The sequence below is a fragment of the Aegilops tauschii genome, chromosome 2, assembly GCF_002575655.3.
Source record: "Aegilops tauschii subsp. strangulata cultivar AL8/78 chromosome 2, Aet v6.0, whole genome shotgun sequence".
Classification (NCBI taxonomy): domain Eukaryota; kingdom Viridiplantae; phylum Streptophyta; class Magnoliopsida; order Poales; family Poaceae; genus Aegilops; species Aegilops tauschii.
The window spans coordinates 579,035,185-579,107,273 of NC_053036.3; the positions used below are offsets into that span (position 1 = coordinate 579,035,185).

Consider the following 72,089-nt stretch of genomic DNA (forward strand, 5'->3'; position numbering starts at 1 on the left):
ATCTGGTGTTGGGGATACAAGGGACACAAAATATATCACCCAAACTAGCAATCCCTAGATCCAGCTGTATCCATCCGTCAACACATAACCAAGAAACCTTCGGAAATCGTGTACCTCAACCTTCGAAAAGCATCCATTATACGAGTTATGGTAATACTCCCGAACTCCCGCCCCAGTACTGGGTGGCGTCGAGGTGATCTCACCAACAACTGCATAAAAGAGATTTTCGATGTCGGCGAAACTCAGGTATTCCAGAACTGCAACGATAAAATTGTGACGACAACACCTCGGAGCTCAACTCCCCGGGACACTGCCACAACCCCTAAATGTCAGGAGGCACCAAGAACAATGTTGTCGTCACAAAACCATCGGAACGATTCCAATATACCCGCGTGATCCTAAATTTTTTTTAGTGAAATTTGAGGAGAGAAGAGTCAAAACTTGTACGTCAGGAGGCCTCACCAGAGCGACGAAGGGACTGAGGAGTAAAAGGAATCCTACTCTCCGATATATATAATCCTAAGACTCAAAACATTTTTGTTCTAGACTGAACATCGCCAGCGATTCGATCAAGCAGGGGGCTCCTAAGTCGGGGATGGCTCTGATTACCAACTTGTAACGCCCATGATGCGGCTATATCTCCCACGTGTCGAGGCACGACTTAGAGGCATAACCGCATTGTGGTTTGTCGCAAGAAGGGTCATCTTCACACAATCCCATGTAATGAACAAGAATGGGATAACGAGAGTTGGCTTACAATCGCCACTTCACACAATACATAAATTTAAGTCATACATCATCCAAAATCGACACATAGACCGACTACGGTCAAATCCAAAAGAAAATAAGATAACCCCAAATGCTAGATCCCCGATCGTCCCAACTGGGCTCCACTACTGATCATCAGGAAACGAAACATAGTAACGACCACGTTCCTCGTCGAACTCCCACTTGAGCTCGGTTGCGTCATCTGCACTGACATCGTCGACACCTGCAACTGTTTTGGTAGAATCTGTGAGTCACGAGGACTCAACAATCTCACACCCGCGAGATCAAGACTATTTAAGCTTATAGGAAAGGATGGTGTAATGAGGTGGAGCTGCAGCAGGCACTAAGCATATATGGTGGCTAACATACGCAAATGAGAGCGAGAAGAGAAGCAACGCAACGGTCACGAAGCTAGAAATGATCAAGAAGTGATCCTGAAACTACTTACGTTCATGCATAACTCAAACTGTGTTCACTTCCCGGACTCCGCCAAGAAGAGACCATCACGGCTACACACACGGTTGATGTATTTTAATTAAGTCAAGTGACAAGTTCTCTACAACCGGACACTAACAAATTCCCATCTGCCTCATAACCGCGGGCACGGCTTTCGAAAGATAATACCCTGCAGGGGTGTCCCAACTTAGCCAATCATAAGCTCTCACGGTCAACGAAGGATAAACCTTCTCCCGGAAAGACCCGATCTGTCTCGGATTCCCGGTTTACAAGACATTTCGACAATGGTAAAACAAGACCAGCAAAGCCGCCCGATGTGCCGACAAATCCCGATAGGAGCTGCACATATCTCGTTCTCAGGGCACACCGGATGAACACTACGTACAACTAGAACCAGCCCTCGAGTTTCCCCGAGGTGGCGCTGCAAGTGGCTGTAGTTTGAAACCAGCACTCAGAGGAACACTGGCCCGGGGGTTTAAATAAAGATGACCCTCGGGCTCGCGAAAACCCGAGGGAAGAAGGCTTAGGTTCCAAATGGTAAAACCAAGGTTGGGCCTTGCTGGAGGAGTTTTATTCAAGGCGAACTGTCAAGGGGGTCCCATAAATCACCCAACCGCGTAAGGAACGCAAACTCAAGGAACATAATACCGGTATGACAGAAACTAGGGCGGCAAGAGTGGAACAAAACACCAGGCATAAGGCCGAGCCTTCCACCCTTTACCAAATATATAGATGCATTAATTAAATAAGAGATATTGTGATATTCCAAAATATCCATGTTCCAACATGGAACCAACTTCAACTTCACCTGCAACTAGCAACGCTATAAGAAGGGCTGAGCAAAAGCGGTAACTTAGCCAAACAACGGTTTGCTAGAAAAAGATGATTAGAGGCTTGGCATGGCAATATGGGAGGCATGATATAGCAAGTGGTAGGTAGCGTAGCATAGCAATAGAACGAACAACTAGCAAAGCAAAGATAGAAGTGATTTCGAGGGTATGGTCATCTTGCCTGCAAGGTTCTCAGAGTTGTCGAAAGCTTGATCCTCGTAAGCGTACTCAACAGGTTCCTCGTTCACGAACTCGTCTCCCGGCTCTACCCACAGGAAGAACACAAGCAATGGAACCACAATCAATCACGGAAAATGCACAAGCAACATGATGCAAAACATGCATGATATGCGATATGTGGTATGCGATGCATATGCGTGCTCCGGAAGAAAAAGAATGAACAAGGCAGTAACTTGGCAAACCAAGTATGCCACTAGAAAGATGAGATGATTTCGGTCGAAATCGATATAAATATCACCGGAAACGGATGCACGGTTTGCAAATGGCTAGCAAAACAAGAATGACACGATTCTGCGATTAACAGCATGATAGCACTTAGAATACATCAAGTAACTATGCTACAGCACCCCAACATAGCAACAAAGCATATGGCAGTAATCTACAGGAGATGCTTGACAAAAGATAAACACAGAGCTACGGCTAGATCACACAATAACAGGTTCAAACAAGCATGGAAAAAGTGCAAAAGATATCAGGATAGCAGACTTGGAGAAAATACTGGACATGGCTGAAACAGCATCAGGTAGCAATGTTCAGAGCAAGCAAAACACATGCTACATGAACTTAACATAGCAAAACAAGACATGGTATGAATCTACTAAAAGCATATAACAAAAGTCCCTTACTGACCATGAGCCGAAAGGGACCAGAAGATATGATGGCACCCATGTAAACATAGCAAGTGTCGTTAACTGGTTCCAGACTTTGCAGAAAACAAAGCATGGCATTAACAGAAATTATGAGGGCATCTTGGTGAGCTTGATTCACTCATCACAAAGCAATGCATGACAAAACAAGAATACCTACAGCAAGATGGCATGTTTATGAAGCTAGCCATGGCAAGAGCAAGTTCATAGCATGTATGGATCAACTACAACAACCTCGGCAAAATTGAATATCATGTTAACATTCTGCCAGAAATATTTTATAGCAAAAGTAGAGCAAGATTAAGACATGCGAGGGCACTCCATAATTGCAAACAGGGGCATGGATGGATAGAGAACAACTATATCTACAAAACATCCTTACTGACCATACTCATAATAAGTATGGATCTCACTGTAGCCACATGGATACATGGCAACAAAATAACAGCAGTAACAGACTGTAAAAATCCTATCCCTGAAAACAGAAACATCACGAAGCCTAGTTTGCATGCTTGTGCTAGTCACCACATAGATCACAAAAATACATGGCATACACCCCTGTAAAGATGGCATGGCATAGATCAAAACACCTGTAGAGCTCATGCCCATAAGATGCACACATCAATTGCAACAAAAATAACAAATCACCAAGTTCTGATAAGTAACAGCAGAAAACATCATATAGCATTCTTGCACCAGAGATTTGGGCATCAAGATGGACTCAAACGAGCATGGCACAATTGAACAAAATGAAGAGAATCTCGTAATGAGCATTCCGATATATTACACGCACGAAACGGAGCAGTATGCACGGAGTTATGATGCAATGAACAGAGCCACATATTGCAAATATTTCAGGACGGAGAAAAATCGAGGGGGGGGGGGGAAGAAGTCAACCCTCTTAGATCTGGATCGGGCCGGCGTGGATCGAGGCAGGGCTGGTCGCCGGAGACGGAGGAAACGGCGGCCGCGGCGGCTGGAGAGGAGAGGAGCTCGGGGGAGAGGAGGTGGCGACGGCGGGGTCGGGTCGCCGGAGGAGGCGGCGTTGAGGGCGCGGGCGGCGCAGGCGGAGGCGCGGGCGGCCGGGCGCCGGTGCGGGCGCCGGCGGAGACGGTGGCGGTCGGCGAAGGCGGCGGCAGTCGGCGGAGGGAGAGCCGGGGCGCGGGCGACGGGGCGCTCCCGGGCGCGGGCGGCGGCGTACGGGCCCTGCGGGCCGGATCTGGGCCCCGCGGGCCCTGTCGGCGGAGGAGAGAGAGGGAGGCCGGCGGCGGTGACATGGCGGCGTCCTATTGGACGGGCGCGGCGGCGGGGAAGCGTCCGGCCGGACCGGACGTGTCCGGCGGCGCGAGAGGACAGGGGTTAGGGTTATGACCCGGAATTTTGGACGGGGAGGGTGTTTATATAGGCATAGGGAGCTAGGAGACTCCAAATGGAGTGCGGTTTTCGCCCACACGATCGTGATCGAACGACCGAGAGCATGGAAGGGACTTAGAGGGGTTATTGGACTGTTTGGAGGGGGGTTTTGCTGCAACACACAAAAGGACTTTGCGGTTACCCGGTTAACCGTTGGAGCATCAAACGACCTCCAAATGGAACGAAACTTGACAGGTGGTCTACCGGTGGTGTACCAAGTCCACTTGGCAAACCTCGGTCCATTCCGAGAACGTTTAACACCCGCTCACGAAAAGAGACAAGAGGGGTGCGCCGGTGCATGTGGGAGTGCCGGATTGCAAAACGGACAACGGGGAAAATGCTCGGATGCATGAGACGAACACGTATGCAAATGAGATGCACATGATGACATGATATGAGATGCATGACAGGAACAAAATGAAAAACGAAAGACAAAACCCAACCACGGAGGGAATATCATAACACATAGCCAAAAATGGCAAGAGTTGGAGTTACAAATATGGAAAGTTACATCCGGGGTGTTACACTATATTTGCTAGTAGGTGTTTAATTGGTCGCGGAAACTGGGGAAACCTGAGTGTCCCTGATATTATTAGTTTGTGCCACGCCTTGTTTCGTGATGACACATTTAGTATGGGCGCTATTGTTGCAAAGCGGTTAAATCTTAACCGTACTAAGGGCCCTATCTTGGGAGGCATCTTCGCCTCGCGCCTCGCTGCATACTATAACATACCTATTAGGCACTATGAGAAAGAAGAAAAATTGCTGCCTACTATTTTTCTAGATTATAAGAGTATGGTAGAGCATGATTTTTTTGTTAAGAATAGGGAAAGGGCGCTTAAATACAAACTGTTATTCCATAAAAATCACCCTGAGACTATTACCTTGCCTGCTCCTTCCTTGTTTGATTTATCTGCAGGCCAGTATCTCATTCCGCTGGCGACCATCCAAGCCTACCGGAACCCTACATCAGCTACAGAGCTAGAGTCGGAACCATAATTTGATCCTCCACGACAGTCTGATTACCAGTGGGATCCAGAGATGATTGCCAACCAATGGCAATCCGGGGCTTCTTCTCAGTACGACCCCAGTTATAATTACGGATATCCGCCAGGCCAGCCGTGGCAATAGACCAACTTAGGCCAAAAGCCTAAGCTTGGGGGAGTACGTATTTCTCACCGACATTACATTTATGTTTACACACTCATTGCTAGTTGTCGGTGCTCATACTTTTTCATTGTATCATCCATGCTAGTTTATTTTGTTTTTCTTGCTTTCTTCTTGTGTGTTTGATAAACCTTAAGAAAAACAAAAAAATTAGTTGTAGCTTTTAGCTAGTTTACTTTCTTGCTTGTAGTAGTAGTAATTAAAAGAAAACCCAAAAATATTTCCTGTTCTTCTTTGCTTGTTGGGAGCTTTCCCATGTAAATAGTTTCTATTTCTTTTCTTTTCTTTGGGGGTCGATAGGAGAAGACCATTATGAAAATGTTGAAGTGGCTCTATTATGCATTATTGTTGATTTAACCAAGAGCCCATATTGCCTTGTCTTCTCCTATTTATTGAATGCTCGCAGATTCCAGCTTAGTCATGCACGTGCACTATTATTATTATTCACATCGTTCGGTCGTGCAAGTGAAAGGCAATTATGACGATATATGATGGACTGACTGAGATAAGAGAAGCTGGTATGAACTCGACCTCTCTTGTTTTTGTAAATATGATTAGTTCATCGTTCCTGATTCAGCCTATTATGAATAAACATGTTTGCAATGACAATTAGAGATTATAGTTACTTATGCCATGCTTAATTAGCTAGCAGTTTATAATGGTTTACCTTGCGTGCCAACATGCTATTAAAATGATTGTGATGTGGTATGATAGGGTGGTATCCTCCTTTGAATGATTTAAGTGACTTGACTTGGCACATGTTCACACATGTAGTTGAAACAAATCAACATAGCCTTCGCGATATTTATGTTCATGGTGGATTATATCCCACTCATGCTTGCACTCAATGTTCATTAATTTTAATGCATGTTCATGACTGTTGTCGCTCTCTAGTTGGTCGCTTCCCAGTCTTTTTCTAGCCTTCACTTGTACTAAGCGGGAATACTGCTTGTGCATCCAATTCCTTAAACCCCAAAGTTATTCCATATGAGTCCACTATACCTTCCTATATGCGGTATCTACCTGCCGTTCCAAGTAAATTTGTATGTGCCAAACCCTAAACCTTCAAATCAAATTCTGTTTTGTATGCTCGAATAGCTCATGTATCAACTAGGGATGTCCGTATCTTCCATGTTAGGCGGGTTATTCTCAAGAGGAGTGGACTCCGCTCCTCACTCACGAGAAAATGGCTGGTCACCGGGATGCCCAGTCCCATGCTTTATGCAAATCAAATCAAAATAATTGCAAACAAAACTCCCCTGGGACTGTTGTTAGTTGGAGGCACTCGTTGTTTCGAGCAAGCCATGGATTGATGCTTGTTCGTGGAGGGGGAGAATAAACTTTACCATTCTGTTTGGGAACCGCCTATAATGTGTGTAGCATGGAAGATATCGCCATCTCTTGGTTGTTATGTTGACAATGAAAGTATACCGCTCAAAATATTATTTATCTCTATTTCAAAACCGAGCTCTGGCACCTCTACAAATCCCTGCTCCCCTCTGCGAAGGGCCTATCTATTTACTTTTATGTTGAGTCATCACCCTCTTATTAAAAAGCACCAGCTGGAGAGCACCGCTGTCATTTGCATCCATTACTGTTAATTTATATTGGGTATGACTATGATTGGATCTCTTTTACCATGAATTACAATGTCTAGTCAGTCCTTGATCTTTAAAGATGCTCTGCATTTATGTTTTGCGGTCTCAGAAAGGGCTAGCGAGATACCATCTTGTTATATCATATTATGATTGTTTTGAGAAAGTGTTATCATCCGAGATTTATTATTATTGCTCGCTAGTTGATTATGCCATTGATATGAGTAAACATGAGACCTAAGTGTTATTGTGAATATGGTTAGTTATAATCTTTGCTAAAAACTTGAATGCTGGCTTTACATATTTACAACAACAAGAGCAAACAGAGTTTGTAAAAGTTTTTCTTTATCACTTTTAGTTTATCAACTGAATTGCTTGAGGACAAGCAAAGGTTTAAGCTTGGGGGAGATGATACGTCTCCGTCGTATATACTTTTCCAAACACTTTTGCCCTTGTTTTGGACTCTAACTTGCATGATTTGAATGGAACTAACCCGGACTGACGCTGTTTTCAGCAGAATTGCCATGGTGTTATTTATATGTAGAAACAAAAGTTCTCGGAATGACCTGAAACTCCACGGAGATTATTTTTGGAAATAATAAAAAATACTGGCGAAAGAATCAAGGCCAGGGGGCCCACACCCTTTCCACGAGGGTGGGGGCGCGTCTGCCCCCCTGGGCGCGCCCCCTGCCTCGTGGGCCCCCTGGTGCTCCACCGACCTCAACTCTAACTCCATATATTCGTGTTCGGGGATAAAAAATCAGATAGAAGGATTCATCGCGTTTTACGATACGGAGCCGCCGCCAAGCCCTAAACTCTCCCGGGAGGGCTGATCTGGAGTCCGTTCGGGGCTCCGGAGAGGGGAATCCGTCGGCGTGCGTGAGTAATTCCATCGTAGGCTTGCTGGACGGTGATGGGTTGGATGAGATCTATCATGTAATTGAGTTAGTTTTGTTAGGGTTTGATCCCTAGTATCCACTATGTTCTGGGATTGATGTTGCTATGACTTTGCTATGCTTAATGCTTGTCACTAGGGCCCGAGTGCCATGATTTCAGATATGAACCTATTATGTTTTCATGAATATATGTGAGTTCTTGATCCTATCTTGCAAGTCTATAGTCACCTACTATGTGTTATGATCGGGCAACCCCGAAGTGACAATAATCGGGACCACTCCCGGTGATGACCATAGTTTGAGGAGTTCATGTATTCACTATGTATTAATGCTTTGGTCCGGTACTCTATTAAAAGGAGGCCTTAATATCCCTTAGTTTCCATTAGGACCCCACTGCCACGGGAGGGTAGGACAAAAGATGTCATGCAAGTTCTTTTCCATAAGCACGTATGACTATATTTGGAATACATGCCTACATTACATTGATGAATTGGAGCTAGTTCTGTGTCACCCTATGTTATGATTGTTACATGATGAACCGCATCCGGCATAATTCTCCATCACCGATCGAATGCCTACGAGCTTTTCACATATTGTTCTTCGCTTATTTACTTTTCCGTTGCTATTTTTACAATCACTACAAAATCCAAAAATATTACTTTTGCTACCGTTACCGTTGCTTCCATATTACTTTTCTACTAAATACTTTGCTACAGATACTAAGTTATCCAGGTGTGGTTGAATTGACAACTCAACTGCTAATACTTGAGAATATTCTTTGGCTCCCCTTGTGTCGAATCAATAAATTTGGGTTGAATACTCTACCCTCGAAAACATTTACGATCCCCTATACTTGTGGGTTATCAATGGTGTGTCGATGATGAACTCCTTGCTCTTGTGCTTCAAATGATAGTCTCCCCAACACTCAACTCTCTCTCACATATTTGGATTTGGTGGAAAGATGATTTGAGTGGAAAGCAACTTGGAGAAGGATAGAGATCAGATTTATGTGGTTGGAGTGGATTATCTTGACCTCAACACATGAGTAGGTGGTTCTCTCTCAGAAAATGTATGATGGAAGTGTAGGCATGTTCTGATGGCTCTCTCCATGAATGAAGAGTGGGTGGAGGGGTATTTATAGCCTCCACACAAAATCTAACCGTTACACACAAATCACCAAACTCGGTGGGACCGAATAATGAAACTCGGTCAGAGCGATTTAGTTCACAATGTGCTCGTTAGGATTTTCGGTGGCACTGATTTCACTAGGGTTAGGGCATAATGTAATCTCGGTGGGACTGATTACACAAACTCAGTGAGACCGGCTTTGGTAATAAGCTAACCAGAGAGTTGGTCAGGCAAACTCGGTGGGACCGATTCGCTCATCTCGGTTGGAACGAAACGTTACGAAGGGGAAACAGAGAGTTTGGATTGCGAACTCGGTGGGACCGATCGCTCATTTCGCGTGGACCGAAATGTTACGAAGGGAAACTGAGAGTTTGCAATCCCATCTCGGTGAGACCAAGATCCCTATCGGTGATACCGAAATGACTAGGGTTTTGTGGTAGTGGCTATGTCAACTGAACTCGGTGGCGCCGGATAGAAAGTTTTGGTGGGGCCGAGTTTGACTTTTAGTTTGGGACATATGTGGATATGAGAAAGTGCTTGAGGGTTTTTTGGAGCATATCACTAAGCATTTCGAGCAAGTAACCCATTAAGCAACACCTCATCCCCTTTTAATGGTATTGGCTTTCCTATGGACTCAATGTGATCTTGGATCACTAAAAGTAAAATGTAGAGTCGTGAGCTTTAGAGCTTGAGCCAATCTTTTGTCCATAGCATTTTGAGGGGTCCACATTTCTAATCCATGCCATGCCAATCATTGAGCTTTCCTGAAACATTTATCTTGAAATAATATTAGCTCAATGAGCTATATGTTGTTAGGAATTACCAAAACCACCCAGGGATAGTTGCACTTTCACCCGCAACTAACTCATTAGTCACATTGCTTGCAAGGCTTATAATGACGTGCATTACCGAGAGGTCCCAGAGATACCTCTCCGATACACGGAGTGACAAATCCTAATCTTGATCTATGCCAACCCAACAAACACCTTCGGAGACACTTGTAGAGCATCTTTATAATCACCCAGTTACGTTGTGACATTTGATAGCACACAAGGTGTTCCTCCGGTATTCGGGAGTTGTATAATCTCATAGTCAGAGGAACATGTATAAGTGATGAAGAAAGCAATAGCAATAAAACTAAACGATCAATATGCTAATCTAACGGATGGGTCTTGTCCATCACATCATTCTCTAATGATGTGATTCCGTTCATCAAATGACAACACATGTCTATGGTTAGGAAACATAACCATCTTTGATCAACGAGCTAGTCAAGTAGGGGCATACTAGGGACACTCTGTTTTGTCTATGTATTCACACATGTACTAAGTTTCTGGTTAATACAATTCTAGCATGAATAATAAACATTTATCATGATATAAGGAAATATAAATAACAACTTTATTATTGCCTCTAGGGCATATTTCCTTCAATAAAAACAATAATACTTCAAGTATACTAATAAAGCAATCATGTCTACTCAAAATAACATGGCCAAAGAAAGTTATCCCTACAAACTCATATAGTCTGGCTATGATCCATCTTCATCACATAAAGTATTAAATCATGCACAACCTCGATGACAAGCCAAGCAATTGTTTCATACTATTGATGTTCTCAAAAAAATTCAACTTTCATGCAACACATGAGCGTGAGCCATGGATAAGTACTATAGGTGGAATAGAATATGGTGGTTGTGGAGAACACAAAAAGAAGGATATAGTCTCACATCACTAGGCGTATCAATGAGCTATGGAGATGCCCATCAATAGATATCAATGTGAGTGAGTAGGGATTGCCATTCAACGGATGCACTAGAGCTATAAGTTTATGAAAGCTCAAAAGAAACTAAGTGGGTGTGCATCCAACTCGCTTGCTCATGAAGACCTAGGGCAATTTGAGGAAGCCCGTCATTGGAATATACAAGCCAAGTTATATAACGAAAAATTCCCACTAGTATATGAAAGTGAAAACATAAGAGACTCTCTATCATGAAGATCATGGTGCTACTTTGAAGCACAAGTGTGGAAAAAGGATAGTAACATTATCCCTTCTCTCTTTTCTCTCATTTTTTTGGGGTGGGCTTGTATGGCCTATTTTATTTTTTGTGGGCTTCTCTGGCCTCTTTTATTTTTTATATAGTCCGGAGACTCATCCCAACTTGTGAGGGAATCATAGCTTCCATCATCCTTTCCTCACATGGGACAATGCTCTAATAATGATGATATCACACTTTTATTTACTTCCAACTCAAGAATTACAACTAGAAACTTAGAACAAAATATGACGGAATGGTGGAAGTTGCATGGCAATATATCTCGGAATGGCTATGGAAATTCCATAATAGGTAGGCGTGGTGGCAGTTTTGAGGAAGGTAAATGGTGGTGTAAGGCACCAACGAAATTTGCGCGGTACTAGAGAGGCTAGCAATGGTGGAAGGGTGAGAGTGCGTATAATCCATGGACTCAACATTAGTCATAAAGAACTCACATACTTATTGCAAAAATCTATTAGTCAAAGTACTACGCGCATGCTCCTAGGGGGATAGATTGGTAGGAAAAGACCATCGCTCGTCCCCGGTCGCCACTCATAAGGAATACAATCAATAAATAAATCATGCTCCGACTTCATCACATAACGGTTCACCATACGTGCATGCTACGGGAATCACAAACTTTAACACAAGTACTTCTACCAATCCACGATTACTCACTAGCATGACTCTAATAACCATCTTTATATCTCAAAACAATCATAAGGAATCAAACTTCACATAGTATTCAACGCATTTTATATGAAAGTTTTTATTATATCCTTCTTGGAGGCCCATCATATTAGGACTAAATTCATAACCAAAGCAAATTACCATGCTGTTTAGAGAGACTCTCAAAATAATATAAGTGAAGCACATAGAGTATTCTAATAAATCATGATTCATGTGTGTCCTCCCAAAAGGTGTGTACAGCAAGGATGATTGTGGCAAACTAAAAAGCAAAGACTCTTATCATACAAGACGCTCCAAGCAAAACACATATCATGTGGTGAATAAAAATATAGCCTCAATTAAATTTACCGATAGACGAAGACGAAACAGGGGATGCCATCTGGGGCGTCCCCAAGCTTAGATGCTTGGTTGTCCTTGAATATTACCTTGGGGTGCCTTGGGTATCCCCAAGCTTAGGCTCTTGCTACTCCTTATTCCGTAGTCCATCAAATCTTTACCCAAAACTTGAAAACTTCACAACACAAAACTCAACAGAAAACTCATGAGATCCATTAGTATAAGAAAATAAATCACCAGTTTTTGTTACTGTTGTGAACTCATTCTTTATTTATATTGGTGTAATATCTACTGTAGTTCAACTTTTCCATGGTTCATACCCCCCCCCCCCCCGATACTACCCATAGATTCATCAAAATAAGCAAACAACACATAGAAAACAGAATCTGTCGAAAACAGAACAGTCTGTAGCAATCTGAAAACTCCGAATACTTATGTAACTCCAAAAAAATTGAAAAATTAGGACAACCTGGGCAATTTCTATATCAATCTTGTGTAAAAAATTCAGATCAAAAGCATGCTTCTGTGATGTTTGAAAATTATTTTACTGAGTGCAAAAGTTTCTATTTTTCAGCAAGATCAAATCAACTATCACCGTAATCCATCCCAAAGGTCTTACTTGGTTCAAACACTAATTAAAACATAAAAGCACATCTAACGAGAGGCTAGATGAAGAACTTATTGAAAAACATAACCAAAAGAATAAGAACAAAAATAAAATTGGGTTGCCTCCCAACAAGCGATATTGTTTAACGCCCCTAGCTAGGCATAAATTATAGATCTAGGTATTGGCATAATAGTAAGGGAGATCATCCATGCTCATCTCATACTCCCTTCTTTCAGCAGCTGTGGTAAGCAAAAATAATCAAAAGGGCTAAATTTAATAGGATAAGGATCCCTAAGATCGAGTGTGGGAGGAATAGGTTCCTCCTTTGGCCCCTTATAGTTTATAATCAACCCATCATTATAAGCTTTCCTTTGGTGAAACGTCATAAGCTTATCTCCTAACACGAACCCTAGTCCGTTGTTTTGTATAGCAAAATTATCATTAAGTTCAGACATCTTATCAACCAAAACCTCGGTAGGGATTCTTTTTCTCAAATTTTCATTATAGGCAACAAAATCAGGAGATTCCAATCTCATTATTTCCTCTTGATTAAAAAGGATCTCCTCTATGGGAGGACAACCACCATTTATTTTATAATGAGCAAAAATTTCGCTAGCTTCTTTCATGATAAATCTAAACTTGTGGGCTAAAAATATAGTGGCGGCACGCTTAACGGGAGCATGCTAAGTATTAGGAAACTCTAGGAAAAACCTTTGTATGCAAGGATGCATATGAACGAATTGTCTTTCGAGTTCATTTATGAGCAAAGTTATAGCATCAGCAAGACTATTAGTTTTATTGAGAATAGATCCTCCTAACATAGGTAGCGTGCCAGCACAAGTAAAGAAATCTTGAATAACATCTTTCCCAATAATATTACCGCTACCTTTGCGAATTTTTTTTGTATGCATGATAGTAGGTTCTTCATGAGGATTGTTATTAGCAAAGTCATCAAAATTTCCCTCAAGATTACTACTATCTTTTTCGATGAAAACCTCCTCAGATTCAGACATGGTGGTAACAAACCGATATAACAAACAAGCAAACAAAACACAAGCGAAAAGACGAACGAGAGAAGGGCGAATAAAAAGGAAAATATTTTTGTATTTTTCTGAAAATGTTTTAGAAGTGAGGGAGAGGAAAACGAGAGGCAAATGGCAAATAATGTAACACAAGAAATGAGAGTTTATGATGGGTACTTGGTAGGCTTGAGGTAGATCTCCTCGGCAACGGTGCCAGAAATTCTTCCTGCTACTTCTTGAGCTTGCGTTGGTTTTTCCCTTGAAGAGGAAAGGGTGATGCAGCAAAGTAGAGATAAGTATTTCCCTCAGTTGAGAACCAAGGTATCAATCCAGTAGGAGAAACACGCAAGTCTCCAATATATGCACCTACACAAACAATCAAACACTTGCACCCAACGCGAAATAGGGGTTGTCAATCCCTTCACGGTCACTTGCAAAGGTGAGATCTGATAGAGATAGACATAAAAGATTACTAAAACGTAAAAGTAAATAAATTGCAGCAAGGTATTCTTTGTTTTTTTGATATATAGATCAGAAAATATATAAAGGAAAATAGACCCGGGGCCCTAGGTTTCACTAGAGGCTTCTCTCTTGAAGGCAAATAATACGGTGGGTGAACAAATTACTGTCGAGTAATTGATAGGAAAGTGGAAAGTTATGACGATATCCAAGGCAATAATTATGAATATAGGCATCACGTCCGTGTCCAGTAGACCGACTCCTACCTGCATCTACTACTATTACTCCACACACCGACCACTATCCAACATGCATCTAGAGTATTAAGTTCATAAAGAACGGAGTAACGCCTTAAGTAAGATGACATGATGTAGAGGGAAAAAAATCAAGCAATATGATGAAAACCCCATCTTTTTATTCTTGATGGCAACAATGCAATACGTGTCTCGCCACCCCTACTTTGTCACTGGGTGAAATCACGCAAGATTGAACCCAAAACTAAGCACCTCTCCCATTGCAAGAAAAACCAATCTAGTTGGCCAAACCAAACTGATAATTCGAAGAGAAATAAAAAGATATTAAATCATGCATATAAGAATTCATAGAAGATTCAAATAATATTCATAGATAAGCTGATCATAAATCCACAATTCATCGGATCTCGACAAACACACCATGAAAGAAGATTACGTCGGATAGATCTCCAAGAACATCAAGGAGAACATGGTATTGAGAATCAAAGAGAGAGAAGAAGCCATCTAGCTACTAGCTATGGACCCATAGGTCTGTGGTAAACTACTCACGCTTCATCGAAAGGGCAATAGGGTTGATGTAGATGCCCTCCGTGATCGAATCCCCCTCTGTCAGGATGTCGGAAAAGGCCCCAAGATGGGATCTCACAGGAACAGAAGGTTACGGCGGCGGAAAAGTTTTTTGGTGGACGCTTCTGGTGGTTCGGGGATATTTGAGAATTTATAGGCCAAATAATAGGGTTAGGAGAGCTCCGAGGGACTCGCAAGGCAGCCCCCCCCCCCGGCGCGCCCTGCACCCTTGTCGTCGCCTCGGGACTCTTCTGACTTGGTTCCCATGTCCTACATGTGTCTTCTGGTCCAAGAAAAATCATCGTGAAGTTTTATTGCATTTGGACTCCGTTTGATATCCCTTTTCTGCGAAACTCAAAAATAAGGAAAAATAGAAACTGGCACTGGGCTCTCTGTTAATAAGTTAGTCCCAAAAATAATATAAAATAGCATATTAATGCATATAAAACATTCAAAACAGATAATATAATAGTATGGAACAATAAAAAATTATAGATACGTTGGAGACGTATCAACCATCACCTTTATCATCATGGCAGCATGCCCCCAAACGCCACCCAAATTTAGCCTGCCGGCGCCCGGCCACCACGGTTCCTAGCTGCCGGCGCCGTCAGGCACCACCGCACCAGCCTGCAGTCACGTCCCAGAGCCGTCGACCCGCCCAAGCCCATCTATGTCGCCCGACATCAGTGCTCACGTCCGCAACAATAGGGGTGTCCTCGCCGCGGAGCAACCGCATACCCATTGTCAAGATTGGCTCGCGCTCTGCTTCGAGATCCCGTTGGTCCACGCAGCTGGATCACCACAAAATCACGAGATGCCACCGTCAGATGAGTACGGCGCCGCTACACGCGAGAGAAGGCCGACATCTCGCCCCACCTGGCCCGTGGTCACCGCGTGCTAAATCTAATCCGGCGGCAGCGAGATCGGCCGGCGCCCAAAAATGGTGGCCTTCGTCCAGCCTCCGTGCAAGGGACCAAGAGGCAACAGATCCCCATCGCCCCCTTCACTGGCGATGCCCGGCTTTATCCGGCGGCGACCTCGGGGGGCGACGAGGGGCGGTAGCAGGGGGAGGTGGCGGCGGCTGGGCGAATAGGGTTTCGGCCCCCAATCGCCTGGAGGGGGCGAAGCGAGGAGCAAGGTGTGTACGTCTGTTCGTTAGATCAAGATCATTTCTTCTACCCCTCTTACTGTTAGATTTAGCACCACGACAGCTAGCATATGAACTATTCTAATCTTCAAAGTTGAAGGCAAAGTGTCTTTCACCCTTTCATCGAATGACGGGTCTGTCAAGATACTTGTTCCCTCTATTTGATATGAATGGTATTTTTGTCACTTTATATATATCGCCGTGCAAGACACGACGCTTGCTCATCCAAATGTTGTCTACAACGACTCAATCGAGCGCACACTTGCTTTCGCTGCATCAACCACCTGTAGCTTTGTTTCCTGCAAGCAAACAATCGTCCGGCAGCACATAATTGCATCCTTAACTAACTTGCATTTTCCATAGTCACCAAGGCCACGTACATTCCAGTTTAAAATCCTCATTTAAAACTTGAGCCAAACACATGTGAAGGAGAGGCAAGGAACAGATGCAAACTAATCACTTGATAGATCGAGTGCTCAACCGAGCTTACATGGATGCAAAAGCCATTGAGGCGCACTACAGATCTTACAGGAATGCAAGAACTAAAGAAATGCAATGTAGCCGCTAGCACGTGGCCAGGAAACCAAACTACATGGATGCAAAGACTGGCAGTCTGAATGCAACTAGGCTGAAGACAGCTTGGGTACACGACACAGCAGGAGACATCATGCATACGGAAAGCTTGGAGCAGCACCCAGGGTTCGCTGCAAATGGGCTTAGCCATGGGTGGACCTTGAGGACGTCCCAGAGCTCGAAGCGCTGCCCGAGCTGGCAGAGGGCGATGGAGGCGCGGCGCCGTCCGCATCGGCCAGCACGGCGTCTGCATTCAGACCACAGCACCGCGCGATCTGGCGGATCCTCCCCCTTGTGAGGGCCTGGGGGTATCCTGGAGAGGCAGTTCGAGGAGTGATGCCACACACTCTGTCTTGGTCTTCTTTCGTCCCGAGGAGCGGCGACGAGATGGCCCCACCCCCAAATTGGGAGCGGTGCCAGCCGCTTTGCGCTTGGAAGCGCGCTCGATGGAGCCAACCCGAGCCCCATCGTAGAGCTTCTGGATGCGCGAGCTGCGCCGCAGAGAAGGCGCGACATTCGAGTCTGGAGAGGCCATGTTGGGTGGAGCAACCTGGAGGGGTGGAGCCGGGTCGGCGGCCGTTGGGGCGGCAGCAAGCTCGAAGGGGACGGAAACTGCTGGAGCGGCGGCCAAGGGAGGTTGGGGATCATCGGAGATGGTGATGGCGGGTGGGGGGAAAAGCTGGAGAGTGGGGGGAAGGCGTTGAGATCTGCCGCAAGCGGCTCCTGCGGTGGTGCTCTGCAACTATAGAAGCTGGTGGCAACAGCCGCAGGGAGGAGGGCACAAGCACCGTGCCTCATATCTGAGTTAGCCACAGGAGAGAAGAGGCTGTTGGACAGCAGGCCCAGGACTGGTGATGGCACCTTGGAGTAGGGCCGCGTGCATATGGGCTTAGTGTTAAGGACTTGGTGGGCCAGGGGGATCCGGAGTGTAGGATCGAAATCTGTTTCCCCGAGAGAAAGTAGGGGCCCATCAGCTGGCAGCAGGCTAGGAGGAACGGTGGGCTTGGGTGGGTGTTTGCACTCGACAGAGGGGAGAAGTGGCAGTGTGCGGGCACAGAAATCTCCGGTGAAAGTTTTGGGCCAAAGTTTGAAGAGGACGGAACGATAGTTTTGGCGCGCGAGCTCACCCAGAGTGAGATCAAAGCACTGGAAGTATCCATCGTCTACCCCCAGCGTTCCAACTACGAGAATGCCAGAGGCAGAGTGAGAGTTACTTAGCCTCACAGAGAAGGCGAAGGACATAGTTTCAGGGTCGAAGGCTACTAAAGCATGGGGTCGTCGGACCTCGGCGGCGAGCAGTGTGGGTTTGAGGCAGCATCTGTCCTCATCCTCATGAGCCACCTCTTCAATGGTGGGAATGGCAAAGGTGTCATGGCAGCGGAGTTTGGGTTTGGCTGAAACCTTCATCATGGCAATGCAGTCGCCAGCGCAAGCAGCGTAGGGCAGGTGGAAGGCGCGGTAAGCGCGCCCAGTCATGCTTTGCACGCTCTCAGGTTGACCTAGGATAGTGCGAGGAGCGTGGTCTTCGTCGGCGGGGGGTTGTCCTCCTGGAGACGGGGAGGGGAGGTGGGGGAGCCGAGAGTGCGTGCGACATCCCAGATTTCATTGATGAGCACATCGGCGTAAATGCCAGCCCCATCGATGCGGTGGAAAGCGATGTGGTGAGGGATGTGTTGCAGAGCTTCGACCTTGACGAGCACGAAGATGCAGGAGAAATCACTAGCGTGCAGCTCAACTCCGAGCAGGCCAGCGAACCCCGCAACACTAGCAGCGACACCCCTACGATCCCACAGCTCCAGGGGCATCTTTTCCAGGGAGAGGCTAACTATGTGACGGAAGGAGAATGTGAAAGCATTATCGTCGACATTGTGGGGGATGATGTCTATGCGCCGGGTGGAAGTATGTAAGGGGATGGCGAGCAGCGCGGCTCTCTGCTCAGACTCGCATAGGAAAATGGCGTACACGGTCCCCGTGGGGCAGCTGGCGAACCGAATGGCGGTAATGCCAAGCTGCTCACGCAGGACGCGCTTCAGCCATGGGAGGAAGCCTGGCATTGCGGGGGTGATACTGATGATGCAAACGAGCGCGTTCTGGTCAGGAATCAGTGGGAAATGGATGTCAAGGGAGGTGGGACGGCCGCGAACGACAGGCTCCATGACTGGAAGGAGGAGGGCGGGCTCTGGGGAGAGGACAGCTAGGGTAGAGGAGAGCGGCTGGATGGGGGTTCAGGGTTGGCGGAGGATGAGGATGAAAGCGGGGTAGATAGGGTATAAATAGGCTGGGTGGAAGCGAGCTGTTGCTATCTAGAGTAAGCCTGGGTAGAGCGATAAGAGCACTGGGTATTGATGTGTCCCACCTGGCGGCAAGACCAGCAGACAGTAGGGTCACGGCAGTCTCTCCGACGATGAGAGTAAGAGAGACACTTGAAGCATCTGCGATGCAAATCTTTGGGTTTGGAGAAGATCTTAATGGTATTGACTGGGCGCTGTGGCAGCAGAGAGGGGGTGGTATCTGCTCTGCCCGAGAGGAGAGCCTGCAGATAAGAATTATGACGGAGCACCTTCGTGCTATTGGGTTGGGTATCGCAACAGTTGTCAGGCTGGAGAGAGCTAGATTTAGGCCCTAGCGCATGCGTGGAAGGAGAAGCACTGGAATGGCTAGTTGCCTTGGCTGCCGGCGCATAAGACGGATTTAAGGCTATGCGGGAATGATTACGTGCGCTTTGGGCAGGAGCTCCAGCAGGCCCTCTCACGGCAGATCGCAGGAAATCCGGAGTGTGGGGGATGCGAGGGTTGTGGATGGGGGGCGGTGAACACGCGTGCACGGCTGGGGGAGGCCCAAGAATCGAGGGGAGGGTTGACGTAGATCAATGCACGCATGCAACATTGGCGCTGGACGTAGGAGGGCGCCCCTGAAATTCCCCCAGAGAAAAAGAAACGTTGATAATGCCAGATCACCAAAGCCCTTTGCGCACTATCTCCCATGCAACGCCTACATGGGCAACTTCAAACTCAAACACGCCAACGGTAACACTGCGCACCCGGAAGCCGGCCGGGAAGCCGCCGAACCAGAAGCAAAGCAGCTTGGCAAAGAACTCCGGCGAGACGAAGATCCCTTTGGAAAGGATGCTAGCCCTAATGAGGGATGCATAGCGCTCTCCGGCGATATGCGCCACCGTGCCACGGCCATAGCGTTCGAGAACCCGGCTCTGAAAGCGAGCCCCTGCCGCCCCGGGCGGGCGCATTGCTCACACCGGAGTCGCCCAAGGTCAGAGGCACTAGCAGCACGTGCGGGTGGCTAAGCTTATGTCGCTGGGTGAGGACGCCTCTATGATCAATGGTGATGCGTGGATGATGCAGAAAGGGGGTTCAAGCAAAGCAGGAGCACTGTTGTTTGGAATGATCACCAGACAACAGAGGCTCGGCTCGAAGTGAGGATTACTGGATGCAATGGAGGATCTGACAAAGCTAGTTGAGTCAAGGAGCAAACCTGGTAGCCTCGCGAAGGTTTCAGCTTGCAGGCAAGGAGAACTATCCCGACGAGGCCGCGTGATGGTGGTGGACGCCGTGCTCGGAATGAAACACGGCGGGTTCTGGTGGTGGCCGGTCGGGTGGGTGGCCGCCGGCGGGTTCTGGTGGTGGCCGGTCGGGTGGGTGGCCGCCGCGGCCGGATCGGCCCGCGGCGCAGCTAGGCGGAGCAGCTAGGCGGAGCTAGGTGGTCGCTCGCTCTCTCCCGGTAGTGATGGTGATGTTATGTCATCTCAACTCCTTCCTCCCCTCCAACCTCAACTCTTTCCTCCTTATGCCGGCATCCGGCTCTGCTGGTGGTTTGCTCGTTGCTTGGGACCAGGGCTGTGTCACTGCTACTAAGATTTTCATAAACAAATACTGCATTTCAGTCCAAATGTGCTCTGTCAGTGATAACAATAGTTTCTATCTGACAATGGTTTACGCTCCATGTGATGATACGGAAAGGCCAGAATTCTTTCATACTTTGGATCAAGTGGCTAGTTCAGTCTCAGGGCCATGGATCCTTCTTGGGGATTTTAATATGTACCGATTCGCAGAAGAAAAATCGAAGGGCCGGAAAAACTTGGCCGTAATGGACAGCTTCAATGACTGGATTAGAGAAAATGCACTAGATGACATTGGCATTCCAAACAGAGCATATACATGGTCCAATAAACGCAGGGACCCTACTATGGTTAAGCTGGACAGAGTTCTAGTGAATGCAGATTGGAACTTGAGTTTTCTTAATAATGAGGAGTTAGCTGTCACTGCAACAACTTTAGATCACGTTCCCATTACAGTTGATTTCAACAGACAAGGTAACAGAAGCAACTTCTTTCGCTTTGAGAATCACTGGTTGCACATACAAGAAGCAAGAGAGGTTATCCACAGTGCCCTCTCCAAGGGCACCAGACCTTTCGCATCTGCTGTTTCCTTGCTCAATTTCAAACTGAGACGAACCCGGGCAGCTATCCGGAATTGGGAACGCTCCAGGCCAGGCTTACAATCACTGCTGAAAAACTGCAAACATGTTATACAGTACCTAGATGTTGTTGAGGAGAGAAGACATCTTTCTGCCCTGGAATTCTCTCTAAGGAAGTTTGCCACTGCCAGAGCACAACAGATTATCATATGGCAAACTGAAGCATGGAGAATGCGGGCGAAAATCCAAAATTGTGTGCTGGGAGATGAGAACACTAGCTTCTTCCACGCGGCTGCAAATTGTCATCATCGGAAGAACAGGATCCGGATGCTTAAAAAGGACAATGTTGAATTCTTTGACGACCACAACAAGCTGGTCATAGCAACAGACTACTTTACCACCATTTTTGGACAGCAAGCACTCTCCCTCCCAACTATTGATGTCAACAGGGTATACGAGAAAACCAACTTGGACGCCCTGGAAGAACCTTTTTCATGGGGCGAAATTGTCAGGGCCATTGACAAGTCACCGAACCACAGGAGCCCTGGACCGGATGGGTACACAAATGAGTTCTATAAGGCTTTCAAGGGGGTGCTCAAAGAAGATCTTCTTCACTTTTTCCAGGAGTTTCATCTAAATGGCGCTGACCTGCAGGGGGTAAATACAGTGCACGTCGTGCTTATACCGAAAAAGGAAGCGCCTGTTGAGATAAAAGATTTCAGGACTATTTCCCTCGTTCACAGCCTGCCCAAGCTAATTTCAAAAGTCCTTGCAAACAGGTTTCAACCCTTAATCCCGTCTTTGGTGCACTCGCTGCAGTCCGGCTTCCTACCTGGACGAAGCATTATTGAAAACTTTCTGTTAGCAGCTAAACTTGTACAGCAAGCAAAGAAGAGACATATGCCCATGATTGTCCTTAAGCTTGACTTCAGAAAAGCATTTGACAGCGTCAGTTGGGAGGCCCTTTTCAAAATCCTTGCTGCAAGGGGATGCGGAGACAAATGGCTGGGATGGATCCGCTCTATACTGTCTTCCAGCTCCTCGAGAGTCATGATCAATGGTACACTAGGAGAACAGATCAAACTGAAATGTGGATTACGACAAGGAGACGCCCTGTCGCCATACTTATTCATTCTTGTGGCCGATCTTCTACAGCAATTATGCATTGCAGAGCACCAACTGGGCAATCTTGAGCACCCCCTTGCGACACATGCGCCTTTCCCTGTACTGCAGTACGCAGATGACACTTTGATCCTCATAAAGGGTACATATGAACAAGCCTCAGTTATCAAAAGGATACTAAGCATTTTCTCAGATTTCACGGGGTTACACATCAATTTCAACAAAAGTACCTTCGTCCCCATAAACATGGATGAAGACACTTGCTGCAGAGTTGCAGACTTACTGCAATGCCAGATATCCTCCTTCCCCTGCACATACTTGGGACTGCCTCTCTCCACAAACAAGATCACCCATGGCCTGCTCATGCCGGTGATCCACAGGGTTGACAAACGACTGTCTGGTTGGCTTGCCACCTTCCTCTCTTGGGGAGGGAGGCTCACACTTATTAATTCTGTTTTGGCTACTATACCCAATTACTACATGGCATGCTTCCTCTGGCCGAAAAAATCCTTGGATAGACTAGAACAAATTCTCAGGGGCTTCTTATGGCAAGGCAAAAATAAAGCATCTGGTGGTCAGTGTCTTGTTGCATGGGACTATGTTACTTTGCCAAAGGCCAATGGCGGCTTGGGGATCAGAGACCTTAGGGCTCATAAGTTTGCCATGATATGCAAACTCACATACAACATTCTGCAATCAAGTGGAATACCGTGCTATGACTGGTTCGCTTTGCAATACTGTGAGCATACTATCCCCATGGATGAACATCATCGGGACACTGCTACTTGGAAATGTCTGGCATCAGCCATCAGGACAGTAATAGACTCAACGAGATTTACATTGGGAAACGGATCCAAAATCTCCTTCTGGCACGACTGGTGGCTGGATTGTGGAAGACTGAAATTCTCTTTCCCGATTCTCTTCACCTTTGCACAATCACCTTATTGCACTTTCGCCTTGTAGTTCACTGATGGACAATGGAACATCAAGCTACATCCGAATCTGACTACAACAACCACAAGAGAAATGGAGGCCTTACTGACGATTCTAGTTGGAGTGCATCCATCTCCTTCTCACGCAGACACAGATCAGAGGAGCCCTTCTATGAAAACTGGAAAAGTAACTACTGCCTTCTTCTATGAGCTGCTCACTTTCAGAGGGATCCTTTGCCCAGCTGCTCCAAAGATATGGGATACTATGATACCTAACAGGTACCGGGTCTTCCTTTGGCTGGCTTTGCGAGGTAGATTAAACACAAGGGACAATATTCTCAAGAAAGGTTGGACGTCAATCACAACGCACAACGGTTGCGACATGTGCCCCACAACTGAAAACAGCTGCCATATCATTCTCAGATGCAGACTTGTTGATGTTGTTTGGGAGCGCGCAGGCGTACAGAGCAATGCAAGAAGATTCAATGATCTCCAAGAATTTCTGCTCGCCACGGAACCCCTGCATATGGCAACCTATGGCACATTGTTTTTGCAGCCTGCGCCGTGTCCCTCTGGACTGCCAGAAATGAGCAGGTCTTCCACCACACGCGATGGTCTGCTGGCAAGGTGTTGAACACAATTACGGACCTCCTCCATCTATGGAGCAATCGTGCGAATAACGATGAGGATAGGCTTAAGCTATGTAATCTTGCTGCTCTTTTCCATACCCCTTCTACCCATTCTACCATTTTTTAGGCTTTGGTGACGGCCAGCTGCACTGTCGCAGCATTTACGCCACCTTCATGTAATTTGGTTATGACCAGTCGGGCTTCGCCCGTTTTGAATGCATAAGGTAGATCATGATCTACCTTTTCCTTAAAAAAATCGAGCGCACACAAATCTGTCTATTTGACCCAAGAAAAGCGGGGATCCGAAAGCATGCATGATAAGCACGACGGCTTGGACTAGTAAGCCGTTACACATTTGGCCCATAAAAGGAGTAGATTAGATAGACTCGGGATTCGATCCGATGGGGAACAAAAGCATTGAAATTTTCTTGTTTGCCCACGGAACAGGAGCGATAGACAGCAGCGGCAGGAGAAACGTAGCTGGAGTGGAAAGTTCCGGTCACCCAGTAGTCCAGGTCAAGCTAGGATAAGGCATGAGTGCTGCTGACAGTACGGTGTGTGGCGCAAACCTGCGGTCAAAAGAAAAATGCATTTAAACCGCTGGTGCCTGAGCCAGCCCAGCATTCAGATGTAAGTACAAACCAACCTACCGGCAAAGCCAAGCCTTAGACAAGCTGCCATTTTGTGCGCTACTGTCGACGAGCAGAGGTACGCTACTGTCTCTCTTCTTGATTGCTTTTTGCTGTGCAAAGTTAAATAATCTTAGAACCTGTTCGGTTCCTCTCCGCTCCCTCGACTGCGCTCCCAGAGCGGAGCATGCTGCAGCTCATTTCCACGGAGCGGCTCAAACAGAGCTCCACAGCTCCGCGGATTGGAGCGGAGTGGAGAGATTCCGAACAGGGCTATGGTATTTCAGAGCTTATATTAGAGCCTTAAGTAACTGTAGTTGTGAGCACAAGTAGCACTTATGTTTTGTAAGTGGTTTGTGTCACAGACGCCCTTGTAAGTAGCTCCGTCGGGCGCCGGTGAACATTGCTCTGTATTTTTGCAGGTAGCAGAGCAATCTTTGAAAAGAGGAACACTCAGCATGGTTATTCTACTGGCGTTTCTGCTGCTGCTATTCTATGGAGCTGGCAACATCAATTGCTCAACAGTCAATCACAAGAACATGACAGATATGCTCTCGTTGCTGGATTTCAAAGCGGCTACCAACGACCCAACAGGTGCCTTGAGATCCTGGGACAGAAGCGTCCACTACTACAACTCGACGGGTGTCAGATGCAGCCAAGGCAACCCAGGGCGCGTTGCCGCTCTGCAACTCCCAGGCGAGTGCTTGTCGGGCGAGATCACCCCCTCTCTTGAGAACCTAACGTTCCTTAAGGTCCTCAATTTGTCCTCCAATGGCTTCTCTGGCCAGTTAACTCCCTTGAACCAGCTCATTGAGCTAGTCCTCCTTGACCTCAGCTCCAATTCGTTCCAGGGGATAATTCCTGATCCACTCACAAACTGTTCAAACCTAAAGATTCTGGATCTTTCCAGAAACATGTTAGAAGGTCCAGTCCCCACGAAGATTGGTTCCCTCTACAATTTACTTGCTATAGATCTTTCTAGTAATAATCTCACCGGGGTCGTCCCACCAACCATCAGCAACGCCACCGAGCTACAACTACTTAACCTTCAATATAACCAAGTACTCCCTCCGTTCCAAAATTGATGACTCAACTTTATACTAACTTTAGTACAAAGTTGGGTCATCTATTTTGGAACGGAGGAAGTAGGAGGAAGCATACCTGCTGAACTTGGGCGACTGTCCCACATGCTCATCTTGGCTTTTGGTTGCAACAGGTTGTCAGGCCCCATACCACAGTCAATCTTCAATCTGACATCCCTTATGAAGTTAGACGGGTACCTTAATATGCTAGAAATGGCGTTGCCACTTGACATGGGTGATACCCTCCCTAATCTTGAAAGTCTTACATTGGGCGGTAACATGCTTGATGGTCATATCCCAGCTTCCCTAGGCAATGCTACAAAGCTACAAGTGATAGATTTATCACTGAACAGTTTCTTTGGAGAAAAGCCTAGTCCTACTTAACCTTGAATATAATAGGCTTGAATCACGGAACAGCCAAAGCTGGGAATCCCTGTATGGACTAACAAACTGTAGTTCTCTGTCTCTGATCTCACTAGATAATAATCAGCTACAAGGAGACATACCGGTTTCTGTCGGTAAGTTGTCCACTCAACTTACAAGTCTACACCTGAGTGGAAACAACCTATCAGGAATTGTTCCTTCAAGCCTAGCAAACCCGAGTAACATAATTGATTTGGATCTTAGCAACAACAGTTTAACTGGTAGAATTGAAGGATGGTTAGGGAGTCTAAGTAAAGTACTTAGCAACAACAGTTTCACTAGATCTTCATGGAAATAACTTCGTCGGGCCAATTCCACCCTCTTTTGGCAACCTTTCAGGACTGACAGTACTTTCTTTAGCACAAAATCAATTTGAAGGTCACATACCTCCGATATTAGGAAAACTTTCACGACTCGTAAAGCTGGACCTTAGCTACAATAATCTCCAGGATTTCATACCTCCTATATTAGGAAAACTTTCACAACTCGTAAAGCTGGACCTTAGCTACAATAATCTCCAGGGTTTCATACCTCCGGCAATTAGTGAGCTTAAGCAACTCAATGGACTATATCTCTCATCTAACAGACTTTCGGGGAAAATCTGCTGATAATCTGGGCCATTGTCAGGGCCTAATAACCATCCAAATGGAGCACAACAATCTCACGGGTGGCATTCCAACCTCATTAGGCAACCTTCTGAACTTGAACATGCTCAACCTCTCTACTAATAATTTATCAGGTACCATCCCAGTAGTTCTAGGTGACCTTCAGCTTCTAAGCAAGTTAGACATATCTTATACTCGCCTCCGAGGAGCAATCCCAAGAAATGGAGTGTTTGAGAACGCCGCAGCCGTTTCACTTGATGGCAACTGGGAACTTTGTGGAGGAGCAACTGATCTCCATGTGCCATCATGCCGACACTACCAGAAAAACATGGTTTGCCGACGGCCAAATCTATGCCGACGGCACCCGTCGGCATAAATGGAGCTATGCCGACGGCCAAGAGCAGGCCGTAGGCGTAGAAAAGCCGTCAGCATAGACGAGGCCGTCGGGACCGCTCGAGATACGCCTACGGGGCCCGTCGGCATAGGAGCAGCCGTCGGCATAGCCCGAGCCCAGATACAAGGTCAGCGCTGACCGTTTGACGACGTTGAGCCTACGCTGACGGGTGGTAACGGCGGCCGTCGGCATATCCGTGCCAGCCCTATGCCGACGGCTATGCCGTCGGCATAGACCTGGCCCATACCCCTCTGCCACGTCATCGATCCGTGTGCTATGCCACGTCATCGATCCGTGGGACTGCACCTCCGTGTGTGCACAGATATGTCGACGGCTTAGCCGTCGGCATACATTTATTTAGTTTTATTTTAAATTTTGCTTTATACTACCTATGGCAAATATATGCCTACGGTATAGCCGTCGGCATAGGCCCTCTGCCACGTCATCGATCCGTGTGCCATGCCACATCATCGATCCGTGGGACTGCACCTCCGTGTGCACAGATATGCCGACGGACTCGCCGTCGGCATACTATTTTTTTATTTTTACTTTATTTTCCCATTTTTACTTTACTTTAGTTTTTGTTTTTGCATAAGATAATTATGCCTTATCTTAAAAAACATACCCTGATTGTATATCGATTGCCCCCCGTTACGAACGTCGCTATCGTCGTGTCACGGAGGGGGGAAACGATCGACACGGAGGGAATTCTAGTTGGTGGGGGGATTCGGGGTGTAGCTATGTCACCGAAACATCGCACGGGTCCCGATGCATATGTGAAAGTGTTCAGGCATGCGTAGACGCCCGTCTTGGGGCTCCGCGGTGTGCCCCCCTGCACGCAAGGCAGTGTTGCCGTCACTTGGAGGGGGGCACACCCCGGAGACGCGTGCCGCCTCTTGGGACATGCCACCACACCACCCCGCATGTATGAGGGCCCGGTGGCATTGCTACCCCCCAGGGCCCCCGTCCCGCCTAACCCTGTAGCGTTTGACCACGGGATCTAACCCTTTCACTTTGCATGGACGGGCTTTGAGCAGTGGACCTATCCACCCGGTTGTGTTAGGTCAGTCCATAGGAACACTTTGGAGCAACATCCGGGCCAGACCCACGGCAAGATCCCCTCCGTGTAGACCCGCCGCGCCCGTTTTCCCCCTCCAGGTGCCGGCGGCGGCGCCGTCCGTGAGGGGGGGCACACCCTGGAGACGCGTGCCGCCTCTTGGGACATGCCACCACACCACCCCGCATGTATGAGGGCACGGTGCGACGCTCGGGTGGCATTGCTACCCCCCAGGGCCCCCGTCCCGCCTAACCCTGTAGCGTTTGACCACGGGATCTAGCCCTTTGACTTTGCATGGACGGGCTTTGAGCAGTGGACCTATCCACCCGGTTGTGTTAGGTCAGTCCATAGGAACACTTTGGAGCAACAACCGGGCCAGACCCACGGCAAGATCCCCTCCGTGTAGACCCGACGCGTCCGTTTCCCCCTTCCAGGTGCCGGCGGCGGCGCCGTCCGTGAGGGGGGCACACCCCGGAGACGCGTGCCGCCTCTTGGGACATGCCACCACACCACCCCGCATGTATGAGGGCCCGGTGGCATTGCTACCCCCCAGGGCCCCCGTCCCGCCTAACCCTGTAGCGTTTGACCACGGGATCTAGCCCTTTGACTTTGCACGGACGGGCTTTGAGCAGTGGACCTATCCACCCGGTTGTGTTAGGTCAGTCCATAGGAACACTTTGGAGCAACATCCGGGCCAGACCCACGGCAAGATCCCCTCCGTGTAGACCCGACGCGTCCGTTTCCCCCCTCCAGGTGCCGGCAGCGCCGCCGTCCGTGAGGGGGGCACACCCCGGAGACACGTGCCGTCTCTTGGGACATGCCACCACACCACCCCGCATGTATGAGGGCCCGGTGCGACGCTCGGGTGGCATTGCTACCCCCAGGGCCCCCGTCCCGCCTAACCCTGTAGCGTTTGACCACGGGATCTAGCCCTTTGACTTTGCACGGACAGGCTTTGAGCAGTGGACCTATCCACCCGGTTGTGTTAGGTCAGTCCATAGGAACACTTTGGAGCAACATCCGGGCCAGACCCACGGCAAGATCCCCTCCGTGTAGACCCGACGCGTCCGTTTCCCCCTTCCAGGTGCCGGCGGCGGCGCCGTCCGTGAGGGGGGCACACCCCGGAGACGCGTGCCGCCTCTTGGGACATGCCACCACACCACCCCGCATGTATGAGGGCCCGGTGGCATTGCTACCCCCCAGGGCCCCCGTCCCGCCTAACCCTGTAGCGTTTGACCACGGGATCTAGCCCTTTGACTTTGCACGGACGGGCTTTGAGCAGTGGACCTATCCACCCGGTTGTGTTAGGTCAGTCCATAGGAACACTTTGGAGCAACATCCGGGCCAGACCCACGGCAAGATCCCCTCCGTGTAGACCCGACGCGTCCGTTTCCCCCCTCCAGGTGCCGGCAGCGCCGCCGTCCGTGAGGGGGGCACACCCCGGAGACGCGTGCCGTCTCTTGGGACATGCCACCACACCACCCCGCATGTATGAGGGCCCGGTGCGACGCTCGGGTGGCATTGCTACCCCCAGGGCCCCCGTCCCGCCTAACCCTGTAGTGTTTGACCACGGGATCTAGCCCTTTGACTTTGCACGGACAGGCTTTGAGCAGTGGACCTATCCACCCGGTTGTGTTAGGTCAGTCCATAGGAACACTTTGGAGCAACATCCGGGCCAGACCCACGGCAAGATCCCCTCCGTGTAGACCCGACGCGTCCGTTTCCCCCCTCCAGGTGCCGGCGGCGCCGGCCGTCCGTGAGGGGGGCACACCCCGGAGACGCGTGCCGCCTCTTCGGACATGCCACCACACCAGCCCGCATGTATGAGGGCCCAGTGGCATTGCTACCCCCCAGGGCCCCCGTCCCGCCTAACCCTGTAGCGTTTGACCACGAGATCTAGCCCTTTGACTTTGCACGGACGGGCTTTGAGCAGTGGACCTATCCACCCGGTTGTGTTAGGTAAGCCCATAGGAACACTTAGGAGCAACATCCGGGCCAAACCCACAGCAAGATCCCCTCCGTGTAGACCCGACGCGTCTGTTTCCCCCCTCCAGGTGCCGGGTACCGGGTCCCATGCAGACGGTAAACTAAGAATCTAAAAATGTAATAATTTAATTGATTAAAAACTCCGGTATTCATCATTGAAAATGTACAATTGCTGTGAACCTTTTAGTGCTCGGGCACCGGGTCGGCTGCCCGGGCACGCCCGGTGCCCGAGCACTGAAAAGTTCACAGGAATTGTCCATTTTCTTCATAGAAGTCTAATGAATACCGGAGCTTATAACGTATGGATTAGTGAACTATTTAAACAGGTCAAATTGCTTTTCCCTCGGCGAGGTGGGGCTATTTAAAAAAAAAGTAGTTGCCATCTATGCTGACGGCTATGCCGGCATAGGCCTCCTATCTATGCCGACGGCCTGGCCGTCGGCATAGAGCCACCCTTATCCACTCGATGGCCCTCTCGCTGTCATGTGGGACCACTCCTATGCCGACGGCCTGGCCGTCGGCATAGGGCCACCTTATCCTCGACACCCCGACCCTCCTCCTCCACTCGTTTCTCTCCTCGCACCCCGACCCAACTGCCGCCGCCACCCTCTCCGCGCCGTCGACGCCCCCTAGCCGCTCGCCCCGCCATCGGCCGCCGCCAGCTCCACCCACCCGCGCCGCGCCGCCGTCATCTCCACACCCGCACTGCCGCCGCCGCCTCCACACCCGCGGCCTCCTCCCGACCCCACCGCCGCCCCGCCCTCCCCCACTGCGCGACGGCCGCCCCGACCACAATGGGTTGCGGCTCCGGCTGGCCCGTGTGCCTCCCCGACTAGCGCTGCTGCTAGCGGCGGCGGACGCCCTCCTCTGCTTCTCCGGCCAGCCCCGCCCCGCCCCGGCCCGCAAGGGCTCGACTCCGGCCGCGGGTCCGGCGCACCCTTCCCGACCGGTTGGAGCAACTGGCCCTCCAACCGCCGCCGCCCCCCAACTGGCCCTCCAACTGCAGCTCATCACCGCCCCCCAATCGCCGCCGCCCCTCTCCTACGTGAGTTTTTTCTTCTTTTTTAGTGTTTTGGTACTGTTTTTAGGTGGATGAATGCATAGATGATGGAATGTATGTCATATTTGTTAGATGTAGTTAGTTTGCAAAATATTGATCAATGGATGTTATTAGCAATATGAGTTTTTTAAGTTGAAGTGTGAATGTTGTTATGTGATGTGTGATTATATACTTTTTGCACGGTGGTATTTTGATCATGATGGTGTTGCTACAAATCAATGATGAAATATTTATTGACACTTAATGGTCTTGCTAAAGAATACTTATTTGAGAAAAATGGTGATGTTCATAACTTGTTCATATGGATTTCTTTTAGATGATGATGATTGTTAGATGAGGAGAGATAATGATGATTTTTTATGCTTCGATGATTTTGAGATGATGATGATGACCGATGATAGATGATTGTTAGATGATGATGTGGATGATAGATGATGATATTTTTTTATGCTTCGATGATTTTTGAGATGATGATGATGATGATTGTGATGTTCTAAATTTTTCGCGATGGATTTTGCAGGCTTTGTGGTGTCGCATTTCATCGGAGTGACCGTTGTACGACGCGTTGGTCCCCCTGAGCATCCCTCTGCTCTTCGACTACTTCCTCTACAGCCGAGGGTGAGCTACAAGTCCATCTCCTCCATTTTTTCATATCACTAGATTTCATTCTCAAGTCAACTGGCGTAACCTAGGCGTCTCCTGTCCGAAAGGGTTGCATCGATAAATATGCATTCAATTGCATATTTATCACCGCAGCTCTTTCGGATTGTCCAGCGTTTTCCACGGACAGCCCGAGGATGTGTAGATTGGGTATGTTCTCCATGTTCTACCCCGTTCCGAGACAGGATTTCGGCGGCGCCTCCCCATTGTTCTCCGGAGCACATTCTCTCGGCTATTTGCCGAGACGTGTATCTGGAGAACAGCGGGGAGGTGCTGCCGAAATTTTGTCTCAGAACGGGGTAGAATGGAGAACGTACTCAATCTACACATCCTCGGGTGGGATTAGGACCCATCTTTACCTATTAGAGATGTAGGTGGATTAAACGCGGTAGAAACTGAAAATTTGATGTGATTAATTTAAATGAATCCTTAATTGTTTTGTGGCTTGCAAAAAAGCAGAGGATGGCAGATAATCAGTGGATGTACAGTGGTTTTATCCGTCGGAATCGAGTAACATCAGAGTGGATCGCGAAAACCGATGTCTATTTGAAGGAGATATTCCGTCGTCCAATGAGAATTATCCCACCATACCCCTGTGCGAGATGTGCCAGACGTCACCGTAGAAATCAGACGGACATGAGTGAGCACCTTCGCACGCACGGATATATGCCAAACTTTGACATGCCGCCGATAAACATAGCCGAGCAGGACCGTGGTAGAGAGGAGGTGATGCGACAACGCATCGATGGATATGAGGACGACGGGGTCAGGGACATGCTAGATGATGTCATTGTTGCAGAAACGGGAAATGCGACACCTTCAGAGAATGAACCGGAGGAGCCGGAGGCAACCGCAAAGGCCTTCTTGGAGGTCTTGGCCTCGTCGAAGAAACCTCTTTATGCGGGGGCGAAAATATCTCAGCTGGATGCCATCTCGCAACTGATTGCAGTCAAGGCTGAGTACGGCTGTAGCCAGAAATGCTTCGAAGCATTCTTGGGAGTATGGGCTAACAGCGTCCCTGAGGGTCATGAACTGCCGAAAAGCATGTACGATACAAAGAAAATCATGAAGGCACTCTCTATGGATTATGAGAAAATAGATGTTTGCCCGAAGAATTGCCTTTTGTTTAGGCACGAGTATGCGGATGACAAGTACTGTAGGCAGTGCGGTTCGTCTCGGTACATTGAGGTGGTCAGTGAGGATGGTGAGAAAAAGCAGCTAACCATCCCCGTTAAGGTTCTTCGGTATCTTGATTTTATAAAAAGATTGCAGCGCCTTTTCATCACGAAGGAGTCTGCCAAAATGATGAAGTGGCACAAGGAAGGTATAAGGTACAATCCAAAAAAAATCATACATCCATCGGAAGGGGAAGCATGGAAGTCGTTCGATGAAGAATACCCCGAGGAAGCAGCCGAGGCTGGGAATGTCAGACTGGCCATATCAGGTGATGGGTTGAATCCATATGGTATGTCGTCCAATCCATACAGCTGTTGGCCCGTGTTTGTAATTCCGCTCAATCTTCCTCCCGGTGCCCTAATGCAACGCAAGACCATGTTCTTGTCGCTCATCATTCCGGACTCATGGCTTCTTCCATTCTTGTTTCGTGCATGATTGTAGAAATTCTATCGAGTTCTCCCGGAGCACAGGGCCAGAGCGGACCAGATCGTGCTACGCCAATGCAAGAAGAAGGCCCGCCAGATGCAGTACGAGGTGCGCTATGTGGCCATCTCGACATACTACCACGACTATCTTGGTGTGAAGATGACCAAGGAAGAAGCGCGGAGGATGGGCATTACCTTGGAGAGGGACGAGTTCTTGGCGGTAAGTATAAAAGATTTTTCATTATTCTTTCATTATGCTTTCATTACCTTGTGGTACATTTCACCGTTTCGTGTTGACATGCCATTATGCTTTTATTATGTAGGTGTGTCCAAATTGGTGTTATGGAAAAGACGAGTCCTGGGCGGCATTGGTGGATCTTTGGTGTGATGAGGCTGGAGCCTGGGCGGCTATGAGAGTCAAAAACAAGGCTAACCGAGGGAAGGAGGGAGTACATGCTCAGGGAAACCGAAACCACTATCTCCACAAGGCAGTTAATGTATGACTAACCCCATTAAACATTCTTCTTCTTCTATTTACCATTACTTTCTTATGTATGACTAACCTCTGTTTGGTGGTGCGGGAGGAGAAACTGAAGCGGCCGCTCTCACAAATGCAGGCGTGGGAGATCGCCCATACGCGGAAGGACCCCAAGCCTGGCGAGCCCAAGTACTACGGCAAGAAGACCGCGCATAGGAAGAAGGCCTACTCCGATGGGTATCTGGCGTTACATCCTGACACACCTGACGCCATTGCGGCGGATCTGGACGAAAGGGTGGTGGTGGGCATGGGGCCGAAGGAGCACGGTCGGGAGGCGTTTCTCGATGCTGTGATCACTCCTACTATCTCCTACACATAGCTCCGTTGGATCGACCCGACCCTGAGCCAGCGCACGAGCACGCGCATGAGCAGTGCACCGTCACTGTCCCTCTTTCAGGAGCAGCAAACTGTAAGTATTTTCCCTTTTATCTTCATTGCTCCCTTTATTTTCCGCATTTAGTAGTTTTATGAGTCTCATCATGTCATACTGTAGGCCTACATGGAGTACACACGCCAGGAGACCATGGCGTGGCACGACCGCCTTCATGCATACCATCAACAGAGGGATCGCGAGATGCAGCACGCTTTTCAGGAAATGGCGGCCGGCAGGTGTCCTCAATGGCCATCAGCAGAGGGTCCTCCAGCACAACCAGTGCTGCTGACCTTTGAGGAGTTTGTGGCACAGAACGCTGGCCCCTCGCCGGTTAGTTCATCCCCAATCAATTCACCCAAAGCATGTCATGCCTTTCAACACAGTCTTATATCCCGTTAATATATCTTTTCAACATCCAGGGAACAGGTGCATCTACCGTTGGCGGTGGTCTTCGCAGCACTCCCGAGACACGGAGCCCGACCACTCCGATCCACGGAGGCGGAGGCGGACGTGGAGGCGGTCTTGGCGGTAGCGCTGCCGCTAGCAGTGACGACCTGGGCTTCGGCGGTCTTGGCGGTGACGACCTCCGCGGTGCTCGACGTCCTGGCGCTTAAGCCTTTCGGGCACATTGTGGCGGTTCTCGATGCTATGATACTTATATGCTTGTGATGTTTCTTATCTTATTGTTGTTTGTGAGATTCTTATATGCTTGGTGGTGATGATAATTATATGTTTATGCTTTGCGATGCTTCTTATGATGTGTGATGATGAATTTGTTGTGTGATGTTGCTCCTTATTGTTACGTGATGCTGCTTCTTATATATGATGTTTGTTATATATGCTGTGTATATTCAAATGAATTGAGCTGAAAAGAAACAGAAAAAAGAAAAAAAACTGGACAGAAACTATGCCGACGGCTTGGCCGTCGGCATAGGCCTGGCGTGAGCTCCCAGTGGCCGACACGTGGCACGTCTATGCCGACGGCCTAGCCGTCGGCTTAGTTTGAAACTATGCCGACGGCTAGGCCGTCGGCATAGACGTGCCCCAGGAGCGCCCAGTTTCTGACACGTGGCATGTCTATGCCGACGGCCTAGCCGTCGGCATAGTTTCAAACTAAGCCGACGGCTAGGCCGTCGGCATAGACATGCCCCATGCTGAACGGCGTCTCGCCACGTGGCGAGAAGCCATTGGGCAGCACTTGACGGCGGCCGCCGTTAGGCGATGACGTTGCCGACGGCCAGGGCCGCCGGCATAGATGTACGGCCACCGTCGGGATAGGGTCTATGCCGACGGCTTTTCTATGCCGACGGTCATCCTGGCTACGCCGACGGATATTTTGCCGACGGCGCTATGCCGACGGGTGCCGTCGGCATAGGCCTGCCCCGACGGCTAGTCATGGCTATGCCGACGGCCCTGGCCGTGGGCATAGGGTGCGATTCCGGTAGTGCGAGATGCTTCTCTGAGAACAGGAAGACACTATACTTTTATTCGGGTGTTGATCCCAATAATTGGTTTCCTGTTACTGACATTATTGACTTGGTTTATAATCCATGAGAAGATACCACAAGCAACATGTTCACCGTTGCCTTCTCTCGGGGAGAAATCCCCTAAAGTTTCTTACTGGGATCTAGCTCGAGCGACAGGCAACTTCTCTGAGACTAACTTGATTGGCGAAGGAAGTTACAGTTCAGTGTACAAAGGAAAGTTGAGCCAAGTTAAAACGGAAATAGCAGTCAAGATACTTGACCTTGAGATTCCGGGCGCTGAAGGAAGTTTTGCATTAGAATGCAAAGCACTGAGAGGCATTCGTCATAGAAACATTGTTCCTCTAATAACTGAATGCTCTGCAATCGACAACAAAGGCAATAATTTCAGAGCTCTAGTCTATGCTTTCATGCCCAATGGGAACTTGGACACTTGGTTGCATCATCAAGGGAATCAGGTAGCTAGAAGGTCTTTAGGCTTAGCTCAAAGAATAAGCATCGCTACCAACATAGCCGATGCATTGGACTATTTGCACCATGATAGTGGGAGGCCCATCATACATTGTGATTTGAAGCCGAGTAACATACTCCTAGACATTCATATGAATGCTTGTCTGGGAGACTTTGGCGTCGCAAGGTTCTACATTGATTCTAAACTGAGAACAGTCGGAGATTCAAGTTCAATTGCTGCAAATGGCACTCTGGGATATATGGCTCCAGGTATAGTTGTTTGGCATATAATTTTTTTTCAAAGAGATTTGCATACAATTATTTAGAGCTGATGTGAGTATTGATTTGGTCTCTGTTTTTAGAGTATGCTGAAAGCGGTCATGCATCTACTTGTGGGGACGTATATAGTTTCGGAATAGTACTCTTGGAGATGCTGACAGGAAAAAGACCAACAGATCATATGTTCTGAATGAATTCACCATCGTCAGATTTGTGGAAACAAATTTTCCTGATCACACATTAAATATTCTGGATTCCTGTCTGCTAGATGAATGCAATGATGCCGTCAACCAAGTAGTAGCAGGACCGGAAAATCCGACGATCTTTCAGTCCTTGTTATCTTTGCTACGGATAGCACTTCTTTGTACACGCCAATCCCCAACTGAACGGCTTAACATGAGAGAAGTAGCTACCCAAATGCGCAAAATCAACATGGTGAACACGGGAGGGAGAGTGAGGAGGTCAACTTCTTTTAAGAGACTTGTCAGCTGGGCTTCTCAAAGGAGTTAAAGAAGAAAAGGAGGTGCAATTAGAGTCTGTTGTAAAATTATCCCTTCTAAGAATGTAATGTAATACACTTTATACCCCAGCTTGCATTGCCTTTCTGGATTAATATCCTATTATGATTACAAAAATTGTCTTTCATTATGTGCAATACCAAAAGCCATGGGAAAAAAAAATTGCCTGGCGTGAGTGTGGTGGCTCTGGCCTGGATGCTATAATCGTGTGCTACTATAGGGATGTCGGTTGCGCGGGATCACAACCTACTAGCAGGCAAGCGATGTGCGCGCACTGAGGCAGTCGCGCACCCCACGACGGGCAGACCACACCAGGTGTTACCTTTCACAACATGCGCAATCAAAGTCATGCACTATTTTTTATAATTTGTTGACACGTCTCAATTTAGTTCTCGAATTTTATGAACTAAATGTGCTCCCCAGAGTATACTCCACCGTGTCTATTTTCCATATATATAATGAAAACAGAATATAGGTTGAAGTGACACTCGTCAAAGGAGACATTTGACATCATGCCATGGTTGTGCCATTTGACAGTCCATGGAGACGGGAGGGCACTTGCTATTAACATGGAACAGTCTACTGCCCTGTCTCCTGCCCCTGATGTTAACTGCAAATGTGCCAATAACCATTTGTTGACAAAATTCAATGTAGTCTGCGCTCCCTCAGATACTAGTTTCATTCAACGTTTAAAGTTTAAATTAGATGGGACAGCCTGTCTGATTAAAATAGTCCTGGTAGAAAATGGCAAAAGAGGGGGAAATTAAGAATGGCTTGCCCACTTAAAACTTGTGAGCAATCCTAAAATGGAAAAATAAAGTGGGCAAGTGCAGGAAATAATAATATGTACTATCTATATGTAAATGGTGCGCATTTTGTTGCACGTTCCAGAGAAAAATGATTACTCTAAAAACTAGCTTTTGCTGCAATCTGAATAAACCTAACTAGTTAATATTTTCTGAAAGGAAAAATTAAGAAAGTTACCATTTCAGTTATTATGCAACAGAGCATGACAACAACAAAAATAGCACGCTATTTCGCCGTTATAGCGCGGTCATAGCATATTCGGAAGGGAGACGTTACATTTTGGCAAAATCGGCCGCTACGGCGCTAATTACGTAATTAGCGCGCTACACACATTATAACGTTGTAGCGTTACACGTTTTAACGTGCAGACCATGCAAAATTTAAACAACCACAGCCCAGCAGGCCCAGCAGGCCAAAACCACCCACGACCACTACCTTTCTCACTCCTTTTATCTTGAAACTGTTTGAGACTTACAATTTTTATGTCCTAGATTTGGCCCTTATGCATATATTGCTTGCTCCTAGCAAAAATTTAGTTGCTTAAATACTTTATTTCTAGATATATTTGAATTTTTTTGCAAACGCTATTTTGAAATATAGCACGCTATAACTTGTGTAGCATTTGGAGAAGGGCCTCGCTATATTTTGTAGCGCGCTATTTTTTTCGTTGAGCATGACCACACACCTTTATTTATATGATCTTCAAACTCGCTCACACATAAAATGCACTTCTAAAACAAAAAGGAAAGATTTAATACCAAGCTGACAAAAGCTTGAAACATCATCCATTAAGAACAGAGATAAAGAATCACCAGTTCGGGACTTGTACATTTCTAGGTACAAGTCATCTCTAAAACGACGCATCAGTAGATGAAACTGAAAGCTAGGACTCCTGCCAACCAGTCATATGAATACTGATAATGGTTTATTCAGCTAACGTCATGACAGCCACTTCTAAAAGCTAAAGTACCAACGCAACAAAAACTCACTTAGTCCTGATAGATAGGCTTATTCAGCTAGTGCAGAAAGCTCTCCATAACTTCCTCTTGCACATTTTCCACCAGTTCTCTGTTTTGATCTTCTGTCTGTAGAATTCAGAGCCTGCACCCGCCCTCAAGACACGATATCTCACAGTTACTAACAGTTCATCTAAAGCAATGATTTTCCTCACAAGAGAGTTCTTCTCATCCTCAATGTCAATACAAAGTGAGAAGGCCTCTATCTCTGCAACATTTGTGTCACCATCCTTAATCAAAGCTTCTTTATATGATCGTAATGCTTTTATAAGGATAGATGAATCCTTTTCTGTGCCCTCAGAACCAACATCTTCAACACTGTTTCCAGTAACCTCAGATTTTGAATCCTCCTATGACAAAATGGAAATTCAGCGTAAATAAGAATCCAAGTGTTTATGCAGACAAGTATGTGCAAGGGAATACAATCTAGAGATTCTGATCATTTTATCTAGCTTTTAAGAGACAATGAAAATTAAATAAATTACTGATACACCACTGCCATCTAAATCTACTATATCATTATATAATACAACAGCAATTGAAAGATAACAGTTCATACTTGATGAAGCTAACGAACGGTTAAATTTAATTAGATTTGAGTGCCTCATTAACTATAGAAACAAACCAATATGTAGGCTAAAAAAATGTGAAGATTTTACGGACTTAATGGATGGCTAATATATATGCACCTATAGCTAGAAAGCACAGATATATGTTGTGCGCCTCCAAAAACATGGAAGATGTTAGATAGTGCCATTGGGATAATCATGTGCACATATATATAGCAGTTGAAATCAAAGATTGAATCGTGTTGCGTATGAATGAATATATTGGCAAATGCTCAGTTCTCACTGACATCAAATTATGAAGGACATATTTCTTAAATAAGACATAAATTTGAAACCGATGTAGAAGACCAACAATTTTAAAAGGAGAAAGAAAACCTAACTTACCATTGGGCATAACTTATCATATCTGAATGCTTAAACACTACTGCAAAAACTAGCTATTCATGTGCTAGTTATTGATTATGTATGTGGAGCTTTATAATAATGCTATTATATAATCTGTAGAAATCCTCCAAATATTTAAACACTTCTAATAAATATAGGCTATTCATGTATCATGTACTAATTAGAGATTCTGTATGTGGAGCTTTATATCTCAATGCTACTGCTATCATACAACCTGCATAAACCCTCTTATAGTAATGTACAAGTAGTCGAGGTTGTCTACTTCAACCTTGGTCCCAAATTACTTGTCTTAGATTTGTCTAGATTATGTATGTGGAGTATGTTTTTTGAAGGAATGGGATAGCACTGCTAGCTCCTCTACTACGAGTTATTCAAAGACATGTTACTTTGACTAAACTGATAGCATATCTTCATATATAGCAATACAATCGCCTTAGGAAACATCATTGCATAATATTTATGGACCAAACACAAAAAGGAATCCTTAGCACCATGTCACATTGCTTACCGAGATGTATACCATAGAAGGAGGCCAGGCCGAGTAGGGATGGACGGGGAAGATAGGTTGCTTTCCATTCTTCAGATGCTGCTTCACCTCCGCTGTTTCCAGAGACATGGACATGAACCACTAAGGGGATTTGTACTGATCCACGTAATTCCTCCATGGATGAAGTGCAAAGTACACAAAACCATTGTAAACCGTTATAAGCCGCACGGAGATTGTATCTTCCACTGAACAGCTGGTGACCTCCATAAAGCTAGTGTGCAATGGGAATATCTTGTGCAGCACAAATCTCTCGATGCCGTCATCGCCGGCTTTCAAGATCCAAATACTAAACGTGCATTCCTTCTCATTCACAATACAGAGCTTCCCATCATTGGTCTGACCAATCTTAAATGTTTGGTGTACCATTCTCAAGGGCGGCGGCAGATCCATTCGGTAGAACTGAAATGTGTCTGTGTTGAGCACCAAAATGTACTCACTGACAACCATCCCGCCCATGGACCCGCATGGCCAACATATAAACTCATCCAGCACGGTGCAGCCTGTGCTCCTGAAGCCCTGAGGCAGCGGCGTTGCAGTCTCCGGGAAGATCTGCCACTCCATCGTGTCCGATGAGAAGACAGCGACGCGTGCGCAAGGCCGTGAGTAGTCGTGGCGGACACATACCACACGGGATGGCATTTGATCCTCTTCGGAGCAGAATGTGTGGAACCCAAGGGTGGTGCCGTCGGGCATGTCATGATGATCCTTGGGGCAGAGAAACAGGGCCATCGTTTGAGGGTTGTACCAAACTCTCCGTTGCTTGACGCTCCGGTGCTTGATGGCAATGCAGCCGCCATTGTAGTTGTAGAGAACTGAAGGACCATAGACATCGACCCGCCAGTCGGAAGTGTCGTCGTCTTGGAGGGGGGTGAATCCGGCGGAGGGGTGCCGTGAGGCGGGGAACGGAGCTACCGTGTGTGCGAGGAAGCGAGGGAGGAGCGGGGGTGCGTGGAGCGCGCGGAAGCGGCGGCCGAAGGCGCGGGACGAACGGACGGCGCCGAGGAAGCCGCGGCAGGTGAAGGCGGCAGAGGCGAGGCTGCGGAGGTCCGGGAGGCGGAGGAAGATCTCTCGGAGCTGGTCGTCGCCGAGGTCACTTATGGTGGTGGGAGCGGGTGGTGTGCGGTGTTCCGGCGGCGGTGACGGGTGCGAAGCCATGGCTGGTTGGCTGCCGAGATAGAGGGAAGGATAAGTTGCGGTTTCCAGGTCTAACAGGCTCCTCCCTCTTCTCTAGCGATGTATATCCTCTCTGAGCTGAATAGCTCGGCTTGTTAGGCAGTGATAATTTTACGTTCCCTTCTGCTGCAGTGTGCACATCCTAAATATAAAAACGACCGAGATTAATTCATAATAGCCCTTCACAAAAAATGGTAGGATGGTCTTATTTTAGAAAGTGGTTGCCCGTCCGTCCTCACCGATACGCGCGTTGTGTAAACGTGCACACGACCGGCTGTACATATGCCCAACCGGCCCTATCTGGCAAGGTGAAGTGTGCAGTCAGCGGGTCGACCATGTCGCCTGACGTGGCGTGGCGAAGTGGGCGACCGTTGACATGTGGATGAGTCGTCGTTGTGGATTACGAGGCAGCCGGTTGGACGCTGCGAGACGTGTCTGGCTGGCTCCCGAGGCGGCGGGGTTCCCAAGGCGCCCCATTGATGGCGGCGTTACTCTGGCTACTAGCACCCACCGGCCTCCCCTGCTATAAAAAAACCCTCATGCCCCCCGTTCACCGGCGCACTCCCCTGTCCACCAGTCGCATCCAAACCGGCGATGGAAATGGATTGTCCTGCCTCTGTCGAATGCAGTTGAATCTTTTAGAGTAAGAACATTGTATCTACAGAAGATCAGAGGTCTCAACAATTCTATTTCTAAGACAGAATTGCCCTACTAAAATTATATCCATAGTTCTTTTGTTTATTTGAATTAATGAATAGTTGATCAAGCGCAGAAGCCTAGAGTATGTTTCAGTGAGGCACAGTTTTCGTTCTGAAAAGAATATCAAACTGCACACATATATGCTCTGATGAAGGATCTGAAACTTTTTTAAAATAATCTGCAGTTATCACCATTGCATAAATAGTTTGAATTTGAGTTTAAAGGTGTGCATGCGTCTTATTTTTCTTCTCCCCGTGGCATGTTATGCTCTAATGTACAAGATTTATAGTAAAATCAAGACACAATGCTTTCTGCAAGAAGGCAACATAAGAGCTTGCACAAAATTCTGACAGGATTCGCCATGGGCGCGGCGCACGCCGCGCTTTTTGAACGCTAGTATACCCGTAAAACGCCTCACAAGATTCATTGATGCGGATGTCAATGATTTTTTGTTGAACCTCGGTTGAAGAAACACCCAAACTAGTGTTCCAGAACATCACAAGCCCTCCACTTCTTCCATCACTTTCTAGCACCTCCATCCTTTCAAAGCCGAACCTCCTCCTTCGTTTATCTACCTTACCTCTGTTTAGATGTGTTTCAGACACAACCAATACATCTGATCTCACCCACCCATGGATCCCCAAGAGCGCTCGAACCACCACGGGCTTCCTCATCCCGTGACGGTTCTAACATAATAGTTTCATTGCGACCGATCGAGACCCAGCTCAGGACTCGTTGATAATTTGTTGTTGCCATCCATCACAATTGTATCATATGTTTTTGACCACTTGGAATCCTATGAAGTAGACTCCTCGCTTCCTCTTCACTATCTATCATAACTGGTGTTGTTCTGGAGCTCCATGGCATTCCCTCCCTCGACACCCAACAAGGCATTAGCTTTCGGTTTATCACCTAGTTCAGCTTCAGGTCCGGCACCACCACTTCATAATTTAGCCGTTTCCTGCTTGCAAACTTATCACCGAAGGAACTAGTAGTGTTTTTAAACGGACTTGTAGCAGTATCAATCAGATTGTTATCAAATTCGTAGTAGTAAGGGGCCGCTCGGTTCCATATTAGTTATCGACTTATCGTTGATTTAGTACATAAAATTAAGTTTTGTAGTGGCTGGCTCAAAGGCGTATCTGAAATTCGCCCAGTTTCCTCGCCAATCATCCACTGATGTTACCTTCTTTTCATTTCTCTCTGAATTTATTGCCCTACTCCCTTCTTGAGTAAGCAGATCGTGCCACAGCAGCTGTTACACGATGGATCTCGATCTGGTTTCTCACACTCACATGATAGCTTACAGAGTTTCACTTTGTCCTGTGGGAAGGGAAAGAAGAAAGCAAAAGCAAAAGGGAAAGTCGTGCCGTGCCGATGCCTGATCCTACTGGATGCTCTCCCAGTCGCGTTGTCTTTCTTAAATAGAGTTCACCCACTCTGGGCCCACGAACCGGCGATTCGGATGCTTGATCCGTGGTGGCTTGGCGATGACGCGCTCCTGCCCCTGATTGGTTGTAGGCCAAGTTTTTGTTGCCATGTTGTCCTGCCTGTCTGACCTGGCCACATCCTGACTGACCTGGCCACATCCTGACTGTCGGCGGGTGCTTCTGTACTTGGGACGCTGACATCCCCTGCTTCTTGAGAGCACGCTTGTCCCCAAGCTGCTACTGACGGGTAGCGCCCTTTGAGAGAAAGAGCATCCTCCCACGAGGCGTCCAGCAGCTCGGAATCTGACCAGCGCACCAAGTATTGTTCGCGGCGACTCGAAGGAGTTTGCCGCCAACGCTTGTCCAGAAGCTCTACAGGTAACAGTTCAGAAGAACGAGGGATCGGCAGAGTAGTTGATGCAGGAGTACCTGGTGAGAGCGCTTGCCGCAGTTGAGAGACGTGAAAGACAGGATGTATTCGCGATTGCGGAGGCAGCTCCAATTCATATGCCACAGGATTGATCCAACATAACACCTTGAACGGGCCAAAATACCTGAATGCGAGCTTGTGGTTGGCTCGGTGATGCACTAAAGATTGCACATACGGCTGCAACTTAACAAACACTGCGTCCCCCACGGTGAACTCCCGTTTAGACCCTTTTTTGTCTGCCTGCACCTTCATAATGTGACGTGCACGGTGCAGATGCTGCTTGAGTACTTGCTGCATTGTCTTCCTTTCCTCCAGCCAGTCTTTCAGTGTTGGTATTTTGCACATCGATGCTGCCTCGATCCCCCAGTGTCGTGGTTCATGTCCATACAGTGCTTGGAATGGTGACATGTCCAGGGCCGAGTGGTAGCTGGAATTGTACCAAAATTCAGCAAGTGAAAGGAATTGGCTCCAGTGTTGGGACACGCATGAATGAAGCACCTCAGATAGATATCGAGACACTAATTGACCCGTTCTGATTGCCCATCCGTTTGCGGGTGGTATGGGGTGCTCATCTTGAGTTCCGTTCCAATGCAGGCAAACAACTCACGCCAGAATTTGCTCGTGAATACTGGGTCTCTGTCCGAGATGATGCCTTTTGGTAGCCCGTGGAGCTTGTAGACGTTATCCAAGTATGCTCTAGCCACTCTGGCTGCAGTGAATGGGTGCTGAAGGGGCAAAAAATGTGCATAACATGTAAATTTATCCAACACCACCAAAATGTAGTTTGCCTTGCCTAATTGCGGTAGACCGTCAATGAAATCCATCGTCACCACTTGCCAGGCCCTTCCGGCAGTGGGATTGGTTCGAGTAAGCCTGGATATTTAACCTGTTCTGGTTTAGCTTGTTGACAGATTGCACATCCTTACACATACTGACGAACCTACTGCTTCATTTTTGGCCAGGCAAACAACTTACGGAGACGCCTATATGTCACCGGCAAACCGGAATGCCCTCCCATCGTGCTATCATGAAAAGCACGCAGCACAGATTGTTGGACTGCAGGCGAACCCCCTAGCCACAGCCGTTGTCTAAAGTATAGCAGGCCATCAGAGACAGAAATACGCCCTTTCGGGTCTGGCTGTTGCGAGAACTGCTCCAGCAACTTTCGAGCATGCGGGTTATCCGTGTAGCTGGCCCTTATATCATCAATCCAAGTGGGCTGGCAGACGGAAATCGCCATGGCCTGATTTTGCTCATGGCTATGGCAAGACAGTGTGTCCGCAGCACTATTGGTGGATCCCTGCCTGTAACAAATTTTTTAGCGTAACCCCAAGAGCCTGGTAAATGCTTTCTGTTGCCATACCGTTGACAACCGTTGATCATTCAAATGCACCAGACTGCGTTGATCCGTCCATATCAGAAATTCATCATGATGTAGGTAGGGACGCCATTGCTCTACTGCCATGAGTATAGCTAAACATTCCTTGTCATAAGTGGACAACCCCCTGTGGGAGCCAAAGGTTTGCTCATGTAAGCGATCGGATGTCCTCCCTGCTGTAACACTGCTCTTTTTTTAGAAAAGGAGGATGATCCCCGCCTCTGCATCTGAACGATGCATACAACCACTTTATTAATTATTATCACAAGAACTTACACAGCCATACAACAGTAAGACTAAAGTCACCGTCTAAACAACAACTGTCGCTACACCTATCCAATTGATGAAGGGGCGCAGATAGTCTGGGCCTAATACCAAATAGACATCGCAGCCAAACCTAAACATCTAAAACTGAGGTCCCAACCAGGACGCCTGCCGGGCATGGGGCACCTACCAGTCCGGCGCACTCCTCAACAAGGACGCCTGCCGGGTATGAGGCCGCAGCAGCCACCTGCCACCAATCCATCTTCAGAGCTGTACTGTTGCATGTACCGTGTCAGGTCTCTCTGCCATCGACGCCACCACGACGCCCGACAGCGTCGTCCTCCTGCGCGAGTCCATCCTCCCACAGCGAACTTCGAATCTGCACTGCGCCATGCCGTCAAGATCCGTCGCCATCAGTGTGTAGGATGAAGCACCGCTTCACCAAACGTCCTCTGGTCCCTGGATCACGTGTGTACCTCCAAGAATGACGCCCCCAAGAAAGGAACGACACCAGAGCGCCGCCGTCATCCGATCATCCGATCTAGGGTTTCCCCCGAAGGTAGCAGAGAGTGGCCTTGAACTTCTCCACGGCGATGCCTTCAAGAAGGGAACAACGCAGATAGCGCCGCCACCACCGGCCTTAGCAGAAGCCGAAGGCAAGTTTTCACCCAGATCAGTTCGAACGGATCCAACTCTCGTGCACAGGCCGCCGTCACCACCAGCACCACCAGGCAGACCCTGGAGTACCGGCAGATCAGCGAGCCGCCGGCACCACCGCATCCAGATCGCCGGCCACGCCGGGCCGCCGCCATCCCCCGCGTCGTCCGGGTCAGAGACGGAGCCGCCGACCGCGCACAGGGATCGCCCCCTCCTGCACACGCCGGAGCGCCGCCGAGAGCCCAGCGCCCGCCATCGCTTGCCGAGGCCAACCGCCGCACGAGCACTGGCGCCACCGTGGAGCCATCAGATTGGGGAGGAAGACGTCGCCCGCCGACCACCCTCGCGGACCCCGCCGCACGCCCGAGCGCCGGCGCCACCGCGGCGCCATCAGATCGGGAGGAGGAGCAGTCCGCGCCTCGCCGCCCCGCGCAGACCACGCCGCCGCCATCGCCGCAACGCCACCAAAGGGGAGCCCCGCAAATCCGCCGGCGGCCCGACCTGCCGCCGAGCCGAGGGCCGGCCGTCCCGCGCCACCCAGGCGCGAGGAGGGAGGGAGCCCCGCCGCCGCCGACGCACGCGCGGGCTTTGCCCGGTGGCGTCCCCTAGCGGCGGCGAGGGAGAAGGAAGGCGAGAAAGGGGAGCGGCGGCGGCGATCTAGGGTTCCGCCCGGGCCGCTCGCGGGAGCGGCACGCTCCTACTCCATAATCACACGCGTCTGTGTCAATGATGAATTGTTTTGTAAAATCTGGCAAGTGCAGAATAGGTGCAGAAATCAGACTTTGTTGCAGCAGCTCGAATGCCTTGGCAGTTTCAGCAGTCCAGACAAATGGATGGTTCTTCTTGAGTGGATTGAAAAGGGATCTTGCTATAATGCCAAAATTCTTAACAAAATTTTGATAGTAGCCTGCCAAGCCGAGGAAGATGCGCACTTCTTTGTTGTTGTTAGGGATAGGCCACTTTCTGATAGTTTCGATCTTTTCTGGATCTGTTGAAACCCCTTGCTCATTGATAACATGCCTGAGATAAGCAATTTGTCGCTAAGCACACTTAGATTGCTTGACTTGCCAGTGATCCCTCCGGAGTAATTGCAATACCAAAGATGATCTACGTGTTGTTTCAGAGTTTTACTGAAAACCAAGATGTGTCATCAAAGAATAATATGACACAGACCCTTAGCAGTGGTCGCACAGTGCAGGTCACAGCGCCGATGAAAGTAGGAGGTGCAGCATCTAAACCAAATGACATGACCAAATACTCCTAATGGCCTGAGTGCGTTGTAAAGGTTGTCTTATACTCCTCTCCCTCTGAGAAATCTTATCTGGTGGTACCCTGCGCGCAAGTCCAATTTGGAGAACCATCGAGCACCTACCAGCTCATCCAGTAACTCGTCAATGATTGGCACTTGATACTTGCTGACAATTGTCATTGCGTTCAAACAGATGTAATCTACACACAGTCGCCATGTCTCGTCCTTCTTTTTCACAAGCAAGGCTGGAGAAGAAAATGGATTGGTGCTCTCCCTGATAATGCCTGCATCGAGCAGTTCCTTCACTTGACGCTCAATTTCATTTTTGAGCTCTGGTTTGTGCCTGTAGGGACGCTGGATGACAGGTTGCGCCCCCTCCATGAGTGGGATCCGGTGATCGCAAGCACGCCTCGGTGGAAGTCCTTTTGGTTCTTCAAAAACATCTGTGTATTGCTCCAAAACCCTGATAATTTCTACTGGTATGGCTTCCTCTTGCACACCTGCTTTGTTCATTGATGTCTACTACGCAAGTTTATTCTTGTAGACTCGTGTTGGGCCTCCAAGCGCAGAGTTTTTTTAGGACAGTAGCAAATTTCCCTCAAGTGGATGACCTAAGGTTTATCAATCCGTGGGAGGTGTAGGATGAAGATGGTCTCTCTCAAACAACCCTGCAACCAAATAATAAAAGTCTCTTGTGTGCCCAACACACCAAATACAATGGCAAATTGTATAGGTGCACTAGTTCAGCAAAGAGATGGTGATACAAGTGTAATATGGATAGTAGATATTGATTTTTGTAATAGGAACAATAAAAAACAACAAGGTAGCAATTGATAAAATGGAGCACAAACGGTATTGCAATGCTTGAAAGTAAGGCCTAGGGTTCGTACTTTCGCTAGTGCAATCAATCAACAATGCTAATATAATTGGATCATATAACTATCCCTCAATGTGAGATGAAGAATCACTCCAAAGTTCCTATCTAGTGAAGAACATAAGAAGAAATCGTTTGTAGGGTACGAAACCACCCCGAAGCTATTCTTTCAGATCAATCTATCCAAGAGTTCGTACTAAAATAACACCAAATAATTTCAGCTTCATAATACTCAATCCAACACAAAGAACCTCAAAGAGTGCCCCAAGATTTCTACCGGAGAAACAAAGACAAGAACGTGCATCAACCCCTATGCATAGATTACCCCAATGTCACCTCGAGAATCCGTGAGTTGGGTGCCAAAACATATATCAAGTAAATCAATACGATGCCCCATTGTCACCACGAGTATACATATGCAAGACATATATCAAGTGCTCTCAAATACATAAAAGTATTCAATCCGATAAGAACGAAATCTCAAAGGGAAAACTCAATTCATCACAACAAGATAGAGAGGGGAAAACACCATATGATCCAACTATATTAACAAAGCCCGTGATACATCAAGATCGTGACATCTCAAGAACACGAGAGAGAGAGAGAGAGAGAGAGAGAGAGAGAGAGAGAGAGATTAAACACATAGCTACTGGTACAAACCCTCAGCCCCGACGGTGGACTACTCCCTCCTCATCGTGGTGGCCGCCGGGATGATGTAGATGGCCACCGGTGAAGATTCCCCCCTCCGGCCGAGTGCTGGAAAGGGGTCTAGATTAGTTTCTCATGGCTACAAAGCCTTGCGGTAGCGAAACTTCTGATTTAGGGTTACCCCGAGGGTTTTTGGAATATTTGGTGATTTATATGGCAAAGAGGGGGTGCGGGAGGCCACCAAGGTGGGCACAACCCACCTAGGCGCGCCTGGGCCCCCAGGAGCGCCCTGGTGGGTTGTGCCCCCTCGGGTGCTTCTCTGGCCCATTGGATGTCTTCCGTTCCATAAAAAATCCACGAAAAGTTTCGCGGTGTTTGAACTCCGTTTGATATTGATTTCCTGCGATGTAAAAAACAAGCAAAAAATAGCAACTGGCACTGGGTAGGTTAGTCCCATAAAATGATATAAATTTGCTATAAAATGATTGTAGAACATCCAAGAATGATAATATAACAGCATGAATACTTCATAAATTATAGATACGTTGGAGACTTATCAGCATTCCCAAGCTTAATTCCTACTCGTCCTCGAGTAGGTAAATGATAAAAGAAATAATTTATGAAGTGTGAATGGTAGCAAAGTGCATAAGTTTGATCAATGCAAATTTCAATATTTTTCCTAGCATCATAACAGCAATTCTTTCTTATAAAACTTCTCATGTTAAAGTAGCAACCAATTCACATGTTAAGGTTCAAACAATGAATTCTCTTAAAACTCAACAACCTATGTTCTCAGTCACCAAACAATTGCAATTCAACTTATTCAACAGAGTCTAAGTAAGAGCTCCACATACTCAACCATCATATAGTCTTCTATGATTGCTAACACTCACCGCATACACATGAGCAAAACGTTTCAACCAGACACATAGAAAGATAGGGGCTTATAATTTCGCCTCCCAACGTATTCACCTCAAGGGTGATGTCAACAATAATAACTCATGCTACCCATATCCAACTGGATATATGTGCCTAGATCTTTCCTCACCACATGATGATTGCCAAAAGAGCAAAATAAAAAGGAATAAAGAGAAAAACTTTGACTCTTGCATGAGAGTAAATACATAAAAGTAAAAGGTAGGCCCTTCGCAGAGGGAAGCAGAGGTTGCCATGCGCTTTTTGTTTGTATGCTCAACCCCTTACTGCAAAAGAACGTCACGTTATATTGCCCCTTATGATAGCAACCTTTATTATGCAATCTGTCATTTTTATTCTTTGCCATCACAAGTTTGTACAACGCTCAATTTTCTCTTACACTAAATGATCTAACACTTTTAGAAGCAATTTTTATTGCCTTTTTGCACCGATGACAACTTACTTGAGGGATCTTGCTCAATCCCTAGGTAGGTATGGTGGACTCTTGAAAATAAGATTTGGGTTTAAGGGTTTTTGGATGCACAAGTAGTATCTCTACTTGGTGCGAAATTTTTGGCTAGCAAAGATGGGGAGCAAGCACCACATGTTGAAGGATCTATGCCAATATAACTTCTATGTGAATATGAACAAACATAAATCATTACGTTGTCTTCCTTATCCAACGTCAACAATTTTTGCATATAATATTTTGATGGGGGCTCACAATCACAAAAGATTTCCAAGATAGTGTATTTGCATGTGAAATCTCTCTTCCTTCTACTAATCATTCATGAATTGCTTGTATGACCAATATTGTGATTGTCAAGCCTCAAAAGATTTCACTTTCTAAATCAAATGTGAAGCTACCACTAGGCATGATATGAACATATAATTTCAACTTCATTACGTTCAAGTTATTCAACAATTTACTCATAGGATATACGTGAACCACAAGAGTAAATTACAAGCTACTCCAAAAGATATAAGTGAAGATCAATCGAATAGTTAAGTAAATAGATAGCTAATTCTGGAATCTCTCTTATTTAAAACTTTTAGATCTAAGTATTTTATTTAAACAACAAGCAAAATTAAAATTAAATAAAATGACATTCCAAGAATAGCACAACTCAAGCTAAGAAGCAAAAACTTAGGCTCAACCGATACTAACCGATAATTGTTGATGAAGAAAGGTGGGATGCCTATCGGGGCATCCCCAAGCTTAGATGCTTGAGACTTCTTGAAATATTATCTTGGGATGCCTTGGGCATCCCAAGCTTGAGCTTTTGTGTCTCCTTAATTCCTTTTATATCACGGTTTCCCTAAATCTTAAAAACTTCATCCACACAAAACTCAACAAGAACTCGTGAGATAAGTTAGTATAAACCAATGCAAGAACCTTATCATTCTCTACTGTAGCAAATCACTAAAATTATTATTCAACATTGCATACTAAATGCCTCTGCATATTTAATACTCCTATCCTCAAATAGATTCATTAAACAAGCAAACATATGCAAACAATGCAAACATAACAGCAATCTACCAAAATAGTACAGTCTGTAAAGAATGCATGAATATCAATACCTTTTTAACTCCAAAAATTATGAAAATTTACCACACTGTAGAGAATTTATCAGAGCTTATTTTGCAGAAAGTTTCAACAATTTATCACATTCTGACTTTTCTAGGGAATTTTTGCAACACCGATAAACTTTCTGTTTTCAAACAGCAACATGTAGACTCGCAAAATAAGCATGGTAAAGGCTATCCTTGACACTTTTATTGAAGTAAAAGATGCAAAACATTATTATAGATAGCAGCGAGCAAATCCTAACAAAATAAAATGACGCTCCAAGTAAAACTCATATCGTGTGACGAATGAAAATATAGCTCCAAGTGAGGTTACCAATAATATTGGAGACGAAAGAGAGGATGCCTTCCGGGGCATCCCCAAGCTTAGTTGCTTGGATCTTCCTTGAATATTAACTTGGGATGCCTTGGGTATCCCCAAGCATAGGGTCTTCTCACTCCTTATTCTCCTCATATCGACATCTCACCCAAAACTGAAAAACTTAACGGAACTTCGTGAGACAGGTTAGTATTATAAAGAGCAAACCATTTTACTTTGGTACTTCCAAAGACAAGATTCATAAATGTTTCCACACAATGCCTATTGTAGCATATCATTTTCAAAATTTATATTGAGCAATATAAGACATAGAAACTAGAAAACAAGCAAACTATGCATTGAAAACAAAACCTGTCAAAAACAGAATAGTTTGTAGTAATATGTACTCAAACCATACTTCTGCTACTCCAAAAATTCTGAAAAATAGGAAAATGTAGGAAATTTGTATATCTATCGCCTGTAAAAAAATTCATATCAAAAGCACGTTCCAGTGAATTTTCAAAATTCCTGGACTGAGTGCAAAAGTTTCTGTTCTTGGACAGAATTAAGTCAACTATCATCCACGCTATCCCAAAGACTTTACTTGGCACTTTATTGAAACAAAAACAATAAAACATGATTACTAAAGTAGCTTAATCATGGGAACACACACAAAACAGTAGGGGTAAATGTTGGGTTATCTCCCAACAAGCGCTTTTCTTTAATGCCTTTTAACTAGGCATGATGATTTCAATGATGCTCACATAAAAGAAAAGAATTGGAACACAAAGAGAGCATCATGAATCACATGGCAAGAACATTTAAGCCTAATATACTTCCTATGCATAGGGATTTTGTGAGCAAACAACTTATCGGAACAAGAACCAACTAGCATAGGAAGGCAAAACATGCATAACTTCAAAAATTTCAACACATAGAGAGGAAACTTGATATTATTGCAATTCCTACAAGCATAAGTTCCTCCCTCATAATAATTTTCAGTAGCATCATCAATAAATTCAACAATATAACCATCACATAAAGCATTCTTTTCATGACACAAAAGCATAGAAAACTTATTACTCTCCACATAAGCAAATTTCTTCTCATCAATAGTAATGGGAGCAAACTCAACAAAATAACTATCATGAGAGTGAAAATTAAAATCATGGTGACAAGTTTCATGGTTATCATTATTCTTTATAGCATACATGTCATCACCATAATCATCATAGATAGCAACTTTGTTATCATAGTCAATTGAAGCCTCATCCAAAATGGTGGATTCATCACTAAATAAAGTCATGACCTCTCCAAATCCACTTTCATCATTATAATCATCATAAATAGGAGGCATGCAATCATTATAACAAATTTGCACATCAAATCTTGGGGGACTAAAAATATCATCTTCATCAAACATAACATCCCAAAGCTTATGGCTTTGCATATCATTAGCATCATCGATATTCAAAGAATTCATACTAACAACATTGCAATCATGCTCATCATCCAACATTTTTATGCCATAAATTTTGTTGAATTCTTTTTCTAGCAATTGAGCACAATTTTCCTTTCCATCATTTTCACGAAATAAATTATAAAGATGAATAATATGATGCAACCTTAATTCCATTTTTTTGAAGTTTTCATTTATAAACCAAACTAGTGATAAAACAAGAAACTAAAAGATTCAATTGCAAGATCTAAAGATATACCTTCAAGTACTCAACTCCCCGGCAACGGCGCCAGAAAAGAGCTTCGTTGACGGGATGTGAGTGCCGCTTACCTAACCTCCCTGGCAACGGCGCCAGAAAAGAGCTTGATGTTACTACGCAACTTTATTCTTGTAGACTCGTGTTGGGCCTCCAAGCGCAGAGTTTTGTCGGACAGTAGGAAATTTCCCTCAAGTGGATGACCTAAGGTTTATCAATCCGTGGGAGGTGTAGGATGAAGATGGTCTCTCTCAAACAACCCTGCAACCAAATAATAAAAAGTCTCTTGTGTCCCCAACACACCAAATACAATGGAAAATTATAAAGGTGCACTAGTTTAGCGAAGAGATGGTGATACAAGTGTAATATGGATATTAGATATTGATTTTTGTAATAGGAACAATAAAAAACAGCAAGGTAGCAATTGATAAAACGGAGCACAAACGGTATTGCAATGCTTGAAAGTAAGGCCTAGGGTCCGTACTTTCGCTAGTGCAATCAATCAACAATGCTAATATAATTGGATCATATAACCATCCCTCAACGTGCGACGAAGAATCACTCCAAAGTTCCTATCTAGCGGAGAACATAAGAAGAAATCGTTTGTAGGGTACGAAACCACCTCAAAGCTATTCTTTGCGATCGATCTATCCAAGAGTTCGTACTAAAATAACACCAAATAATTTCAGGTTCATAATACTCAATCCAACACAAAGAACCTCAAAGAGTGCCCCAAGATTTCTACCGGAGAAACAAAGACAAGAACGTGCATCAACCCCTATGCATAGATTACCCCAATGTCACCTCAGGAATCCGCAAGTTGAGTGCCAAAACATATATCAAGTGAATCAATACGATACCCCATTGTCACCATGACTATTCATATGCAAGACATATATCAAGTGCTCTCAAATCCATAAAAGTATTTAATCCGATAAGAACGAAATCCATAAAAGTATTTCATCACAACAAGATAGAGAGGGGGAAACACCACATGATACAACTATATTAACAAAGCCCGTGATACGTCAAGATCGTGACATCTCAAGAACACAAGAGAGAGAGAGAGATTTAACACATAGCTACTGGTACAAACCCTCAGCCCCGATGGTGGACTACTCCCTCCTCATAGTGGTGGCCGCCGGGATGATGTAGATGGCCACCGGTGATGATCCCCCCCTCCGGCGGAGTGCCGGAACGGGGTCTAGATTGGTTTCTCATGGCTACAAAGCCTTGCGGCGGCGGAACTTCTGATCTAGGGTTACCCCAAGGGTTTTTGGAATATTTGGTGATTTATAGGGCAAAGAGGGGGTGCGGGAGGCCACCGAGGTGCGCACAACCCACCTTGGTGCGCCTGGGGCCCAGGCGCGCCCTGGTGGGTTGTGCCCTCCTCGGGGCACCACCCAGGTACTTCTATGGCCCACTGGATGTCTTCTAGTCCATAAAAAATCCACAAAAAGTTTCACGGTGTTTGGACTCCGTTTGATATTGATTTCCTGCGATGTAAAAAACAAGAAAAAAACAGCAACTGGCACTCGGCACTGGGTCAATAGGTTAGTCCCAAAAAATGATATGAAGTTGCTATAAAATGATTGTAAAACATCCAAGAATGATAATATAACAGCATGAATACTTCATAAATTATAGATACGTTGGAGACGTATCATTCACGGCATTCAGGTGAACCACATATGCAACAGAGCCCTGTTTACAAGCAGCTCGAAGCTCCTGAGACGAAATCGCTGAACATTGATGCAGGTGTTTGGTTACTACCTGCAGATCCACAACCCCTTGGTCAGTAGTCACTGTCATATGCTGCGCCTCCCAATCGATATGCATCGGGCTATGTTTCTTGAGCCAATCCATCCCTAGGATAGCATCATAAGCCCCAAGTGAGAGGAGCTTAAAAGCTGTGACAAATTCATGTCCATGAGATGTCCACGAGCACCGAGGTATGAACCTGTCATAGTGTAAAATTTAGCACGATAGACATTTCGGATCATTTCCCTAATTCCTCCACCTATGGCTCTCCTCCCCCCTCCCCTCTCCTCCCCTCCCACCTGCACTCCACCTACAATGGCGATTTCTAGCTCAATCAACCATGGAAAGTTTGCTGCATTGGGACTTTGCACCGGGCTTGGCCCTTGCAAACCAGGTGAGAAGGAAATTTGGTTCTATAGTTCATTTCTCCCCTTCTCGAGACGCCAAAGAGTTATTTTTGGTTGTTTCATTTTCTTCGGCTTCGTTCCCTCTATCGGTGGAATCAGTGGGTATTGCATTACAATGTTACCTTGGAGGGATCTCTTCTGGTTTCAAAGTGTTGTCGATCACTTCACGTTCATTTCGTTTTTCGGTGGCCAATAACAAAGTGGGACACTTCATCTATGGGCTCAAAGATCGTGTTTGGCCAGACTTTGTGTGCCACTTTCATTTGTTCAATGGTTGTTTTGCCAAAGCTCTTGCTATTGATAATCGTTGGCATGCAGATAAGGAGCTGGTTGACATTGCTGATCGCCGTACCGTTGCCCTCAAATCTTCACTTGATTTCTTATCTCGCAAGGAGCATCTTGACCATTCGTCCGCAAGGGAGCTTAGTAAATTTGGGCTTATTTCATTGAAAAATTGGAGCTTTTCAAATAAGAATACTCATGAAGCCTCTTCTTCCTCGGATCCAAAGCAACAAATTCAAATTCAAATTGAGTTGAATCCTCCAAGCGATAAGTTGGGCGTGGTTTCTGCTCTGGGCACTGATCACATTGCTTTAATGAACCATTATCTGTCTCAAGCGGAGTCGGAGGAGAATCAAGACATTGATTGCCTTTTATTAGGCACTTTTAAATGTCCTCTGAAATTGCCTTATGCCCCTCTGTTTTTTGAAGTCAGCGTTCAAATATGCTCCTCCTCACGATTGTTGGCCCCCTCTGCTCAAGGCACAACACAAAGCTGATCTGGCACAGGTACAATATACGCAGAGGGAAATCGAGAATCTTGCTGCTAATTGGGCTGCCCTCTGTTCCAAATGCCTTCAATGGGGGCACACCTGGATTAATTGTGATGCCAGGCTCATTTGCATTAATTGCTCCGGTCCTGATCACAAAGTCATTGACTGCCCCAAGCGTATCACCATATCGTCTATCAATGGGCAAGCATCATCAATTGGCAATGCTAGGATCAATCCAGCCAGATCTTTGGGCCAACCCTTTTTTGTTCCTCAACCGGTCCGTCAATCTAAACCGTCCATCCGATGTGCTGTTTGTGGCTTCTACGGACACGTGGAACGATCATGTCACAAGCTGAAATTTCAGAAGAAGTGGAGGTGGGTTGTAAAAGTTGCCCAGCCGGCTCGCTCACCCCCTCACGCTCCGTCTTCCACCTTGAAAACCCAAGAGCCCCCGCCCTGCCCTGTCCCGTCACTCCTGCAATCGCTCCCTCTCACACTCAACTCGACCATGGCCAACTGCCCCCTGAATCCAGTCCTTTCCTCCCGCCGGGTTCGCCGTTGAGCCCGGCCTGGCAGATTGGCTGGTCCGCAGCTGTATGGTGGTTGGCCCCATTGCTTCGCTCAACCATGACTTCCTGGCCATTGCAGAGTCTAGCCACTACGTCCCGCTGCATCGTCGAGCTGTCATCCGCAATCAGATCACCGCGCTGCTTCATGAGTCTCATCTGTTCACCACCGAGGTCAGTGATCATCCCTTTGGGATTGGAATATTTGGATTTGTTGACTCATTCATGAGAGATACAGTTGTTCCCACTCCGATTGAGTTAGAGGACGAGGACCTGCTGATTTCATTTGTTCCCCACAATGAAGCACTCAATAGGCGCACCACCTCCTTTGGGCCAGAAGTTTGGTTGATGTTTATTGGCTTTCCTTTATCAATCTGACTATTACATCAACAAGGCTCTGGGTGGTTATGGTTCTTTGGTTTCCTGGTACAACCCGAGGCAGGATCGCAGATTTGTGCTGCTCAAAGCTAGGGTGATCCGCCTACGTTTAATCCCAAAAAGCTTCATTGTCTTGCAGTTGGGAGGCGCCCGGGACTGCTCGACGGTCCAGGTTACCATCCTCCGCAGCAATGACTGGAATGGCCTCCTTCCTGAGGTGCTGCCGCCAGGGGAGGAACCGCCGCTTCCAGACTGTAACCCTCACCCTCAGTTTGGGCCGGATCTCGCCGCGGAATAGTTGTATCAGCAGCAGGTACACAACTGGCTGGTGCAAAACGGGGCTCCACCCGTGGGCAACAATGCTGGTCAGGGTGTAGCCCAGGGTGCCCAAGACCATGGCGGTTGGGGTGACTGGCCACCTCCTCCACCAGTGCAGCTTCCCCCAATGCCACCTCACCTAGTCAACTACCAAGCTTGGCTTGCCGCTCAGGGCCTAACTGTTCAGCATGGCCTAGTTCCTGAAGACAATGTCACGGATAATGCTTTTCAGGCCTGGAATGATTCTAATATAGTCTCTAACAATTCTAGCTCCTCCCAGTCTGAATTGGATGTGCTACCCGCTCTGGAGGTTGTTGTGGTTAGTCAGGCTGTCATCCCTGAATCTCTGTCTGTCACGATGGATATCCACTTCCAGGGGATCCGCTTTGGTCTGTCTGCTCAAGGAGATGAGTTGCTATCCATCTTACTAAATGATCTAGTTCCTCGACAGCGTCTCAACAACTTTATTTTCCAAGCCCTACGGCTAGTCATTGCTTCCATTGGTCCTTGGCGCGAGGGTTATGGCATGAGGAATGATGTGTCTGAACTTACTGTCAGAGTTTCTGTTGACGCAGCAGGTATCATCTTTTCTCAGGCTCATGCTGTCAGTACTGCTGTCAATACAACTTCATCCACTGCCTCGTCTATGGTCATTGAAGAAATTGCTGAAGAGGATGTAAGGCCTAGCTCTGATGGTATTCAACCAGCCTCTGGACCCTTGCTTCCTATCATGGTGACCCCCCCCCCCAGCTTCTCAGATGGCTCGTGCATGGTGCCCCAGGGCAACAGCTCCAGTCTCTACCATTGAAGTTAGGCGCAGGCAGCGCTCTAACAAGTATAATGGTTTCAAATCCCAGGATGTCAAGGACACTCGCTCGACCACATCCAAGGTAAAGACTCGTGTTATGCCCTCGATTGGCTCTTCAAGATCTGTTCCTCAAATAGATGATGGCATCCCTCCTCCAACCCCTGTCTCCACACTGCAAGCAATTGGTATCAACCGTTGTGCGATCCCCGAAGAAGAACTTACTGCTGAATATTTACTGGTTGCACCTTCAGTTGCTCCTGAACCTGAAGAAATACAGGGAGACGCGGCCTCTCCCACCTTGGAGTGATTCCACCTGCCACCATGCCCCCTCTGTGATGCTGGAATGTGTTGTCATGGAACGTCCGAGGTTTAAAATCGAGAAGAAACAATTAGCCCTCAGTAACGCGATCATCTCTAGTGGATGTGCGGTCGTTTGTTTGCAGGAGACCAAAATGCCTGATGTCTCTTTTGCGTTTATTAAAACCTACTTTGCTAAACAATTTGATCGTTTCTCTTTTGTTCCTTCGTGCGGTGCCTCTGGAGGCCTTATTACATTGTGGAAAAGTGCTTTATTTTCGGGTACTATTATATCCTCTCATATGTTTGCCTTAGCCGTTAGTTTCGTCAGCATGCAATCCTCTCAATCTTGGACGCATGTCAATGTTTATGGCCCTTGCTCGGGGGAGGATCGTGATGCATTTACCAACTGGCTTTATGTTGTCCAAATCCCTAATGGACAAGATTGGCTTTTACTCGGTGACTTCAACTATATCCGTGCTCCTGATAACCATAACAAGCTGGGGGGAACTTAAATGACATGATTACCTTCAATGACATTATACGCAAGCAACAACTGATTGAACTACCGGTTCAAGGTCGATCTTACACGTCGAGTAACATGCAACTTGACCCCCTCCTTGAGTAAATCGACTGGTTCCTTACTTCTCTCCATTGGACTAATATGTACCCTAAAACCCTAGTTAAACCGCTTGGCAAGCCTGTCTCTGACCACATTACGTGCGTGGTTACTATTGAACCCAAATTCCTCGTAGAAAATTCTTCCTCTTCGAATCCTACTGGATCTTGCACCCAGGGTTCATGGATGTAGTTCAAGAAGTTTGGAATAAGCCAGTTTTCAACAAAAATGCGGCTGCCACGCTTTCCCACAAGTTTAAGGCCCTCCGACATGAATTAAAGATTTGGAGCAAACACATATCGCGGCTTTCCATTGCGATCAGCAATTGTAATGCAGTCCTAGCTGATTTGGATGAGTTAGAAAACAAAAGATGCCTCACAATTCCCGAAACTAACTTCAGAAACATCCTTAAAGCTCATCTGCTCAAGTTTCTTAAATATCAGAAACTATACATGAAAAAGCGATGCACCATTCGCTGGATCAAGTTCGGAGACGAGAATACTAAAAATTTTCAAGCTATTGCTACAGAGAGGTTTCGTAAGAATAACATTGCTTCATTTCGCACCGAGGATGACCATCTGGTTGAAGATCATCCTGGCAAAGAAGCCCTCCTCCACCCCACTTACAAAACCAAGCTGGGCACCACTGCTTCCTGTGGCATGAAGTTTGATTTGCCCTCAATTATTCAACGTGCAACCAACCTTGATCTTCTCACTGAGCCATTCACTCCTGAGGAAATTGATGGAATTGTCAAAGAAATGCCTTCGGATCATGCTCCTGGGCCCGATGGCTTCAGTGGGGCGTTTCTCAAAGCCTGTTGGCCCATTATCAAGCATGATTTATATTCACTTTGTACGCAATTCCACTAAGGAAATCTTGACATCACCCGCATCAACGATGGGTTTATTACTCTAATCCCCAAGGTTAACTCGCCAGAGTCAGTCAATGAGTACAGACCGATCACTCTGCTCAACTGTTGCCTGATGCTGCTCACAAAGCTACTTGCCAACCGGCTCCAATGTGTCATCCTTCAACTGGTTCACTGTAATCAATATGGATTTCTTAAGGGGCGCACCATCCAAGATTGTCTGGCGTGGGCCTATCACTATATCCATCAGTGCCATGCGTCTGGTCGGGAGATTATACTTCTCAAGTTTGACTTCTCGAAAGCATTCGACACCATTTATCATGAGCCCATGATCAATATAATGTGACATATGGGGTTTAATGATCGTTGGATCTCCTGGGTTAAATGCCTCTTTTCCTCGGGCAGATCATCCGTCCTTCTCAATGGAGTGCCCGGCCGTCAATTTCTTTGCAAGCGCGGGGTTAGGCAAGGTGACCCGCTCTCCCTGTTGATCTTCGTCCTCGCAGCGGAATTATTACAGGCGGCAGTTAATGACGTGTTCAGGCAAGGCAGAATTAACCTCCCCTTTCCTTGCAGAGGACAGACCGATTATCCGGTCATCCAATATGCTGACGACACACTCATAGTTCTTCCTGCATGCGTTCAGCAAGCCACGTTGATCAAACAGATCCTATCCGACTATGCTTCCTCCATCGGGCTCAAGATTAACTTCCACAAATCCACATTGATACCAATCAACCTCGACTTGGCATCCACGACTAATCTGGCCAGTGTATTGATGTCTACAACACAACCTTCTTCTTGTAGACGTTGTTGGGCCTCCAAGTGCAGAGGTTTGTAGGACAATAGCAAATTTCCCTCAAGTCGATGACCTAAGGTTTATCAATCTGTGGGAGGTGTAGGATGAAGATGGTCTCTCACAAAAACCCTGCAACCAAATAGCAAAGAGTATCTTGTGTCCCCAACACACCCAATACAATGATAAATTGTATAGGTGCACTAGTTCGGCGAAGAGATGGTGATACAAGTGCAATATGGATGGTAGATATAGGTTTTTGTAATCTGAAAATATAAAAACAGCAAGGTAACTAATGATAAAAGTGAGCGTAAACGGTATCGCAATGCTTCGAAACAAGGCCTAGGGTTCATACTTTCACTAGTGCAAGTTCTCTCAACGATAATAACATAATTGGATCATATAACGTTCCCTCAACATGCAGCAAAGAGTCACTCCAAAGTCACTAATAGAGGAGAACAAACGTAGAGATTATTGTAGGGTACGAAACCACCTCAAAGTTATTCTTTCCGATCAATCCATTGGGCTATTCCTATAAGTGTCACAAACAGCCCTAGAGTTCGTAGTAAAATAACACCTTAAGACACACATCAACCAAAACCCTAATGTCACCTAGATACTCCAATGTCACCTCAAGTATCCGCGGGTATGATTATACGATATGCAGAATCTCAGATTCATCTATTCAACCAACACAAAGAACTTTAAAGAGTGCCCCAAAGTTTCTACCGGAGAGTCAAGACGAAAACGTGTGCCAACCCCTATGCATAGATTCCCAAGGTCACTGAACCCACAAGTTGATCACCAAAACATACATCAAGTGGATCACGTGAATATCCCATTGTCACCACAGATAAGCACATGCAAGACATACATCAAGTGTTCTCAAATCCTTAAAGACTCGATCTACTAAGATAACTTCAAAGGGAAAACTCAATCCATTACAAGAGATAGAGGGGGAGAAACATCATATGATCCAACTATAATAGCAAAGCTCGCGATACATCAAGATCGTGCCAAATCAAGAACAAGAGAGAGAGAGAGAGAGAGAGATCAAACACATAGCTACTGGTACATACCCTCAGCCCCGAGGGTGAACTACTCCTTCCTCATCATGGACAGCGCCGGGATGATGAAGATGGCCACCGATGATGGATCCCCCCTCCGGTAGGGTGCCGGAACACGGTCCCGATTGGTTTTTGGTGGCTACAGAGGGTTGCGGTGGTGGAACTCCCGATCTAGGTTTCTTTTCGGGGGTTTCTGTATTTATAGGAATTTTCGGCGTCGGTCTCACGTCAGGGGGGTCTCCGAGTCATCCACGAGGCAGGGGGCGCGCCTAGGGGGTAGGGCTCGCCCTCCACCCTCGTGGATGGCTCGGGACTCTTCTGGCCCCAACTCTTTTACTCTGGGGGCTTCTTTTGGTCCATAAAAAATCATCAAAAATTGGCACGTCAATTGGACTCCGTTTGCTATTCCTTTTCTGTAAAACTCAAAACAAGGAAAAAACATAAACTGGCACTGGGCTCTAGGTTAATAGGTTAGTCCCAAAATTCATATAAAATAGCATATAAATGCATATAAAACATCCTAGATGGATAATATAATAGCATGGAACAATCAAAAACTATAGATACGTTGGAGACGTATCAAGCATCCCCAAGCTTAATTCCTGCTCGTCCTCGAGTAGGTAAATGATAAAAACAGAATTTTTGATGTGGAATTCTACCTAACATATTTATAAATGTAATCTTCTCTATTGTGGCAAGAATATTCAGATCCATAAGATTCAAAACAAAAGTTTAATATTGACATAAAAACAATAATACTTCAAGCATACTAACAAAGCAATCATGTCTTCTCAAAATAACATGGCCAAAGAAAGCTATCCCTACAAAATCATATATTCTGGCTATGCTCTATCTTCGTCACACAAAGTATTTAATCATGCACAACCCCGATGACAAGCCAAGCAATTTTTTCATACTTTTGATGTTCTGAAACTTTTTCAATCTTCATGCAATACATGAGCGTGAGCCATGGACATGGCACTATAGGTGGAATAGAATGGTGGTTGTGGAGAAGACAAAAAGGAGAAGATAGTCCCGCATCAACTAGGCGTATCAACGGGCTATGGAGATGCCCATCAATAGATATCAATGTGAGTGAGTAGGGATTGCCATGCAACGGATGCACTAGAGCTATAAGTGTATGAAAGCTCAACAAAAGAAACTAAGTGGGTGTGCATCCAACTTGCTTGCTCACAAAGACCTAGGGCATTTTGAGGAATCCCATCATTGGAATATACAAGCCAAGTTCTATAATGAAAATTCCCACTAGTATATGTAAGTGACAACATAGGAGACTCTCTATCATGAAGATCATGGTGCTACTTTGAAGCACAAGTGTGGTAAAAGGATAGTAGCATTTCCCCTTCTCTCTTTTTCTCTCATTTTTTATTTTTTTTATTTGGGTCTTTTCTCTCTTTTTTAATGGCCTCTTTTTTTCTTCTCTTTTTTTTTATTTTTCGTCCGGAGTCCCATCCCGACTTGTGGGGGAATCATAGTCTCCATCATCCTTTCCTCACTGGGACAATGCTCTAATAATGATCATCATCACACTTTTATTTACTTACAACTCAAGAATTACTACTCAATACTTAGAACAAAATATGACTCTATATGAATGCCTCTGGCGGTGTACCAGGATGTGCAATGACTCAAGAGTGACATGTATGAAAGAATTATGAAAGGTGGCTTTGCCACAACTACGATGTCAACTACATGATCATGCAAAGCAATATGACAATGATGAAGCGTGTCATAATAAACGGTGGAAAGTTGCATGGCAATGCATCTCAAAATGGCTATGGAAATGCCATAATAGGTAGGTATGGTGGTTGTTTTGAGGAAGGTAATGGTTGGTGTATGGTACCGGCGAAAGTTGCGCGGCACAAGAGAGGCTAGCAATGGTGGAAGGGTGAGAGTGCGTATAATCCATGGACTCAACATTAGTCATAAAGAACTCGCATACTTATTGCAAAAATCTATTAGTCATCGAAACGAAGTACTACGCACATGCTCCTAGGGGGTAGATTGGTAGGAAAAGACCATCGCTCGTCCCCGACCGCCAGCCATAAGGAAGACAATCAAAAAATAAATCATGCTCCGACTTCATCACATAACGGTTCACCATACGTGCATGCTACGGGAATCACAAACTTTAACACAAGTATCTCTAAAATTCACAACTACTCCACTAGCATGACTCTAATATCACCATCCTCATATCTCAAAACAATCATAAGGAATCAAACTTCACATAGTATTCAATGCACTTTATATGAAAGTTTTTATTATATCCCTCTTGGATGCCCATCATATTAGGGCTAAATTCATAACCAAAGCAAATTACCATGCTGTTCTAAAGACTCTCAAAATAATATAAGTGAAGCATGAGATTTCATCTATTTCTTCAAAATAAAACTACCGTCATGCTCTAAAAGATATAAGTGAAGCACTAGAGCAAATGACAAACTACTCCAAAAGATATAAGTGAAGATTAATGAGTAGTTGAATAATTATGTAACTATGTGAAGACTCTATAACATTTAAGAATTTCAGATATTGGGAAAGCAAGCAAAACAAAATAAAACAAAATGACGCTCCAAGCAAAACACATATCATGTGGTGAATAAAAATATAGCTCCAAGTAAAGTTACCGATGAACGAAGACGAAAGAGGGGATGCCTTCTGGGGCATCCCCAAGCTTAGGCTCTTGGTTGTCCTTGAATATTACCTTGGGGTGCCTTGGGCATCCCCAAGCTTAGGCTCTTGCCACTCCTTATTCCATAGTCCATCGAATCTTTACCCAAAACTTGAAAACTTCACAACACAAAACTCAACAAAAAACTCGTAAGCTCCATTAGTATAAGGAAATAAAATCACCACTTTTGGTACTGTTGTGAACTCATTCTTTATTTATATTGGTGTAATATCTAATGTATTCCAACTTCTCTATGGTTCATACCCTCCGATACTACTCATAGATTCATCAAAATAAGCAAACAACACATAGAAAACAGAATCTGTCAAAAACAGAACAGTCTATAGTAATCTGTAACTCTCGAATACTTCTGTAACTCCAAAAATTCTGAAATAAATTAGTGGACGTGAGGAATTTGTCTATTAATCTTCTGCAAAAAGAATCAACTTAAAATCACTCTTCTTTAGAAAAAATGACAGCTAATCTCGTGAGCGCAAAGTTTCTGTTTTTTACAGCAAGATCACATTAACTTTCACCCAAGTCTTCCCAAAGGTTTTACTTGGCACTTTATTGAAACAAAAGCTATAAAACAAGATTACTACAGTAGCTTAATCATGTGTAGACACAAAAACAGTAGGGGTAAATATTGGGTTGTCTCCCAACAATCGCTTTTCTTTAATGCCTTTTTAGCTAGGCATGATGATTTCAATGATGCTCACATAAAAGATAAGAATTGAAACATAATGGGAGCATCATGAAGAATATGACTAGCACATTTAAGTATAACCCACTTCCTATGCCTAGGGATTTTGTGAGCAAACAACTTATGGGAACAAGAATCAACTAGCATAGGAAAGAAAAACAAGCATAGCTTCAAGAATTTCAACACATAGAGAGGAAACTTGATATTATTGCAACTCCTACAAGCACATGTTCCTCTCTCATAGTAATTTTCAGTAGCATCATGAATGAATTCAACAATATAACTATCACATAGAGCACTCTTTTCATGATGCATAAGAATAGAATTTTTATTACTCTCCACATAAGCAAATTTCTTCTCATGAATAGTAGTGGGAGCAAACTCAACAAAATAACTATCATGTGAGGCATAATCCAATTGAAAATTCAAATCAAGATGACAAGTTACATGGTTATCATTGTTCTTTATAGCATGCATGTCATCACAATAATCATCATAGATAGCAACTTTGTTCTCATAATCAATTGGAACCTCTTCCGAAATAGTGGATTCATCACTAAATAAAGTCATGACCTCTCTGAAACCACTTTCATCAACATAATCATCATAAAAAGGAGGCATGCCTATCATCATAATAAATTTTCTCATCAAAACTTGGGGGGCTAAAAATATCATCTACATCAAACATAGCATCCCCAAGCTTGTGGCTTTGCATATCATTAGCATCATGGATATTCAAAGAATTCATACTAACAACATTGCAATCATGCTCATCATTCAAATATTTAGTGCCAAACATTTTAATGCATTCTTCTTCGAACACTTTGGCACAATTATCGGAAACCTTATTTTCACGAAAGACATTAAAAAGATGCAGCATATGAGGCACCCTCAATTCCATTTTCTTTTTGTAGTTTTCTTTTGTAAACTAACTAGTGATAAAACAAGAAACTAAGAGATACAATTGCAAGATCTAAAGATATACCTTCAAGCACTAACCTCCCCGGTAATGGCGCCATAAAGAGCTTAGTTGACGGGGTGTTAGTGCCGCTTACTTAGCCTCCCCGGCAACGGCGCCAGAAAAGAGCTTGATGTCTACTACACAACCTTCTTCTTGTAGACATTGTTGGGCCTCCAAGTGCAGAGGTTTGTAGGACAGTAGCAAATTTCCCTCAAGTGGATGACCTAAGGTTTATCAATCTGTGGGAGGCGTAGGATGAAGATGGTCTCTCTCAAACAACCCTGCAACCAAATAGCAAAGAGTCTCTTGTGTCCCCAACACACCCAATACAATGATAAATTGTACAGGTGCACTAGTTCAGCGAAGAGATGGTGATACAAGTGCAATATGGATGGTAGATATAGGTTTTTGTAATCTGAAATTATAAAAACAGCAAGGTAACTAATGATAAAAGTGAGCGTAAACGGTATTGCAATGCTTCGAAACAAGGCCTAGGGTTCATACTTTCACTAGTGCAAGTTCTCTCAATGATAATACCATAATTGGATCATATAACAATCCCTCGACATGCAACAAAGAGTCACTCCAAAGTCACTAATAGCGGAGAACAAACGAAGAGATTATTGTAGGGTACGAAACCACCTCAAAGTTATTCTTTCTGATCAATCCATTGGGCTATTCCTATAAGTGTCACAAACAGCCCTAGAGTTCGTAGTAAAATAACACCTTAAGACACACATCAACCAAAACCCTAATGTCACCTAGATACTCCAATGTCACCTCAAGTATCCGTGGGTATGATTATACGATATGCATCACACAATCTCATATTCATCTATTCAACCAACACAAAGAACTTCAAAGGGTGCCCCAAAGTTTCTACCGGAGAGTCAAGACGAAAACGTGTGCCAGCCCCTATGCATAGATTCCCAAGGTAACTGAACCCGCAAGTTGATCACCAAAACATACATCAAGTGGATCACGTGAATATCCCATTGTCACCACAGATAAGCACATGCAAGACATACATCAAGTGTTCTCAAATCCTTAAAGACTCGATCTGATAAGATAACTTCAAAGGGAAAACTCAATCCATTACAAGAGATAGAGGGGGAGAAACATCATATGATCCAACTATAATAGCAAAGCTCGCGATACATCAAGATCGTGCCAAATCAAGAACACGAGAGAGAGAGAGATCAACACATAGCTACTGGTACATACCCTCAGCCCCGAGCGTGAACTACTCCCTCCTCGTCATGGAGAGCGCCGGGATGATGAAGATGGCCACCGGTGATGGATCCCCCCTCCGGCAGGGTGCCGGAACAGGGTCCCGGTTGGTTTTTGGTGGCTACAGAGGGTTGCGGCGGCGGAACTCCCAATCTAGGTTTCTTTTCGGGGGTTTCTGTATTTATAGGAATTTTTGGCGTCGGTCTCACGTCAGGGGGGTCTCCGAGTCATCCACGAGGCCGGGGGGCGCGCCCAGGGGGGTTGGGCTCGCCCTCCACCCTCGTGGATGGCTAGGGACTCTTCTGGCCCAACTCTTTTACTCCGGGGGCTTCTTTTGGTCCATAAAAAGTCATCAAAAATTGGCACATCAATTGGACTGCGTTTGGTATTCCTTTTCTGTAAAACTCAAAAACAAGGAAAAACAGAAACTGGCACTGGGCTCTAGGTTAATAGGTTAGTCCCAAAAATCATATAAAATAGCATATAAATGCATATAAAACATCCTAGATGGATAATATAATAGCATGGAACAATCAAAAAATATAGATACGTTGGAGATGTATCATGTATTTGGGTGTGCAGTAGGATGAATGCCATTCACCTACCTTGACCTCCCGCTTGGCACAACCAAGCCCTCGGTTCAAGAGCTCGTGCCTTTGGTTTGCAGATTGGAGAGACAACTCACGTCCACCATTGCGATCATGTCATATGGTGGCAAACTCTCCTGGCTGAACGCTTCTGTCACATCCCTCCTGGTGTTTGCCATGTGTACACTCAAGTTCCCACCCAAACTCATTGAGATCCTTGATAAAATTAGACGCAGATGTCTTTGGACTAAGAAAACGGAGCACGGTGACAAGTCTAACTCGTTGGCCGCATGGGATATGGTTTGTCAACCCAAGAAAAAAGGTGGGCTAGGAGTGATCAATTTGAAGATTCACAATGAGGCCCTGCTGCTAAAATTCTTGCACAAGTTCTTCAACAAGCAGGATGTCCCGTGGGTTAATCTTATTTGGGACAATCACTATGTTGACAAGATCCCACATGCAGTTGACCCGGTTGGCTCGTTTTGGTGGAAGGACATCCTAAAACTCACCCCCATCTATCGGGGGATTTCATGTGTTCAAGTGGTTGACGGCAAGACGACTCTCTTTTGGGAAGACCTTTGGAAGGAGGAGATCCTGCAAATCTCTCACCCTCGTGCCTTCTCCTTTGCTATTCACGAAGACTTGTCTGTGGCTGGTGCGATGGCAAGCACTGACTAGCATGAAACCTTTCACCTACCACTCTCCCCGCAAGCGCTTGATGAGATCCAGGACATGCATTCCCCTCCAACTTGGATTTCTCCATCGACCTCGCTCCATGATGTTTGGCACTACTCTTGGGGCTCGGCGAGTTACAAACCAATGGATTATTACATCAACTACTTGAGGGATGGGGAGGCGCACCCCGCGTTCAGTCGACTGTGGAAATCAAAGTGCACTATGAAAATCAAAGTGTTCGGATGGCTCTTATTCCTGCACAGACTCAACACACGCAACATGCTCAAAAGGAGGCATTACAATATTGTTGATAACTTTGATTGCATCCTTTGCGGCCAGCACATTGAGGAAACTGTCGATCATATGATCTTTACTTGCCCCTTTAGTTAGAGCTGCTGGGCTAAACTTCATATTATTTGGGCAACTTTTGACTGCCGGCTCACTCTCCTTCAAAACACAAAAGACACTTGGCCGAATCCCTTGTTTCTGGAAATATTCCTAACCGCGGCTTGGAGCATCTGGAAGGAGAGAAACAATAAACACTTCAGAGGGGTGGCCCCTAGTGTGGGGTCCTGGCTAAAACGCTTTAAAGAGGATCTCCTTCTCCTTCAACATAGGGTTAAAGCAGCACATAGAGCTACCCTGATCACCTTTTGTAATTCTATTGTATAGTTGCATCCACCATTATATCTGGCCTCTAACCACACACTAGGTGTGGCTGATATTGTACCATGGGTTGATATGTCTATGTAAACACCCCATTTATATAAATATATGAAAAAACAGTAGGGGTTTTCCCCCTACTATCAAGTTTGTCAAAAAAACCTTAACCTTGCAAGCTTTGGACAGTTTACACAATCTGGATAACTTAGCAGCCATGTGATGGTCGACGAAAGATGTTGAACTGCCTAGCAACGACATCTCTTTACCCTGTATCCATGCGTGTAGCTGTTGGGGAACGTAGTAATTTCAAAAAATTTACTACGCACACACAGGATCATGGTGATGCATAGCAACGAGAGGGGAGAGTGTGTCCACGTACCCTCGTAGACCGAAAGCGGAAGCGTTAGCACAACACGGTTGATGTAGTCGTACGTCTTCATGATCCGACCGATCCAAGTACCGAACGCATGGCACCTCCGAGTGCAGCACACGTTCAACTCGATGACGTCCCGCGAGCTCCGATCCAGCAAAGCTTCGCCGGAGAATTTCGTCAGCACGACGGCGTGATGACGGTGATGATGATGCTACCGACACAGGGCTTCTCCTAAGCACCGCTACAATATGATCGAGGTGGATTATGGTGGAGTGGGGCACCGCACACGGCTGGGAGAGATCAACAGATCAACTTGTGTGTCTAGAGGTGCCCCCTGCCCCCGTATATAAAAGAGCAAGGGGGAGGCCGGCCGGCCCTATGGGGCGCGCCAGGAGGAGGAGTCCTCCTAGTAGGAGTAGGACTCCCCTCTTTCCTAGTCCTACTAGGAGGGGGAAAGGAAGGGGGAGAGGGAGAAGGACAGGGGGGCGCCGCCCCCCTCTCCTAGTCCAATTCGGACTAGAGGGGAAGGGGTGCGCGGCCTGCCCTACGCCAGCCCTCTCTATCCACTAAGGCCCATAAGGCCCACTATTTCTCCCGGGGGGTTCCGGTAACCCTCCGGCACTCCGGTTTTCTCCGAAACCACCCGGAACACTTCCGGTGTCCGAATATAGTCGTCCAATATATCGCTCTTTACGTCTCGACCATTTCGAGACTCCTCGTCATGTCCATGATCATATCCGGGACTCCGAACTACCTTCGGTACATCAAAACACAAAAACTCATAATACCGATCGTCACCGAACTTTAAGCGTGCGGACCCTACGGGTTCGAGAACTATGTAGACATGACCGAGACACGTCTCCGGTCAATAACCAATAGCGGAACCTGGATGCTCATATTGGCTCCCACATATTCTGCGAAGATCTTTATCGGTCAAACCGCATAACAACATATGTTGTTCCCTTTGTCATCAGTATGTTACTTGCCCGAGATTCGATCGTCGGTATCTCAATACCTAGTTCAATCTCGTTACCAGTAAGTCTCTTTAATCGTTCCGTAATACATCATCCCGCAACTAACTCATTAGTTACAATGCTTGCAAGGCTTATAGTGATGTGCATTACCGACTGGCCCAGAGATACCTCTCCGACAATCGGAGTGACAAATCCTAATCTCAATATATGCCAACTCAACAAGTACCTTTGGAGACACCTGTAGAGCACCTTTATAATCACCCAGTTACGTTGTGACGTTTGGTAGCACACAAAGTGTTCCTCCGGTATTCGGGAGTTGCATAATCTCATAGTCATAGGAACATGTATAAGTCATGAAGAAAGCAATAGCAACATACTAAACGATCAAGTGCTAAGCTAACGGAATGGGTCAAGTCAATCACATCATTCTCCTAATGATGTGATCCCGTTTATCAAATGACAACTCATGTCTATGGTTAGGAAACATAACCATCTTTGATCAACGAGCTAGTCAAGTAGAGGCATACTAGTGACACTCTGTTTGTCTATGTATTCACACATGTATCATGTTTCTAGTTAATACAATTCTAGCATGAATAATAAACATTTATCATGATATAAGGAAATAAATAATAACTTTATTATTGCCTCTAGGGCATATTTCCTTCAGTCTCCCACTTGCACTAGAGTCAATAATCTAGATTACACAGTAATGATTCTAACACCCATGGAGTCTTGGTGTTGATCATGTTTTGCTCGTGGAAGAGGCTTAGTCAACGGGTCTGCAACATTCAGATCCATATGTATCTTGAAAATCTTT

At 46.1% G+C, this 72,089-nt stretch overlaps 2 protein-coding genes and 1 pseudogene across 8 annotated transcripts; 2 read left to right on the forward strand and 1 right to left on the reverse strand.

Moving 5' to 3' along the window:
- Positions 1-24,510: 24,510 nt before the first annotated feature.
- LOC109778791 (uncharacterized) lies at positions 24,511-35,108 on the forward strand. 7 transcript variants are annotated; one of them, XM_073509058.1, is made up of 9 exons: positions 24,511-24,655; positions 24,999-25,272; positions 31,704-31,801; positions 32,303-33,308; positions 33,461-33,664; positions 33,768-33,941; positions 34,062-34,391; positions 34,476-34,685; positions 34,775-35,108. In XM_073509058.1, the coding sequence occupies exons 2-6, from the start codon at positions 25,035-25,037 to the stop codon at positions 33,830-33,832; spliced, it is 1,611 nt and encodes a 536-aa protein (XP_073365159.1). In that variant the 5' UTR covers positions 24,511-24,655; positions 24,999-25,034; the 3' UTR covers positions 33,833-33,941; positions 34,062-34,391; positions 34,476-34,685; positions 34,775-35,108. The 7 variants fall into 7 exon arrangements, 6 of the variants coding, with proteins under 6 accessions (XP_073365159.1, XP_073365158.1, XP_073365161.1 ...); XM_073509056.1 differs by lacking the exon at positions 24,511-24,655 and adding an exon at positions 24,679-24,854; XM_073509057.1 differs by having other exon boundaries at positions 33,768-34,391.
- A 468-nt stretch (positions 35,109-35,576) lies between these two features.
- Positions 35,577-36,758, forward strand: LOC141041295 (receptor kinase-like protein Xa21). Its single transcript, XM_073507432.1, has 3 exons — positions 35,577-35,612; positions 35,914-36,559; positions 36,652-36,758. Exons 1-3 carry the CDS (start codon positions 35,577-35,579, stop codon positions 36,756-36,758), a joined length of 789 nt encoding a protein of 262 aa, XP_073363533.1.
- Positions 36,759-38,632: 1,874 nt separating this feature from the next.
- LOC109778784 (uncharacterized) lies at positions 38,633-41,585 on the reverse strand (annotated as a pseudogene).
- Between the last annotated feature and the right edge of the window lie 30,504 nt (positions 41,586-72,089).

Bases quoted from the DNA above. Each gene is read 5' to 3' on its own strand.
- LOC109778791 (XM_073509055.1), top strand. The intron at 25,273-31,703 runs GCGAGTGCTTGT...TGGATTTTGCAG, and splicing joins TGCCGCTCTGCAACTCCCAG to GCTTTGTGGTGTCGCATTTC. The intron at 33,665-33,767 runs GTAAGTATAAAA...TTTATTATGTAG, and splicing joins AGAGGGACGAGTTCTTGGCG to GTGTGTCCAAATTGGTGTTA.
- LOC141041295 (XM_073507432.1), top strand. From the start codon at position 35,577: ATGACGTTGCCGACGGCCAGGGCCGCCGGCATAGAT. The intron at 35,613-35,913 runs GTACGGCCACCG...ATCCATGAGAAG, and splicing joins CCAGGGCCGCCGGCATAGAT to ATACCACAAGCAACATGTTC. The intron at 36,560-36,651 runs GTATAGTTGTTT...CTCTGTTTTTAG, and splicing joins TCTGGGATATATGGCTCCAG to AGTATGCTGAAAGCGGTCAT.